Source organism: Cynocephalus volans, chromosome 3, assembly GCF_027409185.1.
Source record: "Cynocephalus volans isolate mCynVol1 chromosome 3, mCynVol1.pri, whole genome shotgun sequence".
Classification (NCBI taxonomy): domain Eukaryota; kingdom Metazoa; phylum Chordata; class Mammalia; order Dermoptera; family Cynocephalidae; genus Cynocephalus; species Cynocephalus volans.
The window spans coordinates 142,455,520-142,527,608 of record NC_084462.1 but is presented as its reverse complement, the minus strand read 5'-3'; the positions used below and the strand labels follow the sequence as shown (position 1 = coordinate 142,527,608).

Below are 72,089 nucleotides of genomic sequence, written 5' to 3'. Positions count from 1 at the left end.
ATAACTTGCAGATTTGCATATGTAATTTGATACATTACCATTTATCTAAATAAATAAATTACATTAAAGTTATTCAGCAAGTACAGTACAAAGTAAAATGTTAATAGCTTTTAATTAATTTTCAAATTTAGTCATTCTTGAACCTGCATTGACAAAAGAGTAAGTTTTATAGAACTCCTTTCACATATATATGCAAGACATAAACTGACACACAGCATATTGGTGGAATTAAAATTTCATGGGAGAGTTTTAGGAGAAAAAAAATTCTGAAAAGGCTCCCGGTTTGGGTGGGAATGGGAGCATGAAGAAAAAAAGATTAAAGAAACTTGGAGATAGACTCAGATTCCCAAAACAGTTCAGGCTAGAAAGATGGGTGGCAGACTTTATCAAGATTAAAAAAGAAAAAAGAAGAAAAAATTATCCTTTGTGACTTTTCTGTAGGTTGTTATTTTTCTGTCACTTTGAAAAATAGAGAACACACTTGTGTAGTTCAAAATTTTTAAATCCAAAATGCTATATGGTAAAAAGTAAAACTCTCCCATGCTTGTCCTCCGGCCACCCAGCGTGCCTCTCTGGAGGCAACCACCATTTCCTGCCTCTTCTGAATCCTTCTAGAGAAATCCTCTGCATTTCTAAGCATGTATCTCAGACAGAGAAATTTCAGGGTGACTAATTTTAGATATTGTACTTGGTCCAGAGAAATCCATGGCACAAATCCAGAGGAGGAAAAGTTGTCAACAGCAGCACATGTGAGGAAAACTCAGGTTTTAGTTGACAGTAACCTCAATATGAGTCAACTGTGAAGTGGCTGCGGAAAAGATTAGGCAAGCATTTGGGGACATTTAGTGTCTGAAGCAACAATTGCACACAACAACAGCTGTCCCCTGAGGACCTGCCTGCGTGTGCTGGCCTCTGTGCTGGGCACTGGAGACAAAGCAGTGACAGGGCCCGCCACAGTCCCGGCTCTCACAGACCCTACCTTCTGAGGGAAAGTGGCAGAGATTTAGTCGTCTTGCCTGCTCAGCCCTGTCCAGACCCTCCTGGAATCCTGTGTCCTGGTCTGTCTGGCTCCCTTCAGTGGGGACGTTGACCGACCTGCGTGGGTGCTGAGGGATGTGAGCAGAACAGTGAGGAAGCCTGACGCCTTGTCATGTGAGGGACAGTAGCACACTCTGGACACTTAGAGAAGCAGGAGACGAGGCACTGATGGAGGACAAAACAGCTGTCTTGCACACGTGAGGGACCGTCATGTGGCAGGCAGGTTCAATTTATTCTTTCGGACACCAGAAGGCAGAGCTGCCGCCCACTGCTGCTGCTTGGTAGAGGCTAGAGGCCTCTCACATCGGCAGAAGAACGACAGAAGGGTTAGATTAGTCCTCAACCTGCGGGGAATTCAGCAGAGACTAGTCCACTGCCTGAGGAGAGGATTCTCAAACTGCTGTGGGGTTGGACTGTAGGCCTCTTTTCAGCTCTGAGAATCCGCTCTCAGAGGCTCTTTAAGGGAAGCATTATGTATGCCACATTCTGTACAATTTTGTGGGTAAACAAAAGCTGGTGCTAAATAAAAAAGTTTTCTTCTCCATGGTGGGAAGAAGGGTGCCAGAGCTGTGATTGTTTTAAGGTTTTCATCATTGGCTTGAAATACTCCTTGCTTATGGGTGTAAAAGTAAAGATCTTTGCTAGCTCTAGGCTGGTGAGTAAACAGTTCCAAAACAAATGATGTTCACCGTAGTCTGAGCATTGCAGAACTTTGGAACAATGAGTAGTCAGTGAATGAACCAGTGATCATCTAGGTTGCTCAATTGTGCTTTTCCACAAAAGTGCACTATATGCCAGAAAGCACTATAGCCCAGACATAGTATTTGGGATGTTTCCATCTTTAGTTCAGATATCTACATGAAACCTTTTTCCTGAGGACAAGTTGTATTTTCTCTAATGTTTAAATTGAGTTTTTAAAACATGACTCATATTTAAATGTGTGTTCCATAGGATAGTGGACAGTGGGGGCTTTGGAGCTAGATGTCCCAGCCCTGCTATGATTCTTGGGTGTTTATTCCATCGTTATTTAGGGGGGCCTTTCTGTATTTCCAGACTCTGTGCTAGGCACTGAGGTCACAGCAATGAACAGGCAGGCAAAGTCCCATCCTTAATGGATTTACAGTCTTGTGATGTGAAATTAATCTCTGTAAAAATTTCCCTTTCTGTAAACCTGAGATAATAACTTTTTCAAAAAGCTTTTGTGAGGATTTTAATAAGGTAATATGTTAAGCCCACAGAAAGTAATAAAAAAAATTAAGCCATTAGAATTAGTAACCCTATTGCCCCTGGCTGGAGAAATTAAGGCACACAATTTACTGAGTGAATATTCTATGCTTTGCTGCCATAAAGTCCATTTGTTAAAAATTTTAGTAATACTTATAGTTGACTTTTTTTTTTTTTTTTTTTTTTTTTTGTCCTTTTCGTGACCGGTACTCAGCCAGTGAGCACACCGGCCATTCCTATACAGGATCCAAACCCGCAGCGGAAGCGCCGCTGCACTCCCAGCGCCGCTGCACTCCCAGCGCCGCTGCACTCCCCCGAGTGTGCCATGGGGTCAGCCCAGTTGACATTTATTAAGCACTGAATATGCACCCAACACTGCTCTGAGTGCATTCCATGTTTTAACTCATCTCTCTCAACAATCCTATGAGGCGATTTTGATTACTAATTGCATTGCCAATTGTGGAAAATTAAAGCACTGACTTGTCACATGGGAGCATTTCACTGCTGTGTGTGATGGAGCTGGAATTTGAACCCTGGCAGTCTCCAGAGCTGGTACTGTTAACACAACAGTTAGGATTTAGAACTGTTTGATTAAAACAGTACCCTAGTTTCCTGATTTTAAATTTCCTGATGTAAAATCAGAAGTGTGATGGTAAGTGGTGTACTTTGTTTGCTATTTTTGGTAAATAACACATGTTTTAATAAATAAAGCACACGGGTCCTTTGCACAACAGTGACTTTGAGGGTTCAGATAGACAGCGGTCATCGTCTCCTGCAGAGAAGTACGATTTTCATTGGACAAAAGGAGAGTAAACTACTTGTCATGGCTTTAGCGCTGTAAGATTTTTACAGTCTTCAACAGAAACAAAATTGGACAAGCAGAGTACATTTCATCTCTGTCATACCCATTTCATTTTGGACGAACTACTAGATTCTCCTAAGATGAAAGCTCAGGATTTTAGGGAGCACTTTTACAAAATGACCTTGGCTGCTATATATCAGATATGATTGGCAAATGGAGAAAATATTACCTTAAAAATTCAGGATGATTCTATCATACTATAGAGCAGAACTTGGTATATTCATGTTCCTTATCAATACCTCCATTGCAAAAAATTAGAATGATAGAATCAAAAACTGGATGGGATCTTTCAGTGATCATCTAATCTGAATCCCTCATTGTGTGGATAAGGAAAGTGAGTATAGGCAATGACTTTTTGTTCTCTTAGCCTTACTTTTCCTTATCAAATACATAGATAAAGAGAGCCTTGGAATGAAACCATGGAGTTACAAGTCTCACCTTGAAGGAAAGTCTCATCAAGATTCTGGAAAACACAAAATACTGTGTTGATAACTATTACTAATATGGTTCGGATTCATGCTTTTTTAAAATTAGGTAGGAGATATTTTCTTAGGATATTTAAAATTTTAAGCTCCACATATTACATCTTCATATTTAGTGGTATTGATTAAAGCTTTTTAAAAATTAAAAAAAAAATTTTTTTTTGGCTAATCTTAGATTTATGGGTGTAATCCAGAGCTTCCTTTCTCTCCCCTCCATCCCCACTCCTTCCTCGCTAGAATGGGAGCTGACTGACATGGTGGTGTGGGTGACTGGAGCATCAAGCGGAATCGGCGAGGAGCTGGCTTACCAGTTGTCTAAACTAGGAGTTTCTCTTGTGCTGTCAGCCAGAAGAGTGGATGAGCTGGAAAGAGTGAAAAGAAGATGCCTTGGTAAGTCAGTTTAAAGCAGCAGCAGTGCTTCCTAGAAATAAATCAGAATCCAAATCCAAACACAGTTTTGGGAGTTTTATAGGAAAGAATGAGATTTTCCTGGGCAGTGCACCTTGGCTCCAAGTGCTTTGATGTAGATCCTCTTCTTTTTTGTCATTTCTTCATGAGTTGCCCATGCCCTTTTCTTCTTGTCTGCCACCTTTCTACTCTTTTTTTTTTTTTTTGCAGTGACTCTTGGCATTAGGGAGTGACCACCAGTTCTTTCAAATGCTGGTGGACTTTTAGGGACCAGATGACTTATAGTTTTCTCTTAGAGAAAGAACAGTTTTGTCTTTACCCATGACATACATGTATGTAACCACAGACATTTAATTAGGAAGGATTCTTACTCATTTTCCCAAAATGTTATATATTAAAGTCATATGGGACAGTGTAAGACTTTTATTATATAAGATAAAAGAACAGGAATCGATTTTGGTTTAAAAAATGCAAGTCGAAGTAATATTTTTCATATTCATATAAAGGGTAACAGTGTTAATATTTCTGTTTGTGTGAGTTTTGGTGTAGTTATATTCACAGTGAAAGCAGCCTCAAATAATAACGTTATTATTTCTTATGGGAAATTTAGTACCTAAGCTGAGATAATTTTGAATTTTCCAGCAGTCTATTTTTCTTCATCTTTCTACTTGTCATTCTTTTAAAATCTTTAAGTTTGCTGATTAAGCTAACTACCCAGAAATGAGAGTTAGCACTCAGCAAGGCCACAAGGCCCCTTTCACGATATTGCTTTCAAAGGCTTCTTGTGGTTTTGCACTGGTTACTTCTTATGGTAGTTGTCCCTCCACTGCTGTGACTTGCAAGTCCTGCACTGGCAGAGTAGATGGACCATATCAGCATTTCCTACCTGGCATGAGGCTGATGGTTTTCCTTTCATCTTTCAGATCATTGATGTAGACCTTTTTATTTTTTTTAGTACAGTTGATGTTTCACAATTTATTCTTTTGCCCATAAAGCCTTTATACCTCTTATATTTTCTATATTTGTTTGTTTTTCTTATTGGCATTATTGTTGTATTTCAAGGTAGAGCCCAGGAAAATTAGTTTCAATTGTTCTTTTGATGAACAGAAATAGAAGGGGCCTATTACAGCTCATCATGTTGTTTCTTGGCTGAGAATCTCAGGATTTTCTTTTTCCTTCCTTGCCTTCTGGAATTCTTAGCCTCTGGAGAGAAGCTTCTATGTGTCGTTTGACTGTAGGGCTTTGAGCTTCTTACTTATTTTAAGCATAAAATACTGTTTTTTAATGTGTGCAATGAACAAACTAAACGTTGTGAGCCTATCATAAAACAAATGTATGTGTGTCTGTACTTCTAAAAAAATCGCTCTAAATTTTTTCTTTTTTTCAGTTTGTAGTATAATCTTGATTTCTGCCAGAGTTTGAGTTCGACTGTATATAAAGTTGAAGCATGCCATCCTACTTCCTGTGAAGCCAGCCAGCTTTTTGTCTGATAAGATTTTGCTGTATTATCACTAGTCCTCTTCCTGATCACTCAGAGAAACTTTCACAAGGCCACCCAGAAATGAATTTGTTGCCAACTCCTATTGTAGCATGGGTGTTAAACTTAATGGGAGTAGCAGGGATCTTGATTGAACTATGGCATAACTTCCACACTAATTTGTAAGTGTCTCTATGTAGAGAATGGCAATTTAAAAGGAAAAGATGTACTCGTTTTGCCCCTTGACCTGATGGACAGAAGTTCCCATGAAGGGGCTACCAAAGCAGTTCTCCAGGAGTTTGGTAGAGTAAGTAGCATATTATATTGATACAGTCTTGCTTTGAAGTAACTGCAAAAGAGATTCCCATCTGTGGTGCTATCATTTTAAAAATAAATAAATAAATAAATTTTAAAAATAAAGGGCTTTAGGCAACCCTTTTATGCAATAAGATCAGGCCCATGATTGGCCTCGTAATCTCTGAGTCTTTGTCTTTATGTAACTAGTACTTTTCATACCTTAACAAGTACTAATTCTTCCATGTAGAACAAAAGAAGCTAAAAATTCACTGCTGTTTTTATTTTTATGACACTTATTACCTTCTGTAAAAAGTCACTTAGAAATGGGAATTTAGTTCCTTTGGTGAATTCTGGTTTTTATTTTATTGTCTTATTGCTGAATTCTAGAAATATACCATTGTTCCATTGATTCTTCAGGTTAATAATATAACCAACTGTCCCTAGAAATTTCATCAATCTATCCACAGGACATCCCCTTTTCTGATTTTGTATAACTAGATCGACATTCTGATCAACAATGGTGGAAGATCCCAGCGTTCTTTGTGTGTGGATACCAGCATGGATGTCTACAAGGAGCTAATAGAACTTAACTTCTTAGGAACAGTGTCCTTGACCAATTGTGTTCTGCCTCACATGATTGAGAGGAAGCAAGGAAAGATTGTTACTGTGAATAGCCTCATGGGTATTATATCTGCACCCCTTGGCAGTGGATACAGTGCTAGCAAACATGCTCTTCGGGTAAGGCTGCTTGAACTCAACTCTGATAGAACTGACCTAAATGTGTATATGGGGGATATGGCCGTAGTCTGTGAGGTCATTGGAATTGGGCAGTGATGTAGGGAGATGGAAAGAAAGACTCAAGAGCCCTTTGGTAGAGGATGTCCCCAGTAAATGCTAAAAACAACTTGAGCCACACCTGTCTCTAACTTATTCAACAAACATGTACTGAGCACCTGTACTGTGCCAAGCACTGCAACAGATTGTGCGGATACAAAGATAATAAGATATAGTCTCTGCCCTCGAGAAGTATATAGTCTAGTCAGTAAGTCACCCTTCACCCTATCCTTATGCCTTCCACATCTTCATGGCAAATTGGAGGTTCACCCCTCCTTTCTTCTACACACACTTCAGGATGTACTCATCCCCCACTTCCATTTCTGTGATTTCTTTTGCTTCCTCCTTGTACTTCATGTTTATTTTTACCTGGTGTAATTAAATTTGCATGTCAGAAATAGGTACTGCCCACTGGATGATTAATCCGGGGCCTCATATCCCTACTGGGAAAAGCCTTGACTCTAATCACTGTAGTTTCATTGGAAGAAGAAAATCTAGTCAAGGCAGAGGCTAGCAGAAAAGCTTGATTTGGGTTGCATAATTTATAATGTGTAAATATTAGAAATGAATGAATTTTTAATGTTGGCTTCAGAGTAGATATGAAGAAATCATAAGGCCAATAGGGGAAGAATGATTAAAGGAGACACAAAATTTATAACTAATGCTGTTGAAGGTCAGTTTAAGTAGAATGTTTCACTGTTGGAATAATGAGATACAATAGGTGCATGGTCATCAGAGCTTCATGACAACTTGAAGCTTTGGTTATTCAGGACATCTCTCTGCTGTGAAGAGCTGACGGCTGCAGAGAGTGATGAAGCAGAATGCTACACTGATGATTTCCTCATATTTAGTAACGGGGTGTCAGTCACTTCCTGTAGAACAGTTGGGCAAGCCTCAGGCAGGCAGATGAGGGAGGACAGCCACCCCATCTGTTTGGCACCAAGCATCTCATAAGACATGCAGGATGCTTTCAATAAAACACACAGATGATCTGTCTGGTGTGCCCTCCAAGACTCACTGTTTACTGCTGGATTTGATCCTCTTATAGAATGTGACAGGTTGAGACTCTAGTTAGTTATACCAGTAGTTAAACACAGAAACCAGCAGGCTCTTTTTGAAGAGCATATTTCCTTCTCAGATTCCCATCAAGCTATGGAGTGAACTTATTTATCATTGAAAAGTTGACACACTGTACTAGATGTGATTTCAAACAAGGAGAGATTTTAGTGTCCGATGTATTGGCTTGCTTGGTGTCTTCTCTACTTTTTTGCTACAGAGGGGCACAAGGTTAAAGGTATGGGGTTCTCCATTTCTTCACTAAGCATTTCTTTCAGTCCATCTCTGAGTCAGGCACTGTGTCAGTCTCTGACAGCATGAATCCTCACAGGCACTGTGTTTGTTAGTTGTCAGCATTTAAGGGCTGGTAACTGTTTAATGTTGTCAGATCATATAGGACGTACCATAGGTTAGCTGTTTAGGCTTTTCAATAGTCAATTCAGCCTTGTGACAATGTAGTCATGGAACATTTCCTAATTAAGGTAAAGAGATGAGGGGAAGTAAATTTGTTTACTCTTTATTGATTTAGAAATGGCCAATATCTCTAAGTCTAGAGGGTTTTTACAAAAGTAATTCAGTAGGCAATTATATTACATTTTATTGTACATTTACATTTAGCCATTGTATTAGTCTGTTTTCTGTCATTTATAATGGAATATCCGAACTGGGTAATTTATAAAGGAACAAAATTTATTTCTTTTTTCAGTTTTGGAGGCTGGGAAGACTAAGGTCCAGAGGGCACATCTGGTGAGGGCCTTCTTCTGGTCTCTACAGGGTTTTGTGGCAATGCAGGGTATCACATGGCAAGAGAACGGGAAGAGCTCTCTTATGTGCTCCTTATAAAGCCACCAGTCCACACCCATGATAACTCATTACTACCTGAATGGGTTAATCCACTCCCGAGGGCACAGTCCTCACAATTCAATGACCTCTCAAAGACCCCACCTTTCAAATATAATTGGATTTCCTACCCTGTTAACACTGTACCTTGGATTGAGTGTCCCCCAAAAGTTGACCCCCGCTGTGACAATTAAGAGGGTGGGAAATTCTATTATGGTAATTGAAAGGTGGGGCCTTGAAGAGGTGATAAGATTTCAGGACCATGCCGTAGTGAAAGGATTAAAAATGGTGGTCATGGCCATGGTCTGAGGGCTTTAAAAAGAGAGTGAATGAGGATGTTAGTCTCTCTCTGCTCCACCACTTTCACACTGTGATGCCCTGCCATCACTGAAGTTACCACCAAAGAAAGCCTTCACCAGGTGTGTTCCCTGGACTTTGGACTTCCAGTCACTGAAATTGTAAGCAATACATTTTATTTTCTTATAGATCACCCAATTTGAAGTATTTTGTTGTAAGTAACAGAAACAGACTAATACACACTGTTACAGTGGAGACCAAGTTTCCAATACATGATCTTTTGGGGGACACATTTGGCCCATAGCAGCCACGTACCCTCTTCTCACCCCCAAAGGATAAATGTTTGCTGAAACGAATTCATTCTATTAAAATAGTAATATAAATTGTACAAGTTGAATTCTTCCTCTGTGATAGTTTCTGTGGAGTACTAATCCCCTTTTTCTCCCCACTGCCTCAGACATTGTTACTTTAGATCACTTTGGGGAATAAAGAGAAAACTGGCCTCAGTGATTCTTAATGGAGGACATGCACCCCTTTTGGAGTGGGGAGATGAAGATTAGTATGAGGAGGGTGTATCAGATCTTCAGGGGTAGTTTTTTACCTATCCATTGCTTGCCTAGCATAAAAATCACTGATGACAAGAGCCACCACTACCAAAGGGGGTGTGAACCATTTGCACCTGGAAAGAGCTGAGAATGTCTGTCCTAGATTATCTCCAGGCCTGCAATTAAAATGATTACACTACCAGTCCTTTACTCAGGCATTTCAGAACATATTTTGAAAAATCACAAAATGAGTCTGTATTTAATTTTGCCCTTTTCTTTTGGCCTATTAGGGTTTTTTTAATGGCCTCCGAACTGAACTTGACAAATACCCAGGTATAACAGTTTCTAACATTTGCCCGGGACCCGTGCAATCAGACATTGTGAAGAATTCACTAACAGAGGCAGTTACAAAGGTAAAATTTCTAGTTGGAGAATAATTTGAATGCTTTATTATATATTGCTGTTGTATCACTCTATATCAGGATTTTTCTGTTAGAACTACTTATGAATTATTCACAAAATTTAACTCATGGCATTAGGAAAATTGTTAAGGTTAGCTTAACATTCTGAATGCTTTGGCATTCAGTTTTCATAATGGCTAATGAAATTGCTACGATACCACTTACGAGCAGCCACTATCATGTGACCACTCTTATGGAACACATTTTTTTCACTACCAAGAAACCCCTTTTATCTTCTACCTCCATTTCATCCCCATGGATTCCATGTTTTATGGGAATTCCTTTGCTAAATGCATGTCTTAATGATTTGATCTAAAATGATAATATAATTATCATTAAGCACATTAAGATGAAACAATTCTAATCAAAAGCAAAGAAACTTCATTTCTTAATTAGTCTGCATACTCATATCTGGTAAGTGTATGACTTCTGTTAGGCTTTTTGAAATATTACAAATGTTTATAAATCACTGTTAGTACCTATGCGGACTCCTAAAGGATGTGAGGCTCCACTAAAGGAGCCACTCAACTAGATGGCCTTTGGGTCCCTTCTAGCTTAAAAGTTCTGTGTAACAGCTTGGATAAATACTCTGAATTCACTTAATTTTTAAATGTTCTTAGACTGTAGGAAGTAATGGAGACCAGTCCCAGAAGATGGCAACCAGTCGCTGTGTGCGGCTGATGTTAATCAGCATAGCCAATGATTTGAAAGAAGTTTGGATTGCGGATCAACCTTTTTTGTCAATGCCATATTTGTGGCAATATATGCCAACCTGGGCCTGGTGGATAACTGGCAAGTTAGGGAAGAAAAGGATTGAAAACTTTAAGAGTGGTCTGGTAAGTCTAATTTATACATTTCTTAATAATATGTATCAATCTTGCAGGCAAACACAAGATTTTCCATTGTTTAAAAAACTTTCTTACAAACTTCCACCAATCTCATGATATAAATACAAAAAGTATAGAAAGTATTCTATCATGCATATCTGTAGGTTTACCATAAATTACTACCAGTCTTGGAGAAAGAAGTTTTCTACAAGGTAAAATCAAGTCAAAGACTGCCACTTTTTCTTCTATACTTACTGTTTGATGAGCATTATGTGTCAAAGTGCTCTTTCCCACTATTTCTCCCCACCAACTCCTTCCCATCCTACCAGTGTCTGTTCAGGTGTCATCTCCTTGGAGTCATGCCTGGCCTTCCCTCTCCCTACCCCCAGGACTAGGTACACCTCAGCCTTGTGCTTTCCTCTGTTAAAGCACTTACTGTTCTGTTAAACTGATGCATACACGTGGTATAGTACGCGTTCCTTTTACCTCATTTGGAAGTGCTCTATCTCATCTGAGATGTGCCTATGCCCGTCTCTGAGGAGCTATGGTGATTACTCATTCTTTCAGCACTCATTCTTACAGCAATGAGTCGGGAATATTATTTACTATTTCTGAGAAAATTGTGACCATCAAAAGAGTTTAATGTATAAACAGCACAGGAAATGTTATGAGATAAGCCAAAAATGATAGATTATGATTACAAAGAAAAGTTATTGCTGCAGATGGTTTTTAAAAAGCCTTTTGTATACATAGTTACTACCTTCTTTTAGAAATCAGTCAGTAGGGATTGATATATGAAAAAGAGAATTATAAAACTGGATCATACTACACATATCATTATACAACCTACCTATTTAAGCAGTCCAATAATTGTTAGACATTTAATTTGTTCCAACTTTTTGCGGAACAGTGAAAATTACTCATGGGAAAAATAAAAGAAAAACACAGCAAAATGCTTAAAGAAACTCAAAGGTTATAAAACTGTTTCATAATACACTAAAATGTCCAGAGCTTGAAAAATCATGAGGGTGGCTTTTCATTTTCTACCAAGTTGTAGTGTGGACTAGTTTGCTTTGGCCCAAATCGTTTATAGGTGGTTTGATAATGTTGGGACTTGGTAGTGTGCAATGGTTCTAAAAGTGAGCTTCATCAAAGATTGTGCCTGAGTTTTAAATTTGGAGGACAGCTGATATAGTGGTATTGTGCTCAGTGACAGATAAGAGCTGGCAGGGAAAGGCCACCTTACTAGAAAGGAAACACAGCATCCTGGTTAAGAATATGGAGCTTAGTGCTAGGCTATCTGGGTTCAAATCCCAGCTCTACCCATATTTGCTCCATGACGTTAAGCAAGCTACTTCTCTATATCTCAATCTCCCCATCTACAAAGTGGAGATTAATAATGACGATAGTACCTAATCAGAGGATTGTTATGGGGATTAGTTAGTATATGGAAAGCTCTTAAAACACAGCCTGGAGTGTTATAAGTGTTAGCTGTTGTGCTTTTATTTTCTTTTTCATCCTGTGTTTGAAGGTAGCAGGATATTCAGCTATCATATTGTAAAGATCAAAGATTTGTTTTTTTATATTATGATTGACAAATAAAATTGTGTATATTTACAATATACAATGTGATGATTTGATGTATATATACATTGCAAAATGATTACCACAATCAAGCTAATGAACACATCCATCACCTCATATTTTTGTGTGTGTGTGTGATCCATATACTCTCTTAGCAAATTTCAAGTAAATAATACAGTATTATCAACTGTAGTCATGCTGTAAATTAGATCCCGAGATCTTACAAGTTATAATTATATGTTATTCATCTTATAACCAAAAATTTGTATCTGTTGACCAACATCTCCCCATTTCTCCACCTTCTAGCTCTCAGCAACCACCATTCAACCCTCTGCTTCTGTGTTTGACTTTTTAGATTACACATACAAGGGTACTTCAAAAAGTTTGTGAAAAGATTCATATTATCTCAATTCTATTTTTCCACGAATTTTTTGAAGGACTCTTGTATAAGTGAGATCATACAGTATTTGTCTTTCTGTATCTTGCTTATTTTACTTAGTATAAAGTCCTCCAGGTTCATCCATGTTGTTACAAATGGCAGGATTTCCTCCTTTTTATGGCTAAATAATATTCCATTGCGTATATATCACATTTTCTTTATCCATTCATCTATTGATGGGCACGTACGTTGTTTCCATATCTTGCCCATTGTGAACAATGCTGAAATGAACGTGGGACTCTAGATATCTTTTCAAGATACTGATTTTATTTTCTTTGGGTACATATACCCATACGTGTAATTACTGTATCATATGACAATTCTATTTTTATTTTTTTGAGGAACCTCTGTACTGTTTTGCATAATGTCTGTACCAATTTACAATCTCAATGATTTCAATAATAGGCAGAGAAAGAATCATTATAGAAATAATTTTTCAGAGGGGAAAGAGGGACCAGGGACTAGAAAGTTCCAATCCCACTGTAGTTGTTCTTTCAGAAATATCCATGTGAAGTTTATTTTGTTTTGTTTATAGAATATCTAACTGTAAAATATAAAAGTTAGTCAGAAAACCTAGCATTTGATTACATCTAGCCTTTCTACAATATGATGGCCTTTTTATTCTTACCACCAATTTTAATACAAAGGTACTTCAAAAAGTTCCTGGAAAAATGGAATTAAAAGATAATGTGAATCTTACATGAGTGTTTTTAGGTACTCTTGTATGTTGCTTATTCTGTGGTCTTATTGCTTTATCACTCTTTTTTATGATAAACTGGGCATTCTTTCATTTTCCATCATTTCTGGGACATAATACCTCATTCACTACACAAAACCATAGAGACTCTTAAAAATTGTTCCTCAGATTTTTTTACCTCACTCTCTCTTCCCTACCTCATTAATCATCTCCTTTTCCATTATTTTCTATTGTTTATATCCATTTCCTTATTGACATATGTTTATAAGCATCTAAGTTAAGAGAATGCCTATATAGCTTATCCCAAGCTAATTGTACTTGTTGACTAAATTTGTTTCTATCCTTTAGTCTGGGAACAGTATGTCTGGAATGTTGTTTTTATGAATCTTTATTATTTTTAGGGATCAAGAACAATAGCTGCACTGAATTTTGTGTCATCATCATTATTACTTTTATTTTTTCTTTCTTACTGCAAATTCTTGGAAGTGGTAAATGCACATCTTCCCAAATCAAATGTCACATCTTAGAGATTATCAAGTTGCCTTGATTTATTTTGTAAACACTGTACTGAAAGTTTACAAATAATTTTAGAGTTTTCTCCCAAAAATTCCAATCCTAAATACCCTGAACTATTCTTCGTATTTATTAGGGCAAATCAGTGTAGCTTTGATACGCTGACCCAGAATAAGAATAACAGAGAATTCAGCATTTAAGAAATGGCATGAGTTGATGAATGATACTTACATCATATAGAGAAGATAATGACACTAAACTCATTAGAGATATTTTTGTGTAGACCTAGAATTTTGGCTATGGTTTTTTTAGCCTAATTCAAGTATTTGCCCAAGTTTTGTAAGGATTCTTAACAGTGAATCATGATGATAAAGCTCCTTAAAACAGAACTTTGTTAAACACTGGGGTAAATACTTGTAGGAGGAGGGTCTGATTTATGTTACTGTCACTCTTTTACAGGATGCAGACGCCTCTTATTTTAAAATCTGGAAGAAAAAACCTGACTGAGACAAGCACTTGCACTTTTCAAGCCACTGGAGGGAGAAATGGAAAACATCAATCCTATGCATGGATCCTATAATTTGTGATTTTACTTTTTAATAGATACAACTTTGCTTTCAACATGTAATGAATGAAAAATAAAAGACTGTTGTGAATCTTTCAAAAAAGTTACTAACACATACTACATTCTTGGAAAAAAGAACATTTTAAAATACTTTAGCAATATCTGCTTAAAATCTAGGGTAACAGAATCTAACCAAAGAATTACAGTAATTTGTTTAACATGTCTAAGTTCATTTGTGCTGCTATAACAAAATACCACAAACTAGGTAATTCATAAACAATAGAAATTTATTTCTCATGGTTCTGGAGGCTGGGAAGTCAAAGATCAAGGCACCGGCAGGACTGGTGTCTGGCGAGGCTGTTCTCTGCTTCCAAGATGGCACCTTGCTGCTGTGTCCTCACACGGCGGCAGAAGGGAAAGAAGGGTAAGGGGCAAACTCCCTCCACTAAGCCCTTTTATAAGGATACCTAATCCCATTCACGACTCAATCAACTCCTAAAGGCCACACCTCTTAATACCGTTGCATTGGGGGTTAAGTTTCAACATGAATTTTGGAGGTGTCAAAAATATTCAAACCACAGCAACATAAATGTATGGACTCTTTCACACAAAGCAGAGTGCTGGGTAATGAGCAGATATAAAGAAGGATTTGAAATGATCCTACCTCCAAGATGTTTATACTCTCTTAAAAGAGTTGACAGGTTGGGCCGGCCTGTGGCTCACTCGGGAGACTGTGGTGCTGATAACACCAAGGTCCCGGGTTCGGATCCCATATAGGGATGGCCGGTTTGCTCATTGGATGAGCATGGTGCTGACAACACCAAGGTAAGGGTTAAGATCCCCTTACCGGTCATCTTTTTAAAAGGAAAAAAAAAAAAAAAAAAAGAGTTGACAGGTTCAAATGACTATAATTTGAAGCACTAGGTAGCACTCATAGCCACCATTATTTATTAAACATCTGTTATATGCAATTTGCTGTATTGGGGTGTTTAGTTTTAGTTAATTCATTTATTCCTCATAACAGCCCACTGATACAGGTGGTATTACTTACCTTTACAGATGAAGAAAGAGAAGCCCAGAGCAGCTAGGTGTTACTTTTCCAAGGTCACAAAACTAGTAAGGGATAAAGTCAGGATTGAACTCAGCTCATGAAGACTCCATTGACAACTCCTTACTGCTATTGTAATTAATTTTACCTTGCTGTTTAGCACCTTGCAGCAGAAAACATGTATAGGCCATAATAGAAATTCAACAGGAGTAACAGGAGAAGAAAAACATAGTCCTTATCTACAAGCAGTTCACAGTTTAGCTGGAGCTAAAGCAACATAGATAAAATAGCTGTAGAATAGTTGTTGGGCAAGTTGGAGGCGACCCCAATAGCTACCCTTGGGAAACTGGGAAGTGACATGAGGTGGAGGTACACCATGAGGTAGAGCTGGTAGAAGCAATGGAATGAATGCGTACAGAGCAACATGGATATACCCTAGAAGCATGGGGATGAGTGAAAAAAAAAGAAAACATGAACTGTAACACAGTACTCTACATACAGTTAAATATATGTGCATAGAAAATAGTGCTTACTTTGCAAGAAAACATTGGACAAAAAGATACACTTAAGATGTATGATAATGGTGTTAATAATAATTGCTGTGATGAAAATGGGAATTATGATTTATTGAATACACCACACCTGAGGTAAAAACAAGACTGGAATAATTCAAGAGTGCTACAAAATAACATATATGTCATGTGGCACGTACAGACTCAGTGCAACAGTAGTTCAGAAGAGGGCGATTTATAGATAGGAGAATGGTGTGAAAGCTCTTCATGGGGAAGGTGTGACTTGCACTGAAGAAGGGAAATTAGACAGATGAAGAGAAGCTTCAGGACGTCAGGATTCAGGTCAGTTTTGTTTTATCCAGCACTCAATTCCAGTGCTTGCTTGGCACTGTGCCTGCTGATGTTTAGGGTTTGTTGAGAGTATGTAAGGCAGGCATTCCTTGCCTCTGGAATGTCATGAATGAAAACACAGACTGAAATTAGCATGGTATGATGATGAAGGAAAAAGCAATGAGATCAACTACTCCCAGCCAGTACAGGGTAGAAGTGGCATGTATCAATTTCAATGATCTTTAAAAATTCATCTGTATGCTATTTTTATATGCCATGTAATTAATCAGACATGCTTTATCTGTCACCATCCATGGATGTCACATCTTGGAGATAGGGTCATTTCAATAAATCATAATCTCTGCCCTTTTTCTTCCTTAGGCTCTTTTGTCAGCAGCCCAAGATGGAAAAGTCATTTTTATGTCAAAGTTCATTTTATCAAAAACAGTCAAAAGCTGTAAAATCAAGTGTACATATTAATTTTTGGGAGAGTTTAAAATTCTGCACTGATGTATTTCCTAATTATTATATCAAATGGCCCTTTGAATAGGAAGGAAATGGTATGTTCACTTGAACAATCCTGAAACTAAGGCACAGTTGGGTTGTGTAAGGTGACAGCTGGTGAGTCGGTAAAAGCTATGGCTTTAGGGTTAGTCTGCTCAACTAATGAGTGCACCCAGAAAGTCACAGGAGACTTCAGTCACAATCAGTTATTGAAACACAGATTTAATAAACATTATCCTATTATTTTTAACACCTTTAGTGAGGTGTAATTGATGTACAATAAACTGCACGTATTTAAAGTGTGCAATTTAAGGTTTAGCATATGGCTACATTTGTGAAAACGTAACCACAATCAAGAGAGTAAACATATCCATCAGCCCCAAGAGTTTCCCTGCGCCCTTTTGTAATCACTTCCCCTTGTTCACTACACCCCAGGCGAACAATGATGTACTTTCCGTTACTATAGATTAGTTTGCATTTTTTAGAGTTTTCTATAAATGTAATCACATACTTTGTACACACATACTACTGGTGGGGAAGTAAAATGGTACAATTAATCTGAAAAACAGTTTGGTAGTTTATTAAAAAGTTAAGTATACGTCTACCATAAGGTCTAGCAATCCCAGTCCAAGGTATTTGCCCAAGAGAAATGAAAGCCTAGCTTCCTACAAAGACTTGTAAATGAATGTCCATAGCAGCATTATGTAATAGAAACAAATTGGGAACCCAAATGTCCACCAACAGGTGAACGGAATAAACAAAGTGTAGTATACTCCACACAGTGGAGTACCCCTCAGCAATACAAAGGAATGAACCACTGATACACAAACACCATGGATGAATCTCAAAATAAAGAAGCCAGACCATGTCAGCCTGAAGATCTTTTTTTTCAGGAGATTTTAAATTGTAAATTCAATTTCTTATAGGATATTCAGATTGTCTGCTTCGTTTTGGTTGAATTTTTTTTGTCTTTTTCGTGACCGGCACTCAGCCAGTGAGTGCACCGGCCATTCCTATATGGGATCCGAACCCACGGCGGGAGCGTCGCCGGGCTCCCAGTGCCACACTCTCCCGAGTGCGCCACAGGCTTGGCCCCGTTTTGGTTGAATTTTAATAGTTTCTGGCTCTCAAGAATTGGATTACTTCTTAGTTGTCAAATTTGTGAGCATGAAGTTTGTAGTATTTCCTTATTATCTGTTTAATGACTGCCTGATTTGTAGTGATATTCTTTATTGGTTTCCTGATATTAGTGATTTGTGTTGTTTCTTTATATTTTTGTCAGTTTTTCTACAAGTTTGTGGATGTTATTGATTTTTCAAAGAGCCAGTTTTTTATTTAGTTGATTTTCTTTATTTTCAATTTCATTGATTTCTGCTCTTTATTATTTCCTTTCTTTTCCTTGCTTTGTGTTTATTTGCTGTTCTTTTTCTAGTTTCTTCTGGTTGGAACTTAAGTTACTGTACTAAGACTGTTCCTCATTTCTAACAAAAGCTATTTTCATACACATTGTCTGGGACCTCCAAGGAGACATCTCTAGGAGACATGTGGGGCCATCCAGTTCTTGGAGAGAGAGAGAGAGAGAGAGAGAGAGAGTGTGTGTGTGTGTGTGTGTGTGTGTGTGTGTGTGTGTGTGTCAGTCAAAGCGACAATAAGGGAGACCCCTTTAAGAGGGGAGGCAGACAGCTGCCTCTTTCCCCTTTATAAACAGGGAAAAATAATTTTCCTTGTCCCTTGCCTATGGAGTGTTTGGCCACTTATACAGGAATATTTCCCATTCGTTCTCACCATGTTGGGGTATAGACTAGTGAAACGGGGGACAAGTGCACTTATTTACTATGATGTAATAAAAAATCTGTCTCTGATCCAGAACACCTCATGTGTACATTCAGGGTAAGATTAATTAAGATGAACATTAAAAGGTAACTTTTTATGAACAATATTGATTGTATCAAATACTTTTTCTGGATCTACTGAAATGATATGATTTTTCTCCTTTAATTATTATTGTTGTATTGATTAATTTTCTTTAAAAATTTTTTTTATTCAAAATATTTTAACTTACAGTCTATACATATTTGTGGGGTATAGTATGTTGTTTCAATACATACATATACTGCATAATGATTCACTTAGGGTAGACAGCATAGTTTTGTACCCATTAGTCCAACACTTTTCTCCTTCCCCCTGCCCACCCCTGGCCTCTGGTAGCCATTATTCTACTCTCTACTTCTATGAGAACCACTTTTTTTTAAGATTCCACATAGGAGTTATATCATGTGGTATTTATCTTTTTGTGCCTGACTTACTTAACAGGATGGTTTCCAGTTCCGTCATGTTGCTGCAAATGATAGGAAATCATTTTTTTAATAGCTGAGTAGTATTCCATTATGTGTATACACCACAGGTTTTTTTTATCCATTCATCCAATGATGAACATTTAGGCTGATTCCATCTCTTTACTGTTTTGAATAGTGCTGATGAACATGGGAGTGCAGGTGTCTTTTTGACATACTGATTTCATTTCCTTTGGGTATATACCCGATAGTGGGATAGCTGGGTCATAGGGTAGACAGATCTATGTTTAGTCGCTGGGAAACATCCATATTGTTTTCTATAGGGGTTATAACAATTTACATTCTCAATAAAAGAGAGTTCCTTTTTCTCTGTATCCTTGCCAGCATTTTTTTTTTTTTTTTTGGTCTTATTGATCCCAGCCATTCTAACTGGAGTAAGATGATATCTCATTGTGACTTTAATTTTCATTTCTCTGATGATCAGTGATGTTGAGCATTTTTTCATGTGCCTATTGGCCATCTGTATGTCTTCTTTTGAGAAATGTCTGTTCAGGTCCTTTGCCCATTTTTAATTGGGTTATTTGTTATTTTGCTGTTGAGTTGTTTGAATTTCTTATATATTCTGGATATTAGCACCTCGTCTAATGTGTACTTTGCAAACACTTTCTCCTGTTTTGTATGTAGGTTGTCTCTTCAAAGTGTACCTTGCTGTGCAGAAGCTTTTTAATTTGATGTAGTCCTATTAATGCATTTTTGCTTTAGTTGCCTGTGCTGCCCACTCTCATTTTGGGCAGTGTTTCCCCTGTTTTCTTCTAGTAGTTTCAAAGTTCCATGTCTTAAATTTAGGTCTTTGATCCATTTTGAGTTTTTTGTGAGAGATAGGGGTCTAGTTTGAATCTTCTGCATGTGGATATCCAGTTCTCCCAGCACCATTTGTTGAAGAGTTATCCTTTCTCCATTGTATATTTTGTCAACTTTGTCAAAAATCAGTTGTTTGTAAATGTGTGTGTTTATTTTGGGGCTCTCTATTCTATTCCGTTGGTCAATTTGTCTGTTTTTATGCCAGCACCATGCTTTATACATACTATAAAAAGCTATAGTACTATAGCTTTATAGTGTATTTTGAACTCAGGAAGTGTGATGACTCCAACTTTGTTCTTTTTGTTCAAGATATCTTTAGCTATATGGGGTCTTTTGTGGTTCCATCAAATTTTAAGATTGTTTTTGCTATTTCTGTGAAGAATGTCATTGGTATTTTTATAGGGATTGCATTGAATGTATAGATTGCTTTGGGTAATATGGACATTTTGATGATGATAATTCTTCTGACCCATGAGCATGGGATAGACACCTTTTCATTTATTTGTGTTCTCTTCAATTTTTCTCACCAATGTGTAGAGCTAAGGCTAGGGTCTGGAGCTCACAAACCAGTCGAGCCCATTCACAAACCCTTCACATGCAGGTCTATGAGCTAGGTAACTGGCAAAAAGATCCTAGGAGCCTTGACTGAAGAAAGAATAGTCTTTATTCAGCACACACACGTCTAAGAGTTAGGCAGCACAAAGAGAAACTCAGAAACTCCACGGCTACTAGCAAAGTCCAAAGAAAAACTGAGCAGCTGCCAGCAGAGTAAACATGTTCTATTTTTAGATGTGAGCTCTGCCTGCCAGCTCTGCTTCACAAACTACAGAGCACACAATAGCATCAAACTAAAAAGATACATGGGTGCACATGTGCACTAACTCCACCCACACACAACTTGTTTACAAGAAATGTGCTTTTCGACCCCCAGCCAGACCTGAGCCAGGGGAGCCTGATTAAATTATCCTATTTTCTCTGCACAATGTTTTATAGTTTTCATTGTTGAGATCTTTCACCTCCTTGGTTAAATTTACTCCTAGGCATTTCATTTTGGGGGTAGCTATTGTGAATGGCATTACTTTCTTGACTTCTTCTTCAGCTATTTCATTATTGGCATATAGGAAGGCTATTGATTTTTGTGTGTTAATTTTGCATCCTACCACCATACTGAATTCATTTATTAGTTCTAGTAATTTTTTGGTGGAGTCTATGTATAGGATCATGTTATCTGCAAATTAGGGACAGTTTGACTTCTTCCTTTCCAATTTGGATGCCCTTTATTGCTTTCTCTTGCCTTATTGTCCTGGCTAGAACATCCACGATTATGCTGTGTAAGAGTGGGAAAGTGAGCATCCTTGTTTTCTCCCAGATCTTATAGTAAAAGCCTCTAAGTTCTGTCCATTCAGTATGACATTAGGTGTGTGACTGTCATACGTGGCCTTTATTGCGTTGAGGTCCATTCCTTCCATACCTAATTTGTTGAGTGTTTTTATCATCAAGGGTGGTGGATTTTATCAAATGCGTTTCCTGTGTCTATTGAAAAGATCATATACCTTTTTTTCCTTCATTCTGTTGATGTGATGTGTCATGTTTACAGATTTGCAAATGTTGCTTCTGCTTCTGGTATTCAAATTACATGAATGTTAGATCTTTTCATGTAACTCCATGCCTCTTATCCTTTCTAAGTATTTTCCACTATTTTGTCTCTTCACTTCTTGTATCAGATATTTACTTCTGACCTAACTTCTAGTTCACTTACTTCAGCAGTGTCCAATTCCTATCAAATCCACTCACTAAATTCTAAAAGTTGATTAATATATTTTTCAGTTTGGAACTTGCCAATTGACTCTTCTATATAGTTTCTAATTCTTGGCTGAAATTCTCAATGTTGTGTTTCATATCTTTAAACATACTAAACATAATAGTTTTAGAGCTCGTGTTTAGTAATTCCATTATCTGGGTCTCCTGAGGGTCCATTCCTATTTCCTTTGTTTCTCTTGGATTTTGATCATTTTGTCTTGTTTCCTCAGATGTCTTATTTTTAATTGACTATCCAACATTAAATATAAAAAACTGCAAAAATAACTTAAAAGATCAGTCTAGAGAGGATTTACATGTGCTCTGGGTAGTGGCTAACTGGAATAGAAATTCAGGGTCACCTTAATTCAGTTTTGGGGACAGAGAAGATTCAAACTGTATCTATTTTTTTGTTCACCTTTAAAATTATAATGTAGTCCTTGAGGTCCCAACCCAATGTGTGGTCAGTTACTGTGTGGTAAGTTACCCAACTTCCTTGGACAGCCCTGAGCCCTAATTTTTGTTCCTCTAACTCAGCCACAAGGCTGTCAAAAGTGTTACTTAGCTTCTCAGACTTTCAACCACCATTTCCTGAATTAGCATGTGCTCTTAGAAGAAAGCAGCCCAAATGTTTAGCTCAGGTACCTAAGTTTCATTCTGCCTTGGATCTTGGGGATGTATTTCTTCACTGTCACTTGGTTCTCGGTCACTTGGTTCTCTGATGCCTTCAAGCAGAATTACAAATATTATTTTGCCCAGATTTTCTAGTTCCACAAGATAGTTGGTGTGAATTACCTATACACTACTAAAAGTTGAAAGTAGAAAAGTAATTTTTAGGGAAAATTCAGTAAGGTCAGTTTTTAATGTATCAGGTGGAAATATCAAATCAGTTAGATACATACGTTCAGTGTAAATAGAGAGACTAGGTTAGGTGTATATATTTGAAGATTATCAATTTATTGATAATATCTTAAATCTCAGGAGCAGATGAGACTGTGTGTAGTGAATGTAGAATTAAGAAGAGGGAGCCAGAAACCAATTGTTAAAAAATTCCAAAATTTAGAGGTCAGGTAGAAAAGGAAAAGCAGCAAAGGTGATTTACAAGGAGTAGCTAAGAATACAGAAAGAAAAGATAATGTTGTGTCAGGCAAGCCCAAAAGAAAACATAAAGTGTGATTCAAGAAGGAGCAGTCAAATGTGCCAAATCCTACTTAGAGGACAAGTAAGATGAGGACATGAAAGTGACCAGCTGGTTTTACAATGTGGAGGTCAATAGTGACCTTAATGAAAACTTTTTTTAGTTGGTGTTGGGTAGTAGAGATGGAATCCAGACTGGATGATTTAACAGGTGAATGAAAGAGGAAACCTAGCCATGAATAAAATGATGTGATATGGGAGCAGTTTGAGGAGGATGCAAGGTCAAAGGAAGGCATGGCTTGGCATTATAATAGTGATAATATTTAAACAACTTAAAATTTTCATTATTTGGGGAACAGTACAATAAATTCTATCTATCAACGGAATTTTATGCACTTATTAGAAATGATCATTACAAAGTGTTTTTAATGACATGAGAAAATTTTCCCACATGACAAGAAAAGATACAAAATTGTCCAGCTAGTAAACCTCAATTATGTAATCTTAAGCCTGAGATCTGAACTCAGACATAATGCAAAACCCTATTTTAATAACTATTCTATATTGCCTCCAAAAAAATAGTTAACACACAAATTTCACGAATTCATGAACTGAAAATCAGTCCAAAAAGTTATCCTTCAACATTGCTGGAGTGAACTGGTCCACATACTAAATAATTAGAAAAATTATAATAATAAAAACCTGACGGGTACATTTCAAATAATTTTAAATACTTCTAAAGAAAGTACATTACTATATTACCAATCTAAGGTACTCCTACAGATTTAGCTGGAAATTAAATAAGAAATAGAGAAAATTCATGTCTCAACTGATGCAGATTCATTGTTATCTTCCTCATAAGTACCTGTACAAAGTTCCTAAGCACCAAGAGAATGAAAATAAAATTCTGATCACATTATGAAAATTTTCCTCCCTTCCATCTCCTTCTGAGTTTAGTTCATATACCTTAAGACACTAGTAACTAGTAGTAACTGTTGGGTAAGTCATTCTTCAGAAGCAATAAATTCAGTTGAAAAGAGATGCATAAGGTGTCAGATCTATGGAATGACCTGAAGTAGTCATACTCATATTACACTAACATTGCTTTTCCTATGAGTATTAACATGATGAACAGGATGAACCCTGCTCCTTTCACATATATCAAAAGGATATTTGAAAAGGAGGGAAAAGATTTTACTGGAAGAAATTTTATTAAAAAATTTTAAGGTTTCTGAATTGAAGTACAAAATTTGTACTTCATTTTTTTGTTTTCATTTGAAAACAAAATGAATATATTATATGAAAACATTCAGACCATGTTAAATGTCAAAATAAAACAGCATATTTGAAATACTATAAAAATTATATTTTAAATAAACATATCTATTTATACACATTGTTAGCCTTCAGTTGGATCCATTATCATTACTTAAAAACACAGATATGTATATCTTTTAAGCGTGTAAAAATTACATAGCTGTTGTCTTTTGTAAGACAAGCCACCTATAGACATTTAAAAAAAGCACTGAAAAATTCATTATTTAATCTTATACAAATGTTTTATCATATTTACCAAAGCCTACCACAGTCCATAGGGCACACATACCGGCCAAATAGTTTAAACTTTTATGTTAGACATAAAGTTCTTGTTTTTTAAACCATTAAGATGGCTAAGAGAACCAACTAAAATTGATGGTGCTTAGCTTTTCTCAGGCATCTGACTTGAGACAGGGAAATTGTCCAGTGAAGTGTTACTTTTCTAGGGTGGAAAAATGAAAACACCTTATTTGATGACATTACATTTACAAGTCAAAATGGACTCTAATACAAATGTATATGAACAGGTTTTGAAGAATAAATTGGATATCCCAGAGGAGGATCAGCTGCTTGTATCGTAAGGTTTCTCAAAAGCAGTGGATGAGCTTGTATACTATAACGTTCGTCATCATCATTAGTGGCATAAAGCAATTCCCATGAAAGGTTGGCCCACTGACCTCTAACAGCTTCAGCATTCAACTTCCCAACTTGGATCAATAATTCTTGAAGGGTAAGTACTCTCCCAGTGTAAATTCCCTTTAAAGTACAAAAGGGGAGGGGGAGGAGAAAAATAAGAGAGATTATATTCAGGCCTTCATATTTTATTTATGAATTTAAGAGAAAAATCCCATTAAAGTTAGGTAAACCTTCTACCAAGATCAAAACACCCAAAACGGTGTTTTAAAATGTACACGAATTGCTTGTCTTCAGAACAAGAATCACTTCTATTTCCTTAGCTCTTCGAATAAGAATGAGAAGAAAAATTCCCTGGCAGCCATATCACTAATCACCAGAACAGCAAAATCTCAGGTACTTCTTTCTTTCCCTTCTCTGATCCCTCACCCCATCTAGCCTCAGCAATGCATAACTTTTTTTTTCTCCCCCATTTATTTGTTTGCATATTTATTTATTTATTTTTATTAGCTCCCACATGTGAGAACATGCAGTATTTCTTTCTGTGCCTGGCTTACTTCACTTAATATAATTTTCTCTAAGTCTATCCATGTTGCTGTAAATAGTACTATTTCATTCTTTTTTTACAGCAGAGTAGTATTCCATTGTGTAGATAGTACCACATTTTCCTTATCCACTCATCTGATGATGGGAGCGATGCATAACTCTTAAATACTAGTTGGAGGATAATCACACAATAGGACCTTTTTTAGAAACAGCTTTATTGAGATATAACTCATATTCCATACGATTTACTCATTCATTGTGTGAAATTCAATGGTTTATATCCAAACATTTGCAACCATAACGACAGTTAATTTTAGAATGTTTCCATGATCACAAAAAGAAACCCTGACTCTTTAGCTATACACCTTCCTGTTTCCTCATTCCCCCTGCCCTAGGCAACCACCAATGTACTTTCCTTCTCTATAGACTTGCCTATTCTGGAAATCTCACATGAAATGAATCATGTAATATGCAGTCTTTTTTGATTGGCTTCTTTCACTTAGCATATCTTCAAAGTTCGTCTGTGCTACAACGTGTATCAGTACTTTATTCCTTTTTACGGCCAAACAATATTCCAATGGCTATACCACAATTTGTTTATCCACTCATCAGCTGATGTATATTTGGATTGTTTTCACCTTTTAGCAATTATGAATAATGCTGCTGTAAACATCCATGTACAAGTTTTTATGTGAGGCTGTTTTTGTTTCTCTTAGGTATTTACCTAGGAGTGAAATTGATAGGTCATATAGTAACACTGTGCTTAACTATTTCAGAAACTGCCAGAATGTTTTCCAAAGTGGCTGTACCATTTTACATTCCAAAAGCAGCATTTTACATTCTAATTTCTCCACATCCTCATTGTACTTACTGTTATCTGACATTTTGATTTTAGCCATCCTAGTGTGTGTGAAGTGATATGTGGTTTTGATTTGCATTTCCCTGGTGACTAATGGCATTGAGCATTTTTCATGTGCTTATTGGCTATTAGTATATCTTTAGACCATTGTTAAATGGTGTTGTCTTTTTATCATAGAATTGTAAGAGTTTTTTACATGTTTTAGTTAACAAGTCCCTTGCAAAACATATGCAAATATTTTCCCCATTCTATGAATTGTCTTTCACTTCTTGACAGTGTCCTTTGAAGCACAAAATATTTTACTTTATATGAAGTATGATTTATCTATTTTTCTTTCTTTTTTTTTTTTTGGCAGCTGGCTGGTACTTATTTATCTATTTTTCTTCTGTTTCTCATGCTTTTGGTGCCATATTTAAGAGTAAATTGCAAAGTTGAAGGTCATGATTTATCTCTAGGTCTCTGTGAGAGAATACATTTCTGTTTTTTAATGTCACCCAATTTTTGGTAATAATTTGTTGCAGCAGTCCTGGGAAACTAATACCAATAATCCAACGTCATTCTTCTGCATGTCGCCATCCAATTGTCCCAGCACCATTTGTTGAAAAGACCATTCTTTCCCCATTGAATGGTCATGGCATCTTTTGTTAAAAATAAGTTGACCAAAGACCCATGGGTCTATTTCTGGATTCTCAATTCAATTCCATTGATTTATATGTTTATCTTTAGGCCAGTACCACACTGTATTGATTACTGTTGCTTTGTAGTAAGTTATGAAATTCAGAAGTGTGTCTGCCAATTTTATTTTTCAGGATTTTTCTGGCAATCCAGGGTCCCTTGAAATTCCATATGAATTTTAGAAAATCAGCCTGCCAATTTCCATAAATAAGCCAGCTGGGATTCTGAAAAGGATTCTGTTGAATCTGCAGATCATTTTACAGAGTACTGCCATATTAATATCATTTTGATTCATGAACATGGGATGTTTTTCCATTTTTTAAAAATTTCCTCTTTCAACATTTTTTTATTTTCAGAGTCTAAGTTTTGTCCTCCTCTCATTAAATTTTTTCTTAAGTATCTTATTCTTCTTGATGCTACTGTAAGTGGGATTTTCTTAATATCATTTTCAGCTTGTTCATTACTAGTGTGTAGAAATACAACAAATTTTTGTATGTTGATCTTATATCCTGCAAACGTCCTGAATTTGTTTATTAGTTCTACTAGTTTCTTTGTGGATTTCTTAGATTTTCAATACACAAGGTCATGGCATCTGCAAATAGAGATAATTTTACTTCTTCCTTTCTAATCCAATGTCTTTTATTTTTCTTGCCTATTTACTCTGGTGTCTTAACTTAGGCTGCTATAACAGATACCATAAACTGGATGACTTAAGGCATTTATTTCTCACAGTTTGGATGCTGGGAAGCCCGAGATCAGGGTGCCAGAATGGTTGGGTTCTGATAAAGGCATACTTCCTGGCTTGCAAATGGCTGTATTCTTGCTCTGTTCTTATATGTCAGAGAAAGAGCTCTGGTGTCTCTTCCTGTTCTTATGAGGGCATTAATCCCACCATATGGCTCCATCCTCATGATCTCATCTAATCCTAATTACCTCCCCAAGGCCTACCTCCTAATACCATCACATTGGGGGTTAGGGCTTCAACATATGATTTGGGGGTGGGGACATAAACATTCAGTCCATAGCACCTAGCTAGAACTTCCAGTACAATAGAACTGGCACGAGTGGCATCCTTGTCCTTCTGATCTTAGGAGGAAGCATCCAGTCTTTCATCAATAAGGATGATGCTAGCTGTAGGTTTTTCATAGATGCTCAAGTTGAAGAAGTTCCTTTGTATACCTAGTTTAAGTGTTTTTATTATGAAGGGATGTTGAATTTTGTCAAATGGTTTTTCTGTGTCTATTGAGATGATCATGAGGTTTTTGTTTTTTATTCTATTGATGTGATATATTACATCAATTGATTTTTGGATGTTAAACCAACTTTGCATCCCACTTGGTAGTGGTGAATAATTCTTTTGAGTATATGTTGCTAGATTCAGTTTGCTAATATTTTGTTGAGGGTTTCTGCATCCATATTCACAAGACAGTGGTTGGTAATTTTCTCTCCTTGTAATGTCTTTGTCTAGTTTTGCATCAGCATAATACTAGCCTCATAGAATGAGTTGGAAAGTGCTCCTCCCTCTTCTGCTTTTTGAAGAGTTGGTAAAGAATTGGGATTAATTATTCTTTAAATATCTGGTAGAATTAGGCAGTGAGCCCATTTGGGCCTTGGGTTTTTTTTTATGGTCAGGTTTTTGATTATTAATTCAATCTCTTTACTTGTTATACAACTGTTCAGATTGCTGATTTCTTCTTGAGTCATTTTCAGCAGTTTGTCTTTGTAGGAATTTGTCCACTTCACCTGTTACATAATTTACTGACACACAACAGTTCATAGATTATTTTATGATCATTTTTATCTCTATAAGGTCAGTAGTAATGTCCCTTCTTTCGTTTCTGATTCTAGTCATTTCAGCCGCCTTTTTCTTGGCCAGACCAGTAAAAGGTTTTTCAGTTTTGTTGATTTTGTCAAAGAACCAGCTATTTGTTTCATTGATTTTGTTTTTCTCTTCTCTATCTCATTATTACCACTCTAATCTTTATTCTTTCCTTCTGCTTGCTTTAAGTTTAGTTTGCTCTTCTTTTTCCAGTGTCTTAAGGTGGATGGAAAGTTACGATGATTTGAAATGCTAATTCTTTTTTAATATAGGCATTTTATAACTATATATTTCTCTCCAAGAACTGCTTTTACTCCATCTCATAAATTTTGGTATGTTGTGTTTTCATTCATCTCAATGTATTTTCTAAGTTTCCTTTGATTTCTTCTCTGACCCATTGGTGACATAGGAGTGTGTTGTTTAATTTCCATGTTTGTGAGTTTCCTAAATGGACATACTTTGTATTATAGCACTCTTTTTACATTTATTGAGGTTTGTCTTATGTCCTAGAAAATGGTTTATCCTGGAGAATGCTCCATGTGCACTTGAAGAGAATGCATATTCTGTTCTTGTTGGGTGGAGTGTTCTATAGATATTTGCTTAGTATAGTTAGTTTATAGTGTTGTTCAAATATTGTTTCTTTTTTGATCTGCCTTGTTCTGAGATTTTTCTTCATATATTTTGGTGCTCTTTTGTTAGTTGCATATATAATTGTTATATCTTCCTGATGGATGGTGACCCTTTTATCATTATAAAATGTCCCTTGTAATCTCTAGTAACCATTTTTGTTTTAAAGTCTATTTTTTCTATTATTAGTATTGGTACTCCAGCTTTCTTGTGGTTGCTAATTGCATGATATATTTTTCCATCCTTTTTTTCTAACATATGTATGCCTTTGAATATAAAGTATGCCTCCTGTTGCATATAGTTGGACATACACTATACAGTTGGATGTTGGATCTTGTTTTTCAATCAAGTCTGAAAATCTCTGCTTTTCACTTAGATTATTTAATCCATTCCCATTTCATGTTATTATTGATATAGTTGGATTTTGTCTGTCATTTTCCTTTCTGTCTTCTATGTCCCATGTCTTTTTTAATCCTCTATTCCTCCTTTAGTACTTTCTTTCGCATTAATGTAAATATTTTGTAACATTTTAATTTTTTAAAAAATTTCTCACTCCCCACCCCAACCATTATATCCTCAGCAGTATCCTGCAGCTTACCATCTCTGTCTTAACTTATCAGAGTCAGCTTCAGATTTCACTAACTTAATTCTGGTGAGATACAGAAATGCTACTCCTGTACAAGAGCACTTCAAAAGTTCATGGAAAAACTCACATTATCTTTCAATTCTACTTTTTCCACAAAACTTGTGAAGTAGCTGCATATAGTTCTACTCCCCTTTTCTCCTTTCTGTGGTGTTACTGTCATACATATTACATCTACAAATGTTACAAACTCAATAATATATTGTTATAATTATTACTTTATATAATTTTATGTCATTTAAAGAAGTTGAGAGAAAAGCGAGAAAGTATATATTTATTGCTTTATTATATTAACTTCTTATTCAAAATTTCTGGTTTTCTTCCTTTATCACTGTAGATTCAAGTTATCATCTGGAGTAATTTCCTTTGCCCAGTATAGCTTTGCTCCTACTGGCCTCCTCTGTGCAATTATATAGCCAACCCCCCCGCAAAACAAACAAAAAAACCTTTCTATATGTTATAGGCCCAACAATCCATTATACACATATTATCTTATGCAATTACTTTTCAAATCAGTTAAGAAAAGGAGAAGAAATATGCATTTATAATATTTTTTATAATTACATAGTTATCTTTACTGGATGCCTTGGGTTGAATGTCCCCCCAAAATCTAAGCCCCACTGTGACAGTGTAGAGAGTGTATGAAATCCTATTATGGTAATTGAAAGGTGGGGCCTTGAAGAGGTGATTAGACTGTAGGACCATGCAGTAGTGAATGGATTAATAATGGTGTCAGGGTGTGGTTTCTAAGGGCTTTAAAAGGAGAGTGAATGAGGAAGTTGGTCTCTCACTCTCTCTGCTCCACCATTTTCTGCTATGCGGGGCCCTTACATAGCTGTAAAGCCACCACCAAGACCCTCACCAGATGTGTTTCCTGGACTTTAGCCTTCTCAGCCTCCGAAGCTCTAGGCCATAAATTTAGTTTTTTTATAAGTTACCCTCTCCCGTGTTATTTTGTTATAAGCAACAGAAATGGACTAATACACTAGTGCTCCTTTATTTTTATATGGATTTGAATTATTGTCTGGGGTCACTTGCTTTCAGCCTGCAGAACTCTTTAAGTATTTCTTGTACAGTCGGTATGCTAGGAACAAATTCTCTTAGTTTTTGTTTATCTGGGAATGTCTTTATTTTGCTTTCATTTTTAAAAGATCACTGTGCTGTATATAGAATTCTTCGTTAACAGGTTTTGTTTGGTTTTTGAGCACTTTGAATAAGTCATTCCATGCCTGTGGCCTCCACTGTTTCTGATGACAAGTCAGCTGTTAATCTTATCAGAGTTTCCATAAAATTTACATGTTGCTTTTGCTTGGTGCTTTCAAGATTTTCTTCTGGTCTCTGGCTTTAAGTATTCTTACTGTGACGTGTTTGCTTGTGGATCTCTTTGCATTTATCCTACTTGAAGTTAATTCAGCTTCCTGGATGTAAAGGTTAACATTTTTCAACAAATCTGGGAAGTTTTCAGCCATTATTTCTGCAAATAATTTTTATTCTCCTTTCTCTCTCTCTCCTTTCTCCTTCTGGTACTCATTATGTGTATGTTGGTGCAGTTAATGGCGTTCCAAATTTCTTTGAGTCTCTCTTGCTTTTTATCAATTATTTTTTCTCTCTCTTCTTTGGACTGCATCATTTCTATTGATCTACAATCTTCAAGTTCACTAATTCTTTCTTCTGCTATTTCAAATCTACTGCTGAATCCCTCTAGTAAATTTTTCCTTTGGTTCTTCCTTTTATAATTCCTATCTGTATTGGTATTCTCTATTTGATGTGATATTGTCATTGTACCTTCCTTTCTTTCTTTAATCATGATTTCTTTTGATTCTTTGAACATATTTATCATAAGAGATACTCTGAAATCTTTGTTAAATCTGACATCTGGTTGTTCTCATAGGCAATTTCTGTTGTCTTCTTTTTTCCCCTGATTTATGGGTTGGCCTTTTGCATTTCTCTGCATGTCTCATAATTTTTTGTAGAAAATTAGACATTTTAGATCACACTATAGAAACTCTGTGTACTAGTTCTCCTGCCCTCCTCTCCCCGCCGCCAGGCTTGTTATTGTCATGTGCTTGTTTGTTTACTGAGTGTAGATTACTTTAGTGAAGTCAATTCTTACCTGCTCTCCACTCCCACTCCCATCTCCCTGCCCAGTCTGAAGTCTCAAATATAGCCCCTCAGGAAGTGCAGCCCTGTGAATGGCCAGTTACCTTGCGAAGGCAGTGGTTTTGTCAGAGTTATTCTTTGTTAAGTGTTCCCACCCAGCTGCTAAGCTCTACTGATTGCCAACTGGTTGCTCTATGTTTTCAACAATGACTTGGGGCATAAATTGCCCCATAAACTGATCCAATTGAATTTGAGCTCCTTCAAAGGAACATCTTTTGATGTCAGTGTCTGAGATTTGTTCTGACCCTGGGAGGGCTCTTCTCTGCAGTTTCTTTCCCTATTTCTCTCTGTTAATCTAGCCAGTTTACAGTTTAGCTCATATCTCTAATGAACCCACCAATTTCCTTGTAATTACTTTTTGCCACAATCTCCATCATTTTGGAAGCATCTTAAGCTTTGATATGTCCACACAATACTGCAAATGAATCAGCTCCTTTGGGAAGAGATTTGGAGCCTTTTTTATGATTTGCTTCTCCTACCAGGAAAAGTCTCTGAGCCAGAGTTCTGGATCTGGGGGTAGAATAAAAGCATACTTCTCTCTCTCAGTGACACTTGGTAGAGGTGGAGCAGTAGCCGTATGTTTCTTCAGCTTGCCTCTCCAAGCATAAAACCTCCACCTTATGAGTGGGCAAAGGTGATCAGGGCCCTATTCTCAGTGGCACCAAGCCCAAGATAAGAACTCCATCTCATGAGTGGGGTTGGCCAGAAAGGAGTCCCCAGCTCTCAACTACACATGCCTGGAATCATGCGTTAGCAACAGGTAGCTGGGGACAGTATGAGAAATGCTAAACTCCTGCCTCTCCTGGGAAAACAGTCCCTCCAACTGGGAGGTGAGGAGAGACAGAGCCCTGTGTTCTTAGTTATTTCAGTCTAAGTAGAGTTTCCATCTTACTGGGGTGGGAGGGACTGGGTCTTGATTCAAATGCTGCACTTCCTTGCTGTTCTTACTGGGTTTTAGTAGATTTTCTGGAATAAATGTCTCTTCATCTTCATTTGCTGTATGCCCTTAGGACCACTTACAAGACTTTCAATGGTTTATTTTTTTGCACATTTGCAGATATCTTCACACTGTAATGCCAGACAGATGTAAAATCCACAATAGGTTCGTAACATTGAATCTTTCATATTATGCACACTTAACCTTTTAAATGCAGTAAGAAGTACTAGTAAATTTCTACAAGTCATCCCCTATTTGGAGTCTGTCTGAATTTTCAGTTTCAACTAAAGTATAGATGTCAGCAAAAGAAATACTTTGCCACTTGCAAATTAATTTCTCTTCTAAGAGTCAAATCCAAAGTGATAATTCATACACTTGAACTGGGCATAAGAATACAATATATTTCATCAAAAATGCTATAGCAAATTACATTTTTAATTGGCTCCTACTGAGTTGGCAAAAGCAAATGAATCATCTACACTAGGGTTGGACTATTGCCCATAAAGTTATGATTACAAATGCCTTGAAACTATAATTATTAATATATCAACATCTAGAATGTTACATATATCATCTACTTAGTTCAAATACATTATAACTGATATCCATATTTAAGGTTAATATGTGAAAATATTTTAAAACATTTTTAACCTTACCATATTAGGATCATAACCTAGAGAAAACAGGTGTGGCTTTTCTTGTAAAATTGCTTCTTTCCATTTTTCATCAGATACCAAACCAATGTACCAGTCACTTTCATATTCTTCAAGGCAGTTAAACAGCTCTTTAAAGTCTTCTATTGGACCTAAACTTGCTTTATCAATCATTAGTTTCAGAGTATACCTAAAAAATGGAGAACCAAAGAATTTTAGAATTTTTAAAATCAACTTTATAAGATGAAACAGATTTTGTTCAATCTATATTTTTAAGATATTGAACTGAAATCATAAATATTTTAGATAAAAAGTTGAGGGAGAAATGATGCAGTTAAAGTGAAGAAATTCAGTAAGCCATATGAATAGGTTCTCCACATAAACAAAATAAAAAGAAGTACAAATTAAAGTGTATTCCTGATATAATCACTATACATACTATGCATTTTTTCCATTTTTAAGAAAGGGATGTTTTTTTAAAAAATCAGAAATAAAAGAGTAAGTCATCTTCTTGGTCATTTAAAAAATCAACATTTTTCTGCCAATGTTACAACTTGTACATAATGAAAATGAGTTACCTGAAAGCTTTCAGTGCTAGTTGGAACAGTTCTGGTTTTTCTGTGAGCCAATCCAAGGCCACAGACCAAGGCAAAACACCACTGTAAACTCTCAATATATGGCCAGGACTAGGAGCCGTATTGTCTATTCCAAATAAACTAAAATAACAAGTCATAACTGTACGAACATATAAGTCTTTTAAAACTTTGTCCTTTGCAATTTCTTCCAGTACATTTGAGGCCTTTTCCTCTGAATGAAAACATTCCAACTGCCTTAAAACAAACTGGTACCAGTCTTCCGGAAATAACAAGCTCATCTCCTTCATTTTGGAATTAGGCATACAATTAGACCTCCACTCTTCAGGTAAGCTTAATAAGTGAGAATGTGAACAACTGAACTTCATGAGAGGGATATATGCCATGTCTTGTTTTCCTTTGTCAATAGCCGGGTATCCCAGTAAAACTGCTTTGTAAAGATTGTTTTCAGGAATTGAAAGATGATCATCAGTGCTCTGTGATTCTACTGATCCTGGAATCGGCAAATTTGTACCTGGCAAATCTTTCAACTGATCTTTTTCTTCTTTTCCTTTTTTGATAGTTGGCTCATCATCAAAAATATTATCATCATCAGACCAGTCATCAAGAGTTTCTGAATTTAAACTACCTGTGTCTTCTGGTGATTTGGAATGTGGTGAAGTGTTTAAGGCAGGCAAGGTTATTAGAGGTGCTTTCCCTTTATTTTCAGTTTTGTGAACATCCTGCTGCATGCTGGGCCTTTTAGAGCAGTATTGAATGAATATCCACACAAGTACTTTAACAAGGTCACTTTTAAATTCTTTCAAGTTTTCGTGAGAATCGATTATGCCAGATAGGACATTCCTGGCATCAGAATACAGTTTCACAGGCAAAACAGTACAGGGTGTCAAGACATTTCCAAAGTGTTCATTAAGGGAACATACTTTTGTGTATTCTTCTTGCTCAAAAGCACCTTCAAAAACTTCATCAACTCTTCGAGCTTCAGCGGTATGACAGGATGTTTCTTGCAATTCTAATCCCTTAAAATGAAATAAAAAGTACTTGAGTTTGTGAGTATTTATTACACAGAGAACAGCAAGTAGTGTTGTAGATGTCCATAAATTCTTATCATAAAATATAGAAAATAACAAAAAAATTACTTTAACTCAAGAGTTACACCTTAACTTAATGCATTTAATACATTCATTGTTGAATAGAGAGATTAAAAATCCTACAACTATTTTAAAAGAAATTATAGAAATTCCACTAGAAATTGGGCAAACAAATTTATTGAGTATGAACATAATTTTAAAAGACTATATCCATACTCAAGACTAAATCACACATTAAAAACTTTTAAATTATAATTCTGGGGGAGAAAAAAGCAAAATTGGAAATACACAATATGTATAGAGTTTTGTACCCTTTCTACCCCACTTTATCTGCAATTAAGAGCATTGTTCTACTGTACAACTGTACCATAATTTATCTAACCATTCTCCTGTTCTAGTTTTTTATTTTATAACAACATAATAATGATACAGACTTATTTATTTAATTACTACCTGTCTCCTTCAATTACAATATAAACTCCATAAGGCAGCTTTCTTTTGGTTACTACTATATCCCCACTGCCTAAACCAGGACCTGGTACAAAGTGAGTATGCAACAAATATATGTTGAGCTAATGAATATTATGAACAAGTTCTTACATATATTTTAAATACATTTTGATTATTTCCTTAGAAGAAATCACTTGAAGAGAAAGTACCAGCTCACTGTTTACTATTATTATTATTGCTGCTTATTTATTTATATATTTCTACAAAACTACCAGTGGCTTTAGAACCTGTTTTTAAGTCGTGGTTCCACCAGGTTCTTGCACACAACTTGAATAGGTCAGTTACCATCTCTGAGATTCCTTTTACCTCTCTTTCAAAGAAATATAATCCTAGCACATTGGGTTGTGAAAATTAAATTGAGCAAGTTTTATAAAACTAAAGTGTTATATAAATATTAGTAGATGGCATAGCTTAAGCCAGCTTGTGTCAAAACAAACAAAACTCAAAAAACACTGCCACCAAAAAGTATATTTTTAAACCACATGTCACCGAGCACAAAAGGCCAATAAGACCCACAGTATTATGTATTATTAAACCATACCATTTTTTAAACGGAATAGAATTAAGCAACAAAATGTCTTTGATATTTTTCATGATTTTTTGTCTTTTCATGCTTGTACAGGTTAGACTAGAGCAGAAGTTCCCAAACTTTAGGTGAGTCAATCATGTGGAGCATTCCTTAAAACACAGATTGCTGGTCCTACCTGTAGAGCTTATGATTCAAGAGATTCAAGGTAGGGCTCAAGAGTTTCCATTTGTAACAAGTTCCCAGGAGAGGTTAATATTACTAGTTTACAGATTGCATTTTGAGAAACACTGGACTAAAGGGACAGTTTTTTATTCACCAGCAATTTTATCCAATGTGTGCTAAAAACGAAAAATTCACTCATTCACTATCCATTCAAAAAATTTTTATTAAAGGTCTATTCTATGTCAGACACTATTCCAGGGGCTTAGGATATATTCCCAAATAAGAATAAAAGATCCCCGCCCTCGTGACATTTATGTTAGAGAGTTAAGAATATGGGCAACCAACAATAAAACTAAATACATAGCTTGTTAAAATTACATAGTTTGTTAGAAGGTGTAAGTCCTATAAAAATAAGGAAAAAGTAAAGGCAAGGGGATTGTGTAGTGGATTGAATGTCCCCCCGCAGACTCTCTGAAGCTTGAATTGTATCCCCCAAGTTTTATGTATTAGAAAGTTGGCCCCCACTGTGACTGTGGGAAATCCTATTACAGTAATTGAAAGGTGGAGCCTTGAAGAGGTGATTAGATCGTAGGTCTGTGCAGTAGTGAATGGATTAATAATGATGGTCATGGGTGTGGTTCTGAGGACTTTAAAAGAAGAGAGAAGAGAGTCTGTCTCTTTCTGCTCTCTCTGCTTCTGCCATCTCTCAATGTGACACCCCTAGGTCACTACTGCCACCACCAAGACCACCACCAGATGTGTTCCTTGAACTTTGGACTTTCCAGCCTCAGAAACTGTAAGCAATAAATTTCATTTTCTTTATAAATCACCCAGTTCTGTGTATTTTGTTATAAACAACAGAAATGGACTAATACAGATTGGGAATACTGGGAGGAGAGTGGAAGTGTAATTTTAAATATGATGGTCATAGGAGACCTCATTGAGAAGGTGACAATTGAGCCAAGACCTGAAGATGGTAAGGGAGTTAGTTTTATGATTAGAGGAAGGAACTGAGTGTTCCAGGCACAGGAAGTATGCTGGAATAGAGTGAGAGGGTTAAAGTAATAGATGAGGCCAAAGAAGGAACAGAGAGCCTTAACATTTAGGGCTGTGTTTTTACTCCAAATGGGAAGAAGGGATTCACCACAGGGTACTGAGTAAAGAAATGACATGATCTGACTTAGTTTTTAAAGATCATTCTGGTTGACAACAGACTGTGTACTGGGAAACAGATGAAGTAGGGAGAACAATTAGGAGGCTATTGCAGTTATCTAGGTAAGAGAGGAAGGTGGCTGGGAACAAGGTAGTAAAATGTGATGGGACACAGGATATGGTTTAACAGTAAGGCTAACAAAATTTCTTGCTGGACTGCATGTGGAGTGTATAAAAGGGGTCAAATACGACTCTAGTGTTATTGGCCTGAGCAGAAGGATAGAGTTGTCATAAAAGACTGCTAGGCTCTGGGGTACTCTGATGTTAAGAGGGCAAGGAAAAGAGAAGGAACCATCAAAGGAGACTCAGAAGGAGTGAACTAAGTGAAGAGAAGAGATCAGCTGTATCCAGGCTGCTGACAGGTCAAGTAAGATTGGGTCTGAGAGTTGATCATTAGTTTTAGCAACGTGAAAGGCATATGAGAGCAGTTTGTGGTGGAGTAAAGGGGTCAAAAACCGAGAGTAAGTTGAAAATAAAATGGGAAAAAAGGAACTGGAGGTTTAATAATGAAGAACTCAAAGGCATTCTGCTCTTAAAGGAGAGAAACAGGGTGTAGCAGATAGGGGAAGTATGGGTTAGAAGATGGTTTTTGTTAACTTGAGAATGCTTATATGATATAGGAGTTAAACAAAATATTACTGGTTCACACTTTTGAGATGTTCAGCTAGACAGAGATTAAAAAAAAAAAAAGAGGACTGAAAGAAAAGGGAGAAGGTATACTTTGTTACCATGTTCTATTATACAACTAACACTAGTCCACCTATCAATATGTGGTTACTGAAATAAATTTTTTTTTTCCTTTTGACCAGTAAGGGGATTGCAACCCTTGGCTCAGTGTTGTCTGCACCACGCTCAGCCAGTGAGCACACAGGCCATCCCTATATAGGATCTGAACCCGTGGCCTTGGCGCTACCAGCACCGTACTCTCTCGAGTGAGCCATGGGGCCAGCCCTGAAATAAACTTTTAAAATCCCTATGTGTTTTCACAGCTAAATAAAAAGATATTCTTCTTTCAAACTGAGCTGTTAAGTGCTTGATGTGTACATAACAGGTAAAATTTTACACACATACTATAAAAATACTAGAGAGGTTTCAAATGCACACTGACCTTAATGTTAATACAGCAATAAGTATACCCATGTTCTAGAATCATGACCCATATCAAACGATCCTGAAAACGTCCCAAATAATGAGACCCAGGTAAGAGGAGACCTAAAACAAATTAGAAATAAAAAATCATTTTTCAATCTTGTTTTATTTTGCCACGTGAATCTTCAAAATTGATAACATATCTAGAACTAATTTGAGATTCCTTCTACCCTCTCATTAGGTCAAGAATATCCACTGCATATCAGGAAGCATTATATTAAGCTCTTTACATGAGCAGTTGGAAGAGACGATCTATAGGTGATAATACATAAAAATTCAAGGATAAATTTTCCAGAAAAACAACAAATTAGAGACTGTCTAAAATCTTACATACATGTTAAGTATATTAGGAAAAGTACTAAATATATAAAAGCCAATTTTGCATGATTGATTTAAAACATTCTGAACATTTTTATATATACTCATATGAATATATAACGTTTTGTAGTTTAAAAAATTTACATAAAATGCTACCACACTGAACAAATGCTTTTAAAACTTAGCTTTTCTCCCAACACTATACCTCTGAGATTTACCCATGTCAACTGTAAATAGCTCAAGTTCATTCACTTTAAGTGCACTTGAGATTTCACTGTATGAATATAATTGAATTTGAGTATTAATTCCCGTTGATAAACATTTCAGATGTTTCCAATTTTTTGCTACTATAAGTAGTGCTGCAGAAATTATCTTTGTGCAATTCTGCTTGTACAACGCTCTGTGCAGAAAAGAATTAACATAGCAGGACTGACTGCTATCCTTCCAAAGGCTTTATAAGGTTCACCCTTGGCTGGCATCTGGGAACCCTAATTAATAAGTCTCTCATTGTGCCTAACTGTGCAAACAATATATTGAACATCTGCTTTCCTTTTGGGAGTCTGGAATACTGGTAGGTATATAATGAACACTTGCTTTCCTTTTGGGAGTCTGGAATACTGGTAGGTATATACTGAACACTTGCTTTCCTTTTGGGAGTCTGTAATATTGGTACATGTTAGGCAATGTCTACACAAACAGCCCACAATAAAAGCCCTGAGCACTGAGTCTCAAATGAGCTTCTCTGGCAGTTAACATATCACACATGTCACAACTCATTGCTGAAGAATTAAACATGTTCTGTGTGACTCCATGGGGAGGGAGACGATTCCTGGAACCTTGCACCTGGTCTCCTTGACCTTATGTGACTTTGCCCTTTACTTATTTTGCTCTGCATCCTTTTGCTGTAATAAATCTTAGCTGTGAACTCTCCTAGTCAATCACTGAACCTGGGGGTGGTCCTGAGGACTCCCAAAATACATGTACTACAGTTTCTCTAAAATTGGGATCACAGAATCTAAAATTGGAATCTCTCAGCGATGGGATATGTACACCTTTACTTCAGACTACCAGTTTATCCTTCAAGGTGGTTGTACAAATTTATATTCCCTTATATCAGGGTATGGGAGTTCTTGTTCCCTGCACCCTAACCAATACATGGTATTGTCAAACTTTTTACATTTTTGCCCATCAGATATATGTGAAATGTTATCTTATTGCCCCCACCACTCCCACCCAGGAAATGCTTTATAAGACATGTCTTGGTTGAGTACAACTGATCTGATAATAATGTATAATTTCTACCTCATTACTATTTCAGATGTGAGTTTAAGCCTACAGGTGTTTTAAAAGTAGCATAGCATTATGTAACAAAAATTTATTAAAACTGGATAAAAATATTAAAAATGTAGAACATGTCCCGTAAAAAGGGGAAATGATCATAATAAACAATTTGTACTACAATGATAATTTTTTCCTCAATTATTGCACATAATAGATAATTAGAAAAATTCAAACCAAGTAAACATTTTATTAAAATTCTAATCTTAAATTGTTACTCCGCCTAGAATCAGTTTGCTAGGAAGTCATCTGTCATTTACAAAACAAGTTTCAGGGACTAAAGCATTTAGAAGGAGATAACACATTACTGTCATTAGCTTGTACCTTATCTAAAACCAACCCTGAGAAGTACAATATAGTTGAATTTGAGTTTAGTGTATGATGAAAGCATTACAACTCATAAAATTTGTTCATTCACATCAAAAATCTATTTTCCTACTAATATCTGCATAGCACTTCACTTTGGGAGGCTACCCTACAGATCACACTATCCAAAGCTTTTATGTTATCTTGCCCAGTAACCTTGTCAGATTGATTAAGTCTTTACACAATAACTAGTAAGGCATGAATAAACACCCTTATGCTCTTCAATCTGATATTATGTAAAGCTGGTTTCACTCTTTGTGGATCTAAGCTATTGCACTACTCAACATGAACACATTATAAACTCATGGAAATCTTCGTGGGGAATGGTGCTTTCATGTTTCAATGATGGTGCTGCAACCTGAATTTACTCAAAAAATTGTTTTTTAAAAATTGTCAAGTCACCTTAATAAAACTTTTAAAACTTTCCCTGAGTATTTTTATTTTATAACTTTATTTATCTCAAAACAAGGAGCAAGAGATAAAATTCTATTTCATATTTAGTCTTTCGGCCTACACATCAAAGTATTGAAACCTGTTTTATGGTTGAATCTCAAGACCGTTTTTCTATCATGTTCTTTTTTTTTGTACTTAAATACATTTGTGAGGATTTCTGAAGCATAACCCATCTACATACCTAAACTTCCAGCTGCCATTGCAGTCTGCAGAGCAGCAGTCAACCTGGGGACCATCTGGTAGTAGTACACTGTATCTGCACACACACAGGCTGTGGTGCCCACTGCTCCTGGCCAACTCTGAATAGGTCGGGGAAACCCCACCAAAAACACAGGAAGGGTGAAGAGGGGTAGCAAGGGAGAAGAGAGTAGTGTAGAAAAAACTATAATGACCAACAAAAAGGGAAAGAAGGCAATATTGAGTATACATAAAGTGGTAGTTGTTTTTCGATGTTGTTTTTTCTCTGTCCATGATGCCAAAAGAATAGTCACAGCAAACTGCAATTTAGAGATGAACTGAATCAGACGATCACGCATGAAACCAACCTGCAGAGACATAAAATGATTTTTATTTATTCTCAAAGACTTCTCATGAATTTTCAACATCACATAAAGAAAACTATACAATAATTTTACTATTGCTCCAATATTTTTGAGGAAATAGCCCTTATATGTGATTCTTTGTTTTAATTTTCTCCAACCTCACAATTAATAAATGAGACATTTTAAAGTTTGGGCTTTCTTAAAAAAAAGTAACGCTAAAGAGAACCAACAGAGTATTACCTATACTTCAAGGCTGAACAACTCTATGTCAACAAATTAGACAACTGAGATGAAATTCACATGTTCCCAGAAAAACAAAAATTACCAAAACTGGCTCAAGAAGAAATAAGAAATAGACCTATAACAAATGAAGAGATTGATTAGTAATTTAAAAACTACCCACAGAGCAAAGCTGAGGCTAAAATGGCTTCAATACTATAAAATACTACATAGCATAAAGCATATAAGATACATACTGAATACTAAAAAATATTTAAGAATAATCAATACCAATCCTTCAATAACTCTTCCAGAAAACAGAAGAGTATGGAATACTTCCCAACTCATTTTGTGAGGTCAATGCTACCCTGATACCTAAGCCAGACAATGACATCACAAGGGGAGAAAATCACACACACACACACACACACACACACACACACACACACACACACACACACACACACACACACACACACACACACACACACACACACACACACACACACACACACACACACACCCTTATAAATAGAGATGACAGACCAATCCTTCAATAACTCTTCCAGAAAACAGAAGAGTATGGAATACTTCCCAACTCTCACACACACACACACACACACACACACACACACACACACACACACACACACACACACACACACACACACCCTTATAAATAGAGATGACAGACCAATCCTTCAATAACTCTTCCAGAAAACAGAAGAGTATGGAATACTTCCCAACTCATTTTGTGAGGTCAATGCTACCCTGATACCTAAGCCAGACAATGACATCACAAGGGGAGAAAATCACTCACACACACACACACACACACACACACACACACACCCTTATAAATAGAGATGACAGACCAAAATACTGGCCAACTGAATTCTGCAGCAAATAAAAAAGACCAAGTGGGATTTTTTTCTAGGAATGTAAGGTTGGTTTAAGAAGCAAAACGCAATCGACATATTACACCATGTTAATAGATTAAAGGACCCAAACCACATCACCATTTCAATAGACACAGAAAAAGCATATGAAAAACTCCAAAATCCTTCATGATAAAAGCACTTACTAGTAATAGAAGGGAACTTCCTCAACCTCATAAAGCATTAAGGAAAAAATCCTTAGCTGATAGAATATGTAATGGTAAAAAACTGACGTCATATTTAACAGAGAAAGACTGGATCCTTTCCTCATAAGATGTCCACTCTCACCCCTTCTGTTTAACATTATACTGGAGTTCTAGCTATTGCAATTATAGGCAAGAAAAAGAAATGAAAGACATCCAGATTGGAAAGAAAGAAATAAAACTATATTTGCAGATGATACAATCTTGTATACTGAACATCCCAAGAATCCACTGAACATCTATTAGAACTAATAAGAGTTCAGTGAGTTTTCAGGATACATGATTAATATAAAAAAGTCAATTGTACTCTATACTCTAGCAATAAACAAGCCAGCCATGAAATTAAGAAAATAATTACATTTATAATATCACCAAAAAGAATAAAAGACTTAGGAATAAGTTTAATAAAATAAGTGTTGAGAAGTTGAGAGCAGCCCCCTCTGCCTGGAAGCAGGCAGGAGAGCATGCCAGGAGTCCTAAGGCAGGAGCTGAGGGAAGCCCCCTCCGCCCGGGGGCAGGCAAGGGGTACAATGATTACATGACTTCTGTGCAGGTGACCCACCACAGCCACCGCCACAGCCATGGCTACTGCAAAGCAGCAGACACCACAGCAGTAGCTGCAGCTACTGTTCAAGCAGCCCTGCAGACACTCAACTGTACTGACACAGGAGAGTCACCAGCAGAGACCAGAAAAAGAAGAAGACATCTCTCTCCTCAAAGCCCACTTCAGAGTAATAGAAGAAGCAACTGCTCTACCAGATGACCAAACATCAACATAGAGATAGTAGAAATATGGAAACCCAAGAAAATATGACACCACCAAAAGAATACAATGCTTAAATACCAGAACCTATACAGCAGGAAACCCTTGAAATGACTGAAAAGGAATTCCAAGCAACAATCTTGAGGAAATTCATTAAGATATGAGAAGATTCAGTTATACAACATAATGAAAAAAATCCAGGATGTGAAGGAGGAAATTTACAGAGATTAATACTTTTAAAAAATTATGTAGCAGAACTCATGGAACTGAAAGATTCACCCAACAAAATATAAAGCAAAACTGATAGCTTAAGCCGCAGGCTAGAACAAGCAGAAGAAAGAATTTCTGATTATTAAGATAGTCTTTTCAAAATAACCCAGGTGGACCAAAAAAAAAAAAAAAAAAAGAATTTTAAAAAATGAAAAAAGTCTAAAAGAGCTAGCAGACAACATTAAGTGCACAAACATTGAATCACTGGTGTTCCAGAAGGGGAGGAGAAAGGAAAAGGCATGGAAAACCTATTCAACAAAATTATAATAGAAAACTTCCCAGGTATAGGGAGAGACACCAATCTTCAGATCCAGTGGCTCAAAGATCCCCAAACAGATTCAACCCAAGAAGATCCTCTCCAAGACACATTATAGTCAAACTGGAAAAGCTCAAAGACTAAGAAAGAATCTTAAAAGAAGCAAGAGAAAAGTGTCAAGTCACCTATAACGGAGCCACTATCAGACTGAGAGCAGATTTCTCAATAGAAACTACGGGCCAGAAGAAAATGGGATGATATATTCAAAATACTAAAAGAAAAAACTGCCAGCTGAGAATACTATACCCAGGAAGGCTATCCTTCAGAAATGAGGGAAAATAATGTGTTTTCCAGACAAACAAAAACTGCAGAAGTTTACCACCACATGACCAGCCCTACTAGAAATCCTCAAGGAAGTATTGAATCTGGAATCCAAAAAACAATAATCACTACCACAAATACACAAGAAAAAACAAAACCCACTGGTAGAACAAAAATGCAAATGAGAAAGAGAAAGAAACTAAATTGTACCACCACAAAAACCATAATGACACTGTAATGTCCCTGCTTTATTTCTGATTTTAGCAATTTTGGGTTTCTCTCTTTTTTTCTTGGTCAGTCTACATAAAGGTTTGCAAATGTTGATCTTTTTAAAGAATCAACTTTTGGTTTTGTTGATTTTCTCCACTGTTTTTTATTCCCTGTTTCATATATTTCTGTTTTAATCTTTATTTCCCAGCTATATTTGCTTTTGGTTTAGTTTGCTCTACTTTTTCTATTTTCTTAAGGTAGAAGTTCACATCATTGAGATTTTTCTTATTTTTAATATAGGTGTTTACAAGTATAAATTTTTCTCTAACCATTTCATGAGCCCTGCATCCTATAAATTTGGATATGCTGCACTTTGATTTTTATCTCAAAGTACTCTCTAATTTCCCTGTGATATTTCTTTTTACCCATTGTTTATTTAGGAGAGTGTTGTTTAATTTCCACATATTTGTGAATTTTCTAAATTTCCTTCTGTTACTCTGGAGAGAGCATATTTTCTATCATCTTAGTCTTTTTAAATGCATTGACTTGTTTTGTGACAAAAAATTTTTTAAATAATAAATTAGAAAAATAAATAGTATTTCTCACCAAAAAAAAAAAGATCAGAAGAAAGCTTTCATTTAAAATAAAAATGTGGTAGCTTATATCATTAAGAAAAAATATCCTGTACTTCTCTGTTGATTTGTTGCCTAGATGATCTGTCTGCTGTTGACAGAGAGGTTATGATGTCCTCAATTATTACCGTATTGGGGTCTATCTCTCTTTTTAGGTCTAATAGTGTTTGCTTTATATATTTGGGTGCTCCAATATTGGGCAACATATTTATGACTTGTTATATCCTCTTGCTGGACAGATCCCTTTATCATATGATGACCTTACTTGTCTCTTTTTACAGTTTTTGTTTTAAAGTCTATTTTATCCAATAGAAGGATACCTATTCTTGTTCATTTTTGGCTTCCATTTGTGTGGTATATCTTTTTCCCTCCCTTAACTATTAGTCTGTGTGTGTAAGGTGAGGTAATCACTTTTAGGAAGCATATAGTTGGGTCCAGTTTTTTAATCTATTCAGCCAGTCTATGTCTGTTGAGTGGGGAATTCAATCCATTTACATTTAGAGTTGACTATTTTTTCTTGTTAATAGTCAAAACTGGAGACCTAAATATCCATCACCTAATGAATGAATCAATCAAATGCAGTATATCCACACAATGGAATATTATTTGGTACAAAAAAAATTAAGTACTGATATATGCTACAATATGAATGAATCTTTTTTTTTGACCAGGAAGGCGATCGCAACTCTCGGTTCGGAGTCGTTTGCATCACGCTCAGCCAGTGAGCACACCGGCCATCCCTATATAGGATCTGAACCCGTGGCCTCGGCACTACCAGCGCCGCACTCTCCCGAGTGAGCCACGGGGGCCGGCCCACATGAATGAATCTTAAAAACATATAAGTAAAAAAAAAAAACAGATGCAAAAAACCACATACTGCATGAGAAATATCCAGAGTTGGCAAATCCAGAGAGACAGAAAGATTAGTACTTACTGAGGCTGAAGTGGATCATGGGTGGTGGGTGGGAAGGAGAGCAGGAATGAGGACTATTAATGTATAGTTTCTTTTTGGGATGTTGAAAATGTTCTAAAATTAGATTGCGGTGATGGTTGCAAAACTCAATATACAATAGTAAACAACATATGGATGAATTTTATGGTATGTGAAATATCTCAATATCCCAATAAATACCTAAACAAATATCTCAATAAAGCTATTAAAAAATATACTTACCAGTAAGAGTCTGATTCCTGTATCCAGGCTTCTATTCCACCATAAGTCTGTGCCAGAGATCAACAAGGGCACTGCCGATACAATGACTGCCTCCAATAAAGCACTTTCTGTATTCTGCCATATCTGCAGTAAACAAATTATCCACTTTTATTAGGTAGAATTTGATAATATAAGCAAATTGTTAGAGTTAAACAAAATCACAATTAAACTTAGCATTAGGAAAACACTATAAAGTACATATTAGGGTTACCATTCTAAAAGCTCTTGTGAATCCAATGGAGACAGACACAGAGTGCAGCCCTTCTAAGCAACTGTCCAATGAAAGAAATGCTATCATAGCAAAAGGTGACACTAAACAAAACAAGAGATAGATTTAATCAAGGCTAAGTAACTCTTTTTACAATATTTTCTGTCAAATATGAATTTTTTTAGATAGCACATTTAAGAAACTAACTAAAAAAACAAATGAACAAAAGCCAAAACATAAAAGAACAAACACTTGTATGCAGCATAATACCACAAAAATATAGGAATTCCATTAATACTTTTGAACACTTCCTAGATATGGTTTATAACACAAGTTTAGCAGATTTTATCTTCCTACCTAAAGTTAACAAAATCCGTCTGACAACACCAATCTTCATGAGCCTTGTTTGCTTCTCTAAGAATACAGTCACAGTCTGTATATCTTTTGGATAGAAAGGGTTTTGGAAAATCCCAAAGATATAGATGCTTTGAATTTCTCTAAGTATCCACAGTATTATAAGTAATATCATCAAAATATAGCCAACGACAGCCTGGGAACTGTTTTTGGAAACCTGTGAGAAACCAGCAAAGTGATGTAGGAAACTAGTTTCTAAGAGAGCGAAGACTAATACAATGATGTAGAAAAGGCATTCCTTCCATGTAAACTGTTTTTCTGAACCACTGGGTAACGTTCTAGATTTGGTTCCAACTCTGTGTCTGGTCACACTGTGTTTGAGGACAAAACCCATGTCACTTAAGTTAAGACTCTGTAAGAATCCAAGTCCACTCATGAAAAGAACCACACCAACAGTGCTGGGAATGAAATATGATGTTACAGCTGTTCCAGTAGAAATGACAAACATTACTAACAACCTGCAAAAGAAAAAAAAAAGATTTACTTGAAAAGAAAAATGTTCTTTAAGAATTAGTTACATATAACATCAGGATTTAAAAAAAGTTACCGTAGGTGGGTTGACATAGATGATCCTCCAAGGCCAAACTCTAAAACTTGCTCCATTGCCCATAAGAAAAGTGCATCAGGTGGGGGCAGAGTCCCAAGTGCCCACAGAAAGGGTAAAAATATAAACAAGATGTGTAAAATCTGATTGATTTGTTCTAGAGCTGGTATATTTACCATATACCTATAAAAAAGAAAACATTTAAATCATACAAATTAATATATAGATGAGGATCTTTCCAGGAAAAACAAACACCACACAGTAACACACACTGCAAAACAAAAGAACACTTACAGAAAGGTCCTAGTCCCAAATTACAAATGATCAACACATATAAATTGTGACCATTGTCCTTCCCCTATACCAGCAACTACCCCTATTCCATTGTACACAAACTTAGCATTTAGAGAATATATGGATTCAAATGTGCAACGAGGGATGAAGTAATTAAAAGTTATCATCAAAGAGTAATAAAATTGAACGCAGGGATTTATAAAACTGAACTGAGGCTAGAGCAGCAATATTTCTCCCCTAAATGTCTAAACTACATTGGCTGAAGTTCCACTAATGATTCTTTGGAGTTTAAAATTTTATAATTTAAAATTTCAAGTAACTTTGGGAAAGCCAAAGCCTTACTGACACTCATACAATAGCAGCTAACAAAGAGAAAGCTCTTCTTTTCCTACTCTATCTTGTACTGTCCTGCTCCCAGGTCCCAGAATTTAAAGTCAGTACACTTAATATCATAAATCAACAACTTAGGTTATGACTGTTATCTCTGTGGGTTACCTAGAAGTTAACTAGCATTTATAATACTTTCTATTTTGTATAAGCAATAGTATGGATTTGAGAACACAAACTTGTACAATACAATCTCCTCATAAAGTAGGAACTACCTCTTCCTTAAGTGGAGAAACTGATACTTGTTATAGCACTTACCAGTTAAATATAATGCCATTAAACTGTTTCAAATAATAAAAATTTAAAGCATAAGAGGATAAACATTACCAATATACAGTCATCTCTCAATATCACAGGGGATTGGTTCTAGGACCTCCCACAGATAACAAAATCCATGGATGCTCAAGTCCCTGATATAAAATGGCATATTATTTGTGTACAACCTATACACATCCTCCAGCATACTTTACATCATCTCTAGATTACGTATAATACCTAATACAATGTGAATACTATGTAAATAATTGTTATACCACATTGCTTAGGGAATAATGACAAGGAAAATAAGTCTGTACATGTTCAGTACAGACCCAACCATCCTCTGCTCCCCCGCCCCAAATATTTTCCTTCCATAGTTGGCTGAATCTACGGATTCAGAACCACAGATATGGAAGGCTGTCTTCCTGATTTTTTGGAATAAGGCTAACCAAACATCATATCCAGAAACCAACAAAGTCAGAGTACTCATGGAGTTCTAAAGGTAACTTTCAAAAATGGAAACTAAATCTCAAAACTTACAGCATAATTGTACCTGAATACCTGAGCTGGTAGGAATCAAAGTCAAGGAGAAAGAGAACTTTTGCAATAACTACCCACTTAAATGTATGGTGATAGCCCAGAAACAAATGTATAGCAACTATGGATATAATATGACATAGTGTGTTTGCTCACACAGATACCAGGACTATGCCAGTGCATTAGTACTCTGCCTCATAATGTATATACTTTAAATTTTTATAAGCAGAGAATTAATAAACACACAGTTAACAATGTGATGCTAAGTAAGAGAACAATACTTTCTGTAATGTAGTTGGAAAATAAAATTTATTTCATTCTGAGAAGAAAACAGTCAAGTGAAAAAGAAAATCAAACCACACACAAGTCAAAGGAATGTCAATGACAACACTCCTCTTGCAAACATACTCAAAGGTAGGATAATTTGCATAAAAATAATGCTCACTTGGCAAACATTTTACCAAAATTAGATTCTACCCCTAAATCTATTTTTGTTCTCAAATGATGCAATGGCACAGTATTTGTGTAAAAAGATATCGTAAATAGATATAAGTTCACATAACTTAAGTAATCAAACATTGTGATTATTCTCCTGTCCCAAATAGACAATTATTGTGATTAATTCTTTTATGTGGAAAAATGTTTAAATTCTAATATTTCTGATAATGTAACAGAATTTTCTAGGATAAAAAAATCTCAGCCCTTAAGAAAAAAGCTTTGTTTTGAACCTAACAACCAATAAAAATATTTCAAAATCTGCACATTTTCTAAGATCCACATGCCAAGAAAAAAAATGTTTTTTATGGTAGCTAAGACAATGTAAATGAGCAGCACTCATTCAAACAATTACTGAGTCTCTTAGCTAAGCATTGAAGATTTAATGCTTGTCTTTGATAAGATAAACATGCACAGAAAAAGTCATTTAAAAACTATTATTAGACACTGTACTGGGTAGAATAAAGAATGGGAAAAGAGAAAAGATTACTACACTGTGGGGCTCATCTCCTCAGCTTTCTTTTACATCCTCTGAAATAAAACTAAGAAATAATTTGATATATCTGACAATTGTCCAAATTTGAAGAGCACACGCATTCCATACGTCACTTAGTTACATTATCACACCTGCTGTACAAAGATCATCTCAATTCTTTATTATTTTGTTAATCACAAGCTAAAATTTTCTAGAAGTGAAATGGGAGGTAATTTTCCTGCATAAACCTGTTGATTTCTTCTTTAAAAATGGATATGGGGACTGCCTTTGTCTTTTCTTTTAGTCATAGTGAAAACAAAGTCTCTTTATAATGATCAAACTTTAAACATTAAAACTGTATATTAAATCCAACAAAAATTTAGTAAAAAACTTTTTATGCACTTTCATTTAGAAATGAGCAATGCAAAAAGTCAAGGTAACCAAATTAAAACTTAACTGATATTTTTTGAAAAATTAAAGAACCTAGGACATCATTTTAAATGCTAAGGTGTATTACACCAGAAATAAAATTTCTGACTTCAGAAATGGCATAATAAGATAGTAACTCAAGAACTTGTATTCTGAAAATAATCTTAAATCTTTTAAAAGACATCATATGTATGCAGACATTTAAACTCAATTTTACTGCTAACTTTTCAAAATCAAGCATTTAACTGCAATATATTTTACAGTTAATAAATGGAAGTAGTATTAAGAAACCAATTATAAATCAATTTCCAATTGGTTACTTCTCCTCTTACATATTTAATTAGATAAAGAACTACATGGGTATTATATTGTCCACTGGTCCATAAATGTAGCATGAGTAGAAGAGATTAAGAATTAAGGAATAGCAAACCAGACAATCATGAAAAGGTCAGTTTCAGTATACAAACTGAACATTTCTAAATGCCTTATCAGCCCATAAAAAAATGCCATAGACTAGGTACTTAAACAGCAGAAATTTATTTTCTCACAGTTCTGGAGGCTGGAAGATCAGGCTCCAGCATGGTCAGGTTCTGGTAAGGAAGGGCTCTCTTCCTGGCTTAAAGTTGGTCACCTTCTTGCTGTGTCCTCACATGGTAAAGAGAGAGAGATCAAGCTCTCCGGTGTCTCTTTTTATAGGGGCACTAATGCCACCAGTCCAGGGCCCAGGCTTCATGACCTAATTATCTCCCAATGTCCCCATCTTCAAATTTGTCACATTGGGGTTTAGGGATTCAACATAAGAATTTGAAAGGGGGGGGGGCACAATGTAGTCCATAACATTCTTTCCCTGGCCACCCAAAATTCATGTCCTTCTCTCATGCAGAATATATTCCATCCCAACAGCCCTAAAAGTCTTAACTTATTCCAGCATTAACTCTAGAGTCTAAAGTCCAAAGTCTTATCTAAGCATCATCTAAATAAGATATGGCTAACACTCGAAGTACAATACATCCTGAGGCAAAATCCCTTTCTAGCTGTGAACCTCTGAAACCAAACAAGTTACGTGCTTCCAAAATACAATGGTGGGACAGGCACAGGAGAGACATTCTTACTCCAAAAGGGAAAAACAGGAAAAAAGGAAGGGGTGATGGATCCCAAGGAAGTCCAAAACACAGCAAGTCAAATTCCATTAGCTCTTAAGGCTTGAGGATAATTCTCTATAGCTCTTTAAGCCCCTTCAGCTTTGAGAAGAGTCACCCCCACAGCTCTAGGCAGGGATCCTGCTCCTGTGACTCTCAAGAGCAGTGCCCCCAAGGTTTTGGGCAGAGGTTGTCTGGCCTGTTGAAACTGAGGTGGTACCCTGATGCTCTCTGAGTCACCTTTGGCATTAGTCTCCCTTTTTAAAAAGAATAGTGCACAGTCACAGCTGAATAATTCTATCATCCCATCCTGCCGAACCCAAGAAGTCCAACAGCCTTCCTTCATTTCATCCATCTCCATCCCTTTCAATTCAAAATGGCAGTGTTTCTCCTCACATGCTCCTTACTGAGTGATAGTCTAGCCACATCCTTGATGTTCTGTTCAGAACATGCTTTCACATGGTTTGCAATATGGATAGGCTGAGAATTTTCCACATCCTCAAGTTCTTCAATTGTTTCAGTTCAACAATTCCTTCTTCAACTCTCTCCTTTTGCATTTTATTATAAGCAGTTAGGAGGTACCAAGCTATTTCTTCAACACTGCTTCAAAATCTCCTTACCTAAATTTCCAATTTTATCACTCAAGTTCTACCTTCCACAAACACTAGAACACAGTTCAGCCAAGTTCTTTGACACTTTATAACAAGGACTGCCTTTCCTCTAGTTTCCAATAAAATGTTCCTAATTTCCATTTGAGACCTCATCAGAATCACCCTTAACATCCATATTTCTAGCATGCATGTCAAAACTCTTCTAGCATAGTTACAAAACCACTTCTGCATTTTTATGTATTTATTACAGAAGAAGTGGGATCACCTCTTGGTACCAAAATCTTGGCTTGGGCTGTCATAACAAAAAACCATAGACAGTGTGGCTTAAAACAACAGAAATTTATTTTCTCACAGTATGGAGGCTGGGTCCAAGATCAGGCTTTCAGTATGGTCAGGTGCTGGTGAGGGCTCTTAAGGCTTCTTGCTGTGTTCTTACAAGGCAGAGAGAGAGATCAAACTCTCTGGTGTCTCTTTTTATAAGGGCATTAACCCCATCAGACCAGGGCTACACATTTATGACCTAATTAACTCCCAATGCCCTCATCTCCAAATATCATCTCACTGTGGTTTAGACTACAATGTATGAATTTTGGGGGAACACCAACACTCAGTCCATAACATGCCTGTACATTTCTACCTGGACACTAACCTGGGAAAGAGAAAGAAAGCTGCAATCTATAGAAACAAAGAAATAAGTCAGATTTAGAAAACGCAAGCAAAAGGGGTTATCAAAAAATTTTGTAAACGGTTGTTAAAACTATTTTCTATTTTTTTCTGGAACAAATTGATTTTAAAAATTAATATTCCTTCTATATATTGCTACTATAACAAAATTAGAAATAAGCTTTCACCTTAAATTCACTCGATCTGTACATATTTATGTATATAACTTTTAAATTCTTCATTTTACCCCACAGGAAAGTTCCATCTCTTTTCATAGGTTTCAGCTAGGCTATCTTATAGACTTAGAGCTCCTTATTTAAAGTACAACACAGGATTGAAAAACTGCTTATTTAATTCATCTTAAAAAGGGTTTTTAAACACTCAATAAGATCAAACTATTACTTTAGTATGAATGTTTTACAGAGATTAGTTCTAAAATATTAATCGTCAAAACAACCTATCACCCAATGGTTTGGTCTTCATGATTTTTAATCCAGAGATTCATTAAAAAAAAAAAAATACTAAAATGAGCTCTCTTACCATGTACACTTAAAAACAAAGCAAAGTATAAAGTATTTGGTAGGTTTTTACCTGTGTGCAAGATCCACAGAAACAAATAAAAAAATATAAAGAGGTCTCATAAGAGGAGTGATTTCATAAGTATCCTGGGTTTGGAAAGCTGCAGTCTCTATAGCAGTGTTTACAATTAGTGAATATTCTCCTATACATAATGTCATCCATCCAAAGACAAATAGTAGAACAGTGCCTCCTGTACTGCCATACAGCAAGGTTATTCTATTTGGGAGCAGATACCATGTTCCAAGACCACACACTAACCCAGCAAGAACAGAATGAAAAACTATATTGACTATATATTTCTTGCCAGGAATTAGAAATCTGACAGTCTCAGCACCAGCACAACTTGTAAATTCATGCTCATCTTCCTCTGCTAAGATATTTGTGGTTAGCATTCTTTCCACTGTCACTGATTTGTTTCTGGCATACAAACTTGTAAACTGGATGACAAATGCAGTGAAAAGCATTAGTCCACCTGAAAGTGCTGCTGCATAATAGTCTTTCAGGATGCCTAATTGGTACAAAAGTGTTCCTATTCCACCTAAAACCCATGGCATCAGAAAAAGGATAATTTGATTAACATATATGTAAGGTGGAGCACAATAGCCTAATTTGAGTCGAGGGCCTCCAAGAACAGTCTGTGGAAAGCGCTTCAGAAAGAAGTCCTGTTTGTAATCATTCAGCAGAGGCACATCTGGACTCATTCTTCTCACTCAGGATTATTCTGAAAGTCACATCCTTTTCTTTAACACAGCAGTCTCTAAGAAAAAGGGGGGAAAAAAGGCACTATTTGAAAATGTCACAATTAAAACCTGGGGAACCCACCCCCTGCTTTGATTTTATTTCCTTAGTTTCTTCAAGAGCAGGATTTATAACTTCACTTCCCAGGCTCTTTATCCCTCGATATGTACTTGGAACTAAGTCATTGATTTTTTTAAACAAAATAAATATGCTAAGTTAATTTAAAAAATCATATTCTTTATTAATTTACCTAGAACTTAATATTGGAAATTAGATCTTAACTCACAGTTTTACATTTTGAGGTCAAAGGAAAATTCAAAAGGCCAGTCAGTACTCTCAACTCAAATCTGCCAGTAGTTAAACTAGTCATTTTCTAGTGAGTTTTCATAGTTTGCTTTTTAACTTTTTCTTTTATTACAAGGGTCAGAAAACTTTTTCTACAAAGGGCCAGACAGTAAATATTTTAAGCTTGTGGACCATACAGTCTCTGTTATAATGACTCAACTCTGCTGTTACAGCACAAAAACAGCCATAGACAAAACAATAGATAAATGGATGTTAGTGGTTGTGTTCCAATAAAACTTTACATACAGTCAACCCTCTGTATCTATGGGTTCCTCATACATGGATTCAACCAATCACAGATCAAAAACAGGGGAAAAAAATGGCATCTCTACTGAACATGTACAGACTTTTTATTCTTGTCATTATTCCTTAAACAATACAGTATAACAGCTATTTATATAGGATTTACATTGTACGAGGTATTATAAGTGATCTACAGATGACTTAAAGTACTCAAGAGGATATGCATAGGTTAAACACAAACACTAAACCATTTTATATCAGGGACCTGAGGGAGGCCTGGAACCAATATCACATGGATACTGGGGGACAACTGTATTTACCCAAATGGACTATGGGCCAGATTTAGTATATGGGCCATAGTTTGCCAACCCCTTCTCTATAAAATAAGAATATTCTCTATAATTTCCTTGAATTGAAATGGAAATGGAAGTGGGAAAGTGGAAATATTGTTATTCATATTACTTAATTATATTAAAGATTTTCCAATAATTTAAAAATTCAAATCCTGCTAACATAAGTAGCATTTCAATAAAAATCCATATGGCCATTGGCAACTCAACATGTAGTAGGAAGAACAATGAACTGGAAATTAAAAGACTTTAGGTGCCATCATTATTAGCTATGTTATTATGTTAACATGGGCAAGCCACTTAATAATTCATTTTTCAGTCTCGCTGTTGTCAGTTTCTAGAATCTGCTAGAACTTTAGAAGCATGAAATAATAGGCCCTGTATATGCTCTAGTATATTTCCATATAAGGACCACAACAATCTAAGTATCATGGATTCTCTTCAGTTCCACTTTTCTGTATACTCAGTAGCTTATTCTGAAAAACAGTTGCTTGACACAACATCAGCTAGCAACGTATTACCTCAGTAGATCATATGTTGGGCTAGAAAAGAAAAATTAAACTTAAAAGCCATCTTAACATAGCCTTCCTTCCAGTCAGTGTAAACCATCTCTGCCAGTCAATTCTACCCAACCAATATCAGCCCTGGAGAGAGCTTTGGGGCTTCATGAAAGGTTTGCGGGTCACCTTTAAGAATTAGTACCTTAAGAGCAGCTCTGTTATACTCTTAGGAAGTTCTTTAAACTGTAAACATGTATCTTCTTTTATCTTCCAGAAATTGGTCTTAATTCTGTACAGAAAAAATCACAGCTTTCTCTCACATGACAGCCTGCAAATATTCACAAAATAACGGAATTCCAGGGCCAAATGGAGCTTTATTGGTCTATGGTTTAATCTCAGGGAATGAAAAGATTGCCCCCCTCCCTCTGTATGAGCTTATCTCCTTCACCGAGGTCAGGCTCGTGTACTGCATTCTGATATCATTGTCTCACACTCCTGTGGGTGGGGGTAAACAACGATGCCAATTTTTTATAGGAGATGCCATGAGAAAGGAAGAGGAACTTGGATGGCTGGCCTGGGTTTTGAAGAATATGGATATGCCTGAAGTTTCCCCAGAGAGTTAGGTAAAAGTTCAGCTCCACTGAGGCAAATCAGGAATAAGGTAGGTTGACTTGCTGGGCAAGGAATCCAGAAAGTGAAGTTCATACCTTATAAATCAGATTATCTAACTGTATGTTACCATCCATATTCATTTCCCTTTTAATACTTCTGAGTCTTTCCTAAAGTTTAGTTTAAATATTAAATATTTAACCCATTTAATGAAATATTCTGTGATCATATTTCAAACTGTGGAATATCCTGATGTAGAAACATGGAAAGATACCCACGATATACTGAAAAGTAAAATAAACACACTGTTGATTCCATTTGTATTAAAAAAAAAATACACTCATCTGTCTGTATAGATGGTTGTGTATAGTGTGGAGTAACATTTATAAAGCAAATGTATTTCACAGGGCCTAGCTTCCAAGACCCTGTAATTTCAGGTATGGCCTAACTTTTTAAAACTGCACATAGAAATGTTAAGCTTGTGAAAGACAGGAAACTTTCCCCAGGCTAAAGTCTCTGTTGTAGATAAAGAATTGTAACACAGCAAAATTGCAGGCTCAAAGGGCAGATGTCCTTGGTGCAGTTTAATCTACTGACTGATATGTTGAGAAAGTTACTTGATTGTGATATAAATATACTGAGGAAATTGCTGTAGGGAAAGAAAATGTTTCCTAAGAACAAGCTTTTGTTGGTGGATCGACTTAACTTTTTACAAATTATTGAGTGTTGCCATGACAATTATCTTACTGTTCTTTTTGTAACCACCTATGTTCCTTTTCTGTAACTTTCTGCCCTGGAAAATAAATACTGGGAGAAGACCCCAGTTCAGTGTTATTTTTCCAAGGAGGAGTGCCTCTCTCGATGGTTCCTAGAAAATTAACCCCTTTGGGGCATCTCACTGCTCAGAAGATATGGGCTTTGAGTAATCCTTTGCATCTTCATCACCCTGGGGGAGAGGTGACATATAATTTGTGGATGTATAAAAAGTCTCAGAAGGGTTACTAAGCTCTGTGTGCGTGTATTTTATATGTAACATTTGATACCTCTTCAAAATTAACCAAATGCCCTCCAGAACTCTCAACTCCACACTCTGAAAATGCATCCTGTGCTTTTTCCTCCTGGGTGCCTTTGCTCATGCCACCTTCTTTGCCTAGAATGTCTTCTCCTTTTCCTAATTAGTAATTTTATCAACTTGAAAGACCTGGTTTAATCATTTCTGAAAATTTTGCAGAGCACTTTGGCCTAGTTGTGTGTCTCTTCTTTGTGTATACCAAAAACACTGCTTTGTTTTATAGTAGTCATCTTGTAACACATATCAACATAAGGCATTTCTTGTAATAATTTCCTGTATTGTTCATCTCTTTATGTGTTATCCTTTCATATGTACTTCTTATCTCTTAGTTATTTGTGGGTTGGGGACAAACCTTGAGATTCTTTTGATTCCCCATATTTAGTAAAATACCTGGCATGGAGAAGCATGTAATACATTAATGACATGGCTTAAATAAGATGAGCAAAGTTGAAAAACATGGCATATTGCTGTTTTAAAGGGAAGATGGAAATATTTACCATTTTTGAAAACATCCTGGAGCATACCCTTCCCCACTCAAAACAGTAAACACATAAACTGTTTATTCTCTGTTTTAAAACTTTGGAAAGTATCTTCATTTATTTGTATTATGAAATAAGGGTATCTATTGACAGTATTATTGGCTCAGGGAAGATTCTACCTAGAGGAGTATATCCCAAAGCAAAAGAAGAGCAGGAGGAGCCTGAGGGAGAAATATGGTTGGGTTTGCCCTGGAGAGAAGGAAATGGCTGGAGAATTTTAAGATATCAGAAGTCCGACTTCATTTTTATTTCTTTTAACTTTTTTCTTTTCTTTTTTTTATTGAAACATAATTGACTGTACATATCTGTGGGGTAGTGCACTGAATATCAATACCTGTGTGCAATATGTGATGTTCAAATCAGTATGATTAGTATATTCAACATTACAAATGTTACCATTTTTTGTGGCCCTTCTCACTAACCGCCACTCCCTGTCCCCCTTTCCCACCTCTGGTAACCTCTGTTCTGTTCTCTCTTTTTGAAAGTTCAACATATTATTGTGATTGCTGTATCTATTTCTTTTTTGTTTTGTTTTTGATTTTAGCTCTCACTAAAGTGAGGACTTACTGGTATTTCTCTTTTTGTGCTGGCTTATTTCACTTAACATAATTTTCTCTTAAGTTCATCCATGTTGCTGTGAATGGCAGAATAGTATTTCATTGTACAAATATGCCACATTTTCCTTATCCAGTAATCCATGGATAGACATTTAGGTTGGTTCCAACTCTTGGCTATCACAAATTGAACTGCAATAAACATAGGAGTGCAGGTATCCCTTTGACATGATGATTTCTATTCTTTTGGGTATATACACAGCAGTGGGATTGCTGGATCTTATGGCAGTTCTATCTGTAGTTGCGTGAGGAAACTCCATATAATTTTCCATAATGGTTGCACTAATTCACAGTCCCACCAACAGTGTGGGATGGTTCCCCTTTCTCTGCATCCTCCCTAGTATTTTTTATTTTCTGTCATTTTGATATTAGCCAGCTTAACTAGGGTGAGATACCTCAATGTGATTTTGATCTGCATTTCCCTGATGCTGAATGATGTGGAGCATTTTTTCATGTGCTTGTTGGCCATTTGTATATCTTCCTTTGAGAAATGCCTATTCAGCTCCTTTGCCCATTTTTTAATTGAGTTATTTCTTTTTTTACTGTTAAGTTGTTTGAGTTCCTTGCATATTCTGGATAGTAATCCTTTGTCAGATGCACAGGTTGCAAATATTTTCTCCCACTGTGTAGGTTTATTTTTCACTGTGTTAATTATTTCTTTTGCTGTGCAGAAGCCTCTTACTTTGATATAATGTCATTTACTTATTTGTTCTTGTTGCCTGTGCTTTCGGGCTCTTATTCATAAAGTCTTTGCACAGTCTTACTTCCTGAAGTGTCTCCCCTATGTTTTCTTTTAGGAGTTTTATAGTTTCAGGTCTTATATTTAAGTCTTTAATACATTTTGAGTTGATTTTGGTACATGGCGAGAGGTATGGTTCTAGTTTCATTCCTCTGCATATGGATGTCCAGGATTCCCAGCACCATGTATTAGAAGAGGTAGTCTTTTCCCCAATGTTCTTGGTGCCTTTATGCCAGTACCATGTTATTTTGGTTACTATAGCTTTACAGTATAATCTGAAGTCAGGTAGTGTTATGCCTCCTGCTTTACTTTTTTTGCTCAGGATTGCTTTGGCTATTCAGGGTCTTTTGTTGTTTCATATGAATGTTAGGATTCTTTTTTCTATTTCTGCGAAGAATGTCATTAGTATTTTGATGGGGACAGCATTGAATCTGCAGATAGCTTTGGGTGGTATGGACATTTTCACAATGTTAATTCTTCTGATTCAAGAGCATGGAATGTCTTTCCATATTTATGTGTCCTCTTTACTTTCCTTCAACAATAATTTATAGTTCTTGTTGTAGAGATCTTTCCCCTCTTGGTTAAATTTATTCCTAGTTACTTAATTTTTTTGGTGACTACTGTAAATGGGCTAGCTTTCTTGATTTTTTTTCTCCTAGTTCATTGTTGGAGTATAAAAACACTACTGATTTTTGTGTGTTGGTTTTGTATCCTGCAACTTTACTGAAATTGTTCATCAACTCTAAGAACTTTTTTTTTTTGCAGAGTCTTTAGGTTTTCCTATATATAGGATAATGTCATCTGCAAATAGGAACAGTTTGACTTCATTTTCTCTGATCTGAATGCTCTTTATTTCTTTCTCTTTCTTGATTGCTCTGGCTAGTATTTCCAATACTAAGTTAAATAGGAATGGTGAGAGTGGGTATCCTTGCCTTGTTCCTGTTTTCAAGGGAAAAGCTTTCAGCCTTCCCTTGAAGGGAAGCTTTCAGCCTATCCCCAATTGAGGATATTGGTGGTGAGTTGTAATATATGACCTCATTGTGTTGAGATAGATACTTTCCTTGTATACCTAGTTTGCTGACAGTCTTTATCATGAAGTGATGCTGATTTTTGTCAAAAGATTTTTCTGTTTCTATTGAGATAATCACATGGTTTTTGTTCTTGATTTTGTTGATGTGGTGTATCACACTTATTGACTTGTATATGTTGAACCATCCTTGCATCTCTGCAATGAATCCCACTTGACTGTGGTGTATAATTTTCTTGATGTGTTGGTGTATTCTGTTTCTTAATATTTTATGGAGAATTTCTGCATCTATGTTCATCAAAGATATTGGCCTATAGTTTTCTTTTCTTGTTGTATCTTTGATTTTGGTATTACGGTGATGATGGCCTTATAGAATGAATTTGGGAGAATGGCTTCTGTTTTGATTTTTTGGAATAGTTTGAAGAGAATTGGTATTAATTCCTCTTTAAAGGTTTGGTAGAATTCAACAGTAAAGCCATCCAGTCCTGGTCTTTTCTTTGTTGGGAAATTGCTGATTAGTGCTTCTATCTTGTTGCGTCTTACTGGTCTGTTCAGGTTTTCTATTTCTTCTTTATTCAGTCTTGGTAGTTTGTATGTGCTCAGGAATTTGTCCAATTCCTTCAGGTTTTCAAATTTGTTGATGTATAGTTGTTTATAATAGTCCTTAATGATTCTTTCTATTTCTGTGGTATTGGTTGTAATATTTCCTCTTCCATTTCTGATTTTTATTATTTGGTTGTTCTCTCTTCTTTTTTTTAGTTAGCCTAGCTAATGGTTTGTCAGTATTATCTTCTAAACAAAACAACATTTTGTGTCATTGGCCTTCTGTATCATTTTTTGGGTCTCTATTTCACTTATTTCTGCTTTGATCTTAATTATTTATTTCCGTCTACTAATTTGGAGATTGAAATATTCTTGTTTATGTGGTTCTTTGAGTTGTGGTGTTAAAATGTTGTTTATTTGAAATCTTTTTATTCTTTTGATATAAGCATTTATTGCAATAAACTTCCCTTTTAGCACTGCTTTTGCAGTGTCCCACAAGTTTTGATATGAGGTGTATTCATTTTCATTAGTTTCAAGAAATTTGTTGATTTCCTGTTTAATTTCTTCTTGGACCCATAGGTAATTCAGGAGCATGTTGTTTCATTTCCATGTGTCTGTATAGTTTCCAGAGTTTTGCTTGTTATTGATTTCTAGTTTTAATCCATTGTGGTCTAAAAAATTTGTGAAATGATTTCCATTTTTAAAAATTTGTTGAGACTTGATTTGTTATCTAACATGTGGTCTATCCTGGAGAATGTTCCATGTGCTAATGAGAAGAGTATTAATTCCGTAGTTGTTGGATGAAATGTTCTGCAGATGTCTGGATTTTTTTGTTGATTTGTCAGCTAGATGATCTGTCCATTGTAGACACAGGTGTCCTCTCAGTTTAGGCACAACTATTATTGTACTATGGTCTAATCTCTTTCTTCAGGTCTAATAGTGTTTGCTTTATATACCAGAGTGTTCTGGTGTTGGGTGTATATATATTTATGATTGTTATGTCTTTTTGCTGGATAGATCCCTTTACCATTGTATAATGGCCTTCTTTGTCTCTTTTTATGGTTTTTGGTTTAAAGTCTATTTTACTCAATATAAGAATAGCTACTCCTGATTGTTTTTTGGTTTCCATTTGCATGGGATATCTTTTTCCATCCCTTAGCTTTTAGTCTGTATGTATGTCCACAGGTAAGGTGGGTTTCTTGTAGACAGCATATAGTTGGGTCTAGTTTTTTTTAATTCAGTCAGTCAGTCTTTTGAGTGGGGAATTTAATCCATTTACAATTAACTATTACTGAAAAGTACTCTTTCACTCCTAACAGTTAATTGCTTTTCTTATGGTTGATTTAAATAACTTTTGCTTCTTTCTTTCCCTTTTATTGTTTGGCTTTGGTGTTCATTGTTTTTTTGAAGTGGTATGGTATAGTTTCTTTCTCTTTCTCATTTGCATATCTGCTCTATCAGTGGTCTTTGTTCTTTCTCATGTATTCATGGTGGTTATTATTGTTTTTTTGGTTCTAGGTGAGCTGGTTGTGTGGTGGTGAACTCCCACAGATTTTCTTAGGGAAATACACTATATTCCTTTCATTTCTGAAGGATAGCCTTACTGGGTATAGTATTCTTGGCTGGCAGTGTTTTAAAAGTACTCTGAATACATCATCCCATTGTGTTCTGGCCTGTAGGGTTTCTGCCGAGAAGTCTGCTGTTAGTCTGATGGGGACTAGTATTAGTTTTGGTTCCAGGTAGACTCAGTTGTTTTGGGTACACTCAATAGCTCTGGGTAGACTAAGTATTTAAAGGGGATGCCAGCAGCTACATCTGTGGCTGGGTCAGTGCTTGTGGCTGGGTCTGTGCTTGTGGCTGGGTCTGAACAGGTGGGTGGGGCCGTGAAGGTGGCAGGACTGCATGGCTGGCTAGATGGCTAAGCACGGGCAGGTGGGTGGGGCTGCTCAGGTAGTTGAATGGCTGAACCCAGGTAGGTGAGTGGGGCTGTGCTGGCTGCCAGGTAGTTGGGGCCACATTGGTGGCCAGGGCCATGCAAGTGGCCAGAAGGCTAGAGCCACACAGGGGGCTGGAAGGCTGGAGCCACACGGGGAGCTGGAAGGCTGGAGGTGTGCAGGCATCCAGTGCCAGGTGGACTACATGGTTTATGTGGTGGGTGTGTTCCTCAGAAACATGGGAGAGAACACTGGAATGGGGATTTGAGTTATTTTAATGGGATATTTTAAAAAGCCTGAAGGATACAGGATCATTTGTCCCACAGAATGTTTCCTGAAAAGGAGTCTGTATTAGCCCATTTTTGTTGCTTATAACTAGATACCTGAGACTGGGTGATTTATAAAGAAAAACGACATCTATTGCTAACAGTTTCTGAGGCTAGGAAGTCCAAAGTCCTTCTGGTGGTGGTGACAAGTGACCCAGGGGTCTCACATTGCAAGATAGTGGAAGCAGAGAGAGCAGAGAGAGAGAAGGACAGACTCTCCTCTTCTTTTAAAGCCCTCAGAACCATGCCCCTGACCACCATTTTTAATTCCATTCACTACGGCATGGTCCTACAATCCAATCACCTCTTCAAGGCTCCACCTTACAATTACCATAATAGGATTTCCCACCCTCTTAACAGTCACAGTGGGGGCTAAGTTTCTAACACATAAAACTTGGGGGACACAATTGAAGCTTCAATGAGTTTTGGGGGGACATAGTTCAATCCACTACAGGGTCCATGGTCAAAGAAGTTTGAGAAACTGCACACTAGATCGTCATCTTCAAAAGCCATAATAGATATAAGCAAACTAAAGACGCTGAGACGTGTTTCATATTATAAATCACTACTGCAAACCTGCTTATAAGGTAGTATTTGAGTTTTTGCAAACTTATTTCACCATGGAACCCATTTTTCCCATGACACCTAATAACAAATCATGTAACTAGTGTTTTACAGAAACTACTTTGAGAAATATTGGCCTGGGCTTTGGTCAGGACTTTAAAGACTTAGCTAAGCCAAGAAGAATTGAAAGGGTATACAAGTCAAGGAAGAATGTCATGAACAAAGGTATACAAGGAAAAAATTATGAGGAAAATGCGACAGGTAGCACGTATACTAGACTTAAAGGCTGATTTAAAGTATGGGTATTTTTTTCTAATATCTTAAGAATAAAAGAGGATTGCATGATGGATACTAGCAATCATTAAGGAACTATAAAAACGAAAATTATTATAAACTGGTACAATTTGACTTTTAATTTTAACTACATATCCTAGAAGATTTAAAAATATTTAAGAATTTAAAATATTTTATTTGTAGGAAGCAACAGTTACATTTATACATAGAGAGAAATCTTCTAAATACTAACCTGAATTAATAGCATAGAAAATAAAATCAGAATTAAAACTTATACCCCAAATGAGAATTTGGCATTTCCTTCTGAAAGACTGTTAATTTCCAGAACAAATAATGCACTTATATGGCTGCTACTTCTGCAATATTCAAAAGAAAAATTGTTCAAGACTTAGGGGAAAAAAAGCTGTGAAAAAAGAGCTTAAGGGATAAAGATGGCATCACAATAGTGATTTTGGCCATATGCTTTCTTCATATGCTGCTCTGAAAGTGGGCCAACAAAATAGCCATAGAAATGTTGTTTATTTGGAATCTGCATCATGTTTCTCATGCATTATTCAGAAGGGTAAGAAACAGATGAATTTGGCAATCCAGTGGGAAGGAATTCTTAGTTACCAAAACTTTAACTCAGCAATCATGACACCAGACTGAAAATCCCTTAAAACAAAGAAAAAAATAACAAAAAGTGGCAGTTTTGGGGGATTACACTAAATAGATAGTTATCTAAGTTTAGCAAAAAACCAAAAAAAAAAAAATCCTAGAAATAGAAGTTTTAGCAATTATCTGATTTTTGTTTGGCAAAGGTTACTTTTTAAAAACATCTATCATATTATTTTTATTGATTGGTTGATTTCAGTCATCAAATGTACTTTTTTTTCTGTTCTATTATAGATTTATTTTTTATTGTGGTAAGACCATTAACATGACATCTACTCTCTTAATAAATTTTTAAGTGTACAATACGGTATTGTTAACTATAAGCAACAATGTTGTACAGCAGATCTCTAGAACTTACTCATCTTCCACAACTAAAATTTTATACCAGTTGAACAGCAACTTACCATTTCACCCTCCCCCAACCCCTGACAATTACCATTCTACTCTGCTTCTATGAGTGTGACTATTTTACATACTTCATAAAAGTGGAAATAATGTAGTATTTGTTCTTTTGTGACTGACTTCATAATGTCTTCAAGGTTCATTTATGTTGTCCCACATGGCAAGATTTACTTCTTTTTTAAGGCTGAATAACATTCCACTGTATGTATATACCACATTTTCTTTAAGCACTCATCCATGAATAGTCATTTAGGTTGTTTCTACATCTTGGCTATTGTTAATAATGCTTCAATGAATATGGGAGGGCAAATATCTCTTTGAGATCCTGATTTCAATTCTTTCAGATAAATATCCAGAAGCAGGATTGCTAGATTATATGGTAGTACTATTTTTATTTTTTTTGAGGAACTACCATACTGTTTCCCATAGGGGCTGCATCATTTTGCGTTCCCACCAACTGTACACAAGGAGTCCAATTGCTACCAACACATCCTCACCAACATTTGTTATCTTTTGTTTATAATAACAGCCATAACAGGTATGAGATGATATTGAACCCACACATATTTAATGAATGCTTCTGCACTAAGGCATCACCTCAACTGTATTTTTGTTGTACTTTCAAAAAACTTACTATCTTCTAATATACGTCAAATTTTATCAGTTTGGGAGAACTTTTTATACATGAAGGGTGTTAACTCTTTGACATACGTTACAATCCCTTTTTTCATCTATGTTAACTTGTTCTTAAAGCACTGTTGGCAGGTGCTAGTGAGGACTGAATATTACTTTTAATAGTTGTTAACATAGGCCAAATGTGTTACCCTTCCTTTCATAGAGAAATAACTAAATGACAGATTAGTACTTCCTACAAATTTAAACTTTTTAATAATTTTTGAGTACCTACAATGTTCTAGGTAATGGTAACAAGGCTGCTCTCTAGCCCAAAGGAGGTTACAATTTAGTAAGTTAAAGATTATTCCCTCACCCCCCCCCATAATTGTTATTAACAGAGGCAACTCTGGAATTCTTTTAATTATCAAGAGAATAATCAAAAAACAGAAAGTTAATTTGTAAATAACTTAAAATTATTAAATGAAATTACACCTGTCAAGAAAAACGAATTCCTGCTTATGTTTAAAAATGACTACACAAACTTTCAGTAATGAATAGAATGTAATCATCCTTTTTCCTAAAGAGTATTTTACAAATTTTAAAGGAAATATACTAAAGTTTAACTTTTCCAAGAATCACATTTACCAATACAGAAAATAGAAAACTTTATTTCAGGAAAAGAAACAAACTGGTCTATGCCTAAGTACTCAAAAAATATTGTAGTGTATTGAATTATGTCACCCCAAACTCACTGAAGCTTGAATTGTGTCCCCCAAGTTTTAGGTATTAGAAACTTAGCCCCCACTATGACTGTTAAGAGGGTGGGAAATCCTATTATGGTAATTGAAAGGTGAAGCCTTGAAGAGGTGATTGGACTGTAGGACCACACAGTAGTGAATAGATTAAAAATGGTGGTCAGGGGCATGGTTCCGAGGGCTTTAAAAGGAGAGTCTGACTTTCTCTCTGCTCTGCCATTTCACAATGTGATATACCCTGCCATCACTGTCACTATCACCAAGGCCTTCAGCAAATGTGTTACCTGGATTTTGGACTTCCTATACTCTGAAACTGTAAGCAATAAATTTTGTTTTATTTCTAAATTACCCAGTTCCAGGTGTTTTGTTATAAGCAACAGAAACGGACTAACAAAAGCGTGATACAAAACAACTTAATTCTCAGTTGCTCTGGATAAAAGTTACTACCAGAGCAGTTCTAAAAAGTAGGCACACATAGATTTTTTTTGACAGCCAAATGCTAACTGTTGGAAAGTACTAGAAGGAATCCAGAGACACAAAGATACCTACCACTGTAACTTTGAAAATACTCTATGAATCTTAACTGAATGCCATGCCATGGACAAACAGCTAAATTCTTGAAGAGCCTTTTGATGCTTAAACATGAAAAATATATTTCATGCTTTGATTTACAAATTATGGTGTACGCACCCTCCTCCCCCCACGAATAAAAGGAAAATCTATCCAAGTGCTTGAAAATAAAGTCTTAAAAGGAAGGAATAAGCATATTATTATCTCTTCGGATCTACAAAACGGTATTTATTCAAATTTAAGACTTTTGGAGGGTCTTTGAATTTAAGAGTTTTCTGTAAGTTCACAGAAATTGGTCTGTAGAGAAAACTATGACTAGATCTTAAGGGTGACTGGATAGCTCAAAGGGTCTATTGCATGTATTGTCAAAGTTTTACAAGTGGAATGATGAGTCGTCAGTTCTATGTTTCACCCTTTCCAAATGTACAACATCAGAATATGAGCATTACATTACTCATGGAAAACTAAAATGGTAGGAAATGGCTGATCACATCAAAGCATCATAAATATACAGTAGGTCCAGGTGATATTTTTGTCCCCATCCCTACCTCCCCTTCCCACACCTCACACATTTTACCCACTATAAATTTAATTGGTTTACAACCTTTTCTTTCAAAATCAAGTATCCAGTGGATGAAGTATGCCACTCACATGAATTACTACAAATAAATCAATTTATTTTACAGAAAAGAAAATTGAGAATCAGTGATACTTAGTGACTTAACCAAGACAATGATGTCAGTTGGTGGCAGAATGCATTTTTGAATCATACAAAAGTATTGCCAAATGAAACGGAATTTTATTTTAAGGCTAGAGAACTAGAAGGATAATTTGGGAGAAAGGGTTCTTCAGGGAAAAGTGGGTCTGAGGAGAATCCACAAAATGTCAAAATGGGAAGCTTTTGATAGCTAAGCCAGGATGAGGGCATTGGCACCTAGTACTCTTTGATAAGAAAAGTGTGAAAGCGTTGAAAAGAAAAAGCCCTCACCATCAATAAAGTGAAAACAAACTACGGAACTGGAGAAAATTTTTGCAAATTATATATGAGGGGTCTTCAAAAAGTTCATGGAAGAATTGTACAATCTCTTAATTCAACTTTTTGAAGTACTCTTGTATATGTTAAGAGATGTATCTAAAATATATAAAGAATTCCTATAATTCCATAGTGAAAAAACAATCCAAGTTTTAAAAAATGGGCAAAGGATCTGAATAGACATTTCTCCAGAGATGATATGTAGGTAGCCAATAAGCAGAGGAAACATTGCTCAATATCATGACTCATTAGTGAAATGCAAATGAAAACCACAACATACCATTTCAAACCCCCTTGACTGGCTAAAATAAAAAGACAGACAATAACAAGTATTGGTGAGAGTATGGTGAAGTCAGAACCTCAGACATGTCTGGTGGAATGTAAAATGGTGCAGCAGCTTTAGAAAACAGTCAGGCAGTTCCTCAAAAGGCTAATCATAGAATTATCACATGACCCAGCAATTCCATTCTTAGGTATATACCCAAAAGAAATAAAAACATATGTGTATTAGTCCGTTTGCGTTGCTTATAACAGAATACACGGAATTGGGTAATTATAAAGAAAAACGAAATTTATTGCTTACAGTTTCTGAGCCTGGGAAGTCCAAAGTCCATCTGATGGTGGTGACAGTGACCCAGGGGTCTCACATTGCAAGATGGTGGAAGCAGAGAGAACACAGAGAGGGAAAGACAGATTCTCCTCTTCTTTTAAAGCCCTCAGAACCATGCCCCTAACCACCATTTTTAATCCATTCACTACCGCATGGTCCTACAATCCAATCACCTCTTCAAAGCTCCACCTTTCAATTACCATAAAAGGATTTCCCACCCTCTTAACAGTCACAGTGGGGGCTGTTTCTAATACCTAAAAATTGGGGATACAACTCAAGCTTCAATGAGTTTTGGGGGCCATAATTCAATCCACTACAATATGTCTACACAAAAATTTGTACACATTCTTAGCAGAAATATTACTAATAGCCCAAAAATGGAAACAACCCAAATGTCCATCAACAGATGAATGGATAAAATGTGGTGTAACACGGCGGAATATTATTAGGCTATAAACAGGAATAAATCACTCATACACATTACCATGTGGATGAACCTTGAAAACATGCTCAGTGAAAGAAGCCAGTCACAAAAGGCCACATATTGTATGATTCCATTTATAATGAAACGTCCAGAATAAGCAAATCTATAGAGACAGAAAATAGATTAGTGGCTGCCTTGGGCTTGTGGGGGTAGGAATAATGGTGGAGAGGGTGACCTCTAAAAGGTACAGGTTTTCTTTTGGGTGGTGATTAAAATGTCCTAAACCTGACTGTAGTAATCGTTGAACAATTTCTGTGAAAATACTAAAAACCAATGAATTGTACATTTTAAATGAGTGATTTTGTATGGAATGTGAATTATATCTCAGTAAAGCTCTTACAACGGAAAAAAAAGTTTCCCTACCTGGTATTTTCTGCAGCAGTTAATAACTAGTAGGCATCTCTTTAGGAAATTAAGGGATAGTCAACAGGTGCCCGAAACAGTTAAATTACTAAAATGGCAATATCTGAATCGGATGCTATGATAAACGTTTAGGGATCTGGCCTGGGTGGTAGTAGATATCAAATAATATGAAGGACGGTCTTTGCCCTAATTGCAGGAATGATTTAATGAAAGAAAAAACACCTAATAACAGTGAAAAGTAAATGAACAAATGAAAAATGACGGGTACAAAGCAGATAATCAATCTATAGGCATAATTTACGACGGCACAAACTTCATTGAAATATATTCTGGTCCTTGTGGAGAGAGGGATACAGGCTATTCATATTCAGGGTGCCACAAGTTGACCAATTTGGGGGGCAAAGGTATCAGGTGGAGATAAGGCGAGAAAGTACAGTGCTATCTAATAAACTTTTTTGGAGCAACATGGCCATCCCTTAATCAAGGATCTTCTAAACACAAAATGCTACAACTCAACAATCTAAAGAAGTAGTCTTTCGATGGAAAGTTAAAATCACACTGGATTACTACCTCTAATGACTGCATTCACTTCACCTCTTATAAAAGTACAATAATTTAAAGGTTTTAAAAGAACGAAAAATCTGTTTCTTGTGGCAACGAAAGCAGCAAGAACGTGGCTCTAACAGACTTGGAAATCAAGGCGGCGAAGTCTCCAGAAGGGTGTCGGGGATCCACGTACCTCGAGTCACCCAAGGGAAGAGGCGACGCGAAGGCATCCCCGGCGCTGCATTTTTGCAGGTAAGCCCAGGCTGGGGGCTCTCGCCGTGAGGCTGGCTGTGGCCCGAACGCAGAGGCACAGAAGCTGCAGCAGCCTCACAAGGAGATCACTGCCATCCCTCCCGGGCACGCTCCGCGTTTCCAAGGCTAACGTCAACTCCGGCGGACGCCATCCGGGGCGGAGCAGTGCTCGCGCGCGCGCTCGGGGGCGGTGCCGGGTGCCCGGCTCGCCCCGCCCCTGCAGCCTGCGCTTGCTCTCGAGGCGGGCTCTGCAGTGCCGCCGGCCAGGCGAGGCGGAGCGGGAGAGGAGGCGCGCTTCGCAAGCCCCAGGCCGGGGTCAACGCTCGCCTGGTCGGGGGATAGGGGGATGCCACGTGCTCTGGCCCCACCTTGGGCCCAGGAGCCCCAGCTGCGGCCTGGGGGTCGCCCCTCCAGCCCTGAACTTTCACCCGTGCGGCGCCCGTACGCAAGAGCGTCGTTGCCCTGGTGACGTGACGTTTTTCCGCCGGGTGTTGCTCTCGGGATGGACAAACGTGCAGCCGCCATTTTGCGAGCCTCCGGTTTCCTGAGGTGGGCAGGGTTGTCTGACAGCAGACTCGGGCGTATGGTAGGGCTCTAACCGCTCAGGGTCCCGCGACCTCCGTTTACGACTTCCGCGCCCTGGTCTCCACCCCGCACACCGACGGTGATGAATGTTAGCTGATACTTCATACGCCCTATTCTATTTGGAAGATCTAGAAGGGCGTTGCATTTTCTTTTCCATGAGTGGATTTGTGGTTGCATTTTAAAATACAAGGCACCAAAAAGCCCCTCATTGGTTACCAAGATATCTGTTTATTAATAAAATTAGGCAAAGTTCCCGTGTTCCAATTCGGGGAAAAAAAAAAAAAAAGCCGCGGCTGGCTGTTATTAGGGTGGTATTCATTTCAGACCCGGGGATCTTTACAGGATGGACACAAAGACCCTAGTTATTGTTGAAAGTTATCCATGTGTCCAGCGCCCATTGCCTCCATTCGCTACAAAATTTGATTTTCCTCTTAAATCTGGACACCTTTCAGATTGTCAGTTGGGAGGCTTGAAGACGGCCCCTGAGAGCTTTAACAGTGATTGGTTTCAACTGATTTGGAGGCTCCTGGAAGGGAACTTTGAAGCCAATTTGTCGATACCAAGGTATCAGCGTTTCCTGCGTGATTGACAGCCTAGCAGTTCTGCACACTTGGGACTCTTAAATGGTTTGAGGATCGTCTCATTTAGATCTCCTTACCTCAAA

General features: G+C 36.5%; 2 protein-coding genes across 4 annotated transcripts in view; one reads left to right on the top strand and one right to left on the bottom strand.

The window, feature by feature from the left end:
* LOC134371620 (dehydrogenase/reductase SDR family member 7) overlaps positions 1 to 14,549 on the top strand; it is a 16,602-nt gene extending 2,053 nt beyond the window's left edge. The window contains exons 2-7 of the mRNA XM_063088460.1: positions 3,844 to 3,996; positions 5,692 to 5,798; positions 6,287 to 6,526; positions 9,651 to 9,773; positions 10,442 to 10,657; positions 14,341 to 14,549. Coding sequence (XP_062944530.1) covers positions 3,844 to 3,996; positions 5,692 to 5,798; positions 6,287 to 6,526; positions 9,651 to 9,773; positions 10,442 to 10,657; positions 14,341 to 14,388 — 887 coding nt within the window. The 3' untranslated portion in view covers positions 14,389 to 14,549. The remainder of the gene's footprint in view (positions 1 to 3,843; positions 3,997 to 5,691; positions 5,799 to 6,286; positions 6,527 to 9,650; positions 9,774 to 10,441; positions 10,658 to 14,340) is intronic.
* Positions 14,550 to 24,329: 9,780 nt separating this feature from the next.
* Positions 24,330 to 71,242, bottom strand: PCNX4 (pecanex 4). Of its 3 annotated transcripts, none has more exons than XM_063089571.1 (11): positions 70,782 to 71,242; positions 54,132 to 54,874; positions 48,256 to 48,435; positions 47,652 to 48,166; positions 47,298 to 47,398; positions 47,048 to 47,170; positions 41,701 to 42,064; positions 39,004 to 39,107; positions 34,377 to 35,410; positions 33,802 to 33,988; positions 24,330 to 25,002 (listed from the first exon to the last, which is right to left on the bottom strand). In XM_063089571.1, the coding sequence occupies exons 2-11, from the start codon at positions 54,818 to 54,820 to the stop codon at positions 24,751 to 24,753; spliced, it is 3,549 nt and encodes a 1,182-aa protein (XP_062945641.1). In that variant the 5' UTR covers positions 54,821 to 54,874; positions 70,782 to 71,242; the 3' UTR covers positions 24,330 to 24,750. The 3 variants fall into 3 exon arrangements, with proteins under 3 accessions (XP_062945641.1, XP_062945643.1, XP_062945642.1); XM_063089573.1 differs by lacking the exon at positions 70,782 to 71,242 and adding an exon at positions 53,527 to 53,552 and having other exon boundaries at positions 54,132 to 54,173; XM_063089572.1 differs by lacking the exon at positions 24,330 to 25,002 and adding an exon at positions 33,208 to 33,276 and having other exon boundaries at positions 54,132 to 54,876.
* Positions 71,243 to 72,089: the final 847 nt, after the last annotated feature.

Bases quoted from the DNA above. Each gene is read 5' to 3' on its own strand.
- PCNX4 (XM_063089571.1), bottom strand. From the start codon at position 54,820: ATGAGTCCAGATGTGCCTCTGCTGAATGATTACAAACAGGACTTCTTT. The intron at 39,108-41,700 runs GTATGTAGATGG...AATTTGTTTTAG, and splicing joins AATGGCAGCTGGAAGTTTAG to GTCTCCTCTTACCTGGGTCT. The intron at 35,411-39,003 runs GTCAGTGTGCAT...TTTCATTTTAAG, and splicing joins ATTGCTGTATTAACATTAAG to GGATTAGAATTGCAAGAAAC.